The sequence below is a fragment of the Salvelinus fontinalis genome, chromosome 33 (genome assembly GCF_029448725.1).
Source record: "Salvelinus fontinalis isolate EN_2023a chromosome 33, ASM2944872v1, whole genome shotgun sequence".
NCBI lineage: Eukaryota > Metazoa > Chordata > Actinopteri > Salmoniformes > Salmonidae > Salvelinus > Salvelinus fontinalis.
Genome location: NC_074697.1, coordinates 44,393,367 through 44,465,455, shown reverse-complemented (window position 1 = coordinate 44,465,455; position 72,089 = coordinate 44,393,367).

The window sequence follows — 72,089 nt, the reverse complement described above, 5'->3', positions numbered from 1 at the left end:
TGAATTCACCATTCACATCGGAGGGGAGTCCATTTTGTCTTGTTCAGGCATCTCGTAAGTCATAAAAATGCAGCAGTGGGAGCTGTAGTCCGTATATCAGAGTAACGTCAGGGTTTCCAATTATTCTCCCTGATGAGTTTCCATGCCAAGAGAACTAATCTCAGCGGCTAGCTCATAAAGAGATGGGTCAAGTGACACTACCGGGCACACAGCTCTATGTTGGGTTAAAATAAGGGAGGAGAGAATCAATGGAACAGTGCCTTGTGTGTACTGTATGTGGGGTTTACGTGTTCGAGAGAGTAAATGGCATCATGCATGACTGTCATGATGGCCTCTTCACCCATTGCTTTTGTTCATGTTCAGCTCAGTGTAATGATTCTCTTGGAATCAAAATATCTTAGCATCCAGTCTTTCAATGTCAATAACTTGAATGCTCAAATGGATGTCAATTCTTCTTATACATGGCAATCGCATGACCTCACAGCACAGCACTCAAGGTTAGTATGGAGAATGGGAAAGGAATGTCCCATCGCTCACCACCTTGAGTGAAATTAAATCATATACTGCAGCATTTTAGAGATGGCTCTGTGCAAAGAACATTACTTTTGGGGAGGGTCGAGAAAGCCAAGAGAAACACCTGGCCTAAGGGAAACGGTACTGCTGCTGCCCCACTCAAGGAGCACTCAAGTGTGAAACGATCATCAGAAAGGTCAAGGATTAATAATCCTGGAGAGTTCCCATTGCCAATGTTTTGAGAGGATTGTCACGGTATGTGCTCCCACCAAGTAACTTGGCCCAATTATAGTGTCTGCCTGCACAGTGCAGCTCAACCCCGCTACTGTGATGTGATTCACTGGGTCAGAACTGTTGCTTATTTGGCCACGTTGTGCCCCGAGGAGATTCGAGTGGAGTGACTCAGTCCCCTCTGATGACAGACTGTTCATTCTCTACTTACGGAGGGCTTGACCCTCATTCGCATGATGGAACACATTAGCCTTGCATCGTCACTGACGCTTCAGCAACTGGACAGCTTGGAGGTCAACCCCATGGCGAGGTGATGAAGGAAGCAGAACCAGACGCGCACAGTAATGGTGCCTCCTATTCATCCAGGAAACTTACATTGACAAGCCCCCATAGCCGCAAAGTGCCATTGTGGAGCATCACTGATGAATGGATGGGCGTCATAGCGTCCCATTCCAAAGTTCTGTCTGAATAAAGGGCGTTCTACAGCTTTAAGGTGTAATGATGCATGCATGAGCAAATGGTTAGACCTGTGTAATTAAAGTTTGGAAAACACACTTGCTCACGCCCCCTTGCTGATTAATTATGCTCTAATTGATGTGTGTTTTCCTCCCTTGAATGTCATAGCTCCTGTTCTTCTAATGGAGCCTCCTGTCACTCCTCAAATGCCGCCAATTCCTTACCTGCCTGATGTGACTCTTCTCCTCAATGAAAACCCCTGTTAGGTTTGGAAGCAATGGGCCTCTCCTTGCCTGGGGCTAACTGTACCCCCTGCATACTTTTGTTCCCCTTTCTCTACTTGAGAGGAACCAGCCATTTGATTTTGTGTCAGATTTTTCGTTGTATTAATTTTTCTACAACAGTCTGAGCTCGTTGAATACTAAACTTATGGGTTTTGACGTTTTCCACTTTTGAAAATGTTGCGGATTAAATCAGTAATGCTGAGTTGCAGCAACGTGATTGGCTGTGACACGACTTGGGCCGGAGGGAGAGCGAGAGAGACAGACACTAAATTTGAACCGAAGATAAAGTATAATGTAAAGTGTCGTGGATCAAATAATACAGCCTGGACTAGACGTAACATAGTAAACGTAAATCCGGGACACTCAAATTAGCATGATATGTCTGGTATGGTTACATAAGACAGAAGGTTACTTATTAAGGCAAAAACAAAAGGAGGGTTGTTGGGTAGGTGTATTTTTTTTATTTAACCTTTATTTAACTAGGCAAGTCAGTTAAGAACAAATTCTTATTTACAATGATGGCCTACACTAACCAAACCTGGGCCAATTGTGCGCCGCTCTATGGGACTCCCAATCACAGCCAGTTGTGACACAGCCTAGATTTGAACCAGGGTGTCTGTAACCTTCAAGCACTGAGTTGCAATGCCTTAGACCGCTGCGCCACTCGGGAGGCCATCTAGCAACCCAAAGGTTGCGTTAGAATCTCATCATGGACAACTACTTAGCATGTTAGCTAACCCTTCCCTTAACCCTAAACTTAACTCCTAATCCTAACCTTAACCCTAACCTTAACCCCTCACCCTAACCCCTAGCCTAGCTAACGGTATTTACATAGCTAACGTAATGATGGACATCCACAAATTAATACATGCATGCGAAACGTAATATACCATACGAAATGGAGTGTCTCGGATTTAAGTACAGAATAATATGAAATGCTCTGAGATCACGTTGAATAATAAAGAAACAATTACCCCGGTTGCCTCGCACACAGCGCTACTTCCTCGGGTTAAGCTAGCCTCTGAACAACTCATCTGTTTTCCAGAGCGGATTCAGCCAAGTCTGTGTCCACGTCTGTGTCATTTACTCAGGGCTGGTTGTTACACTATCTGTTTCCTCATAAGGTCTATTTCTTATCTCTAATGATCCTCTCCTCCAAAACATTTCTGTTTCGTTAAATCCAATTATCTGACCAGCTATTTTAGGACGATTCAACACAAAATGTCTCTTCATCTACAAGTTTTTAATCTATCCTTGAAGTAGAACAGGTGCTCTCCAATTAAGAGCACCGGTTGTCACTGTGAGTCCAGGCTTGGGCTGCCGCTTCCCTTGTTAGCACCTTGTGGGGCCAACATGTAGGTAATAAGCACTCCTCTATATGTAACCCATGTAGATCAGCAACAGCCATGCTAAATGGTCTCTTATTTTGCTTGATTTATTTTGCGATGCTTAAAAAATGAGTAAATAGTTCAGGATGGTAAATGAGACAGTATGCACTTCGGACAAATTGAAATGCACTTCGGACAAAGTCCTCCTGCCGATGCAAATACGGTGCATGTGTGCTATTCAGAGGGTGAATGGTCAAGACAAAATATTTAAGTGCCTTTGAACAGGGTATGGTAGTACTGTAGGTGCCAGGCGCACCGGTTTGAGTGTGTCAACAAATGTAATGCTGCGTGGGTTTTCACGCTCAACAGTTTCCCTTGTGTATCGAGAATGGTCCACCACACAAAGGACATCCAGAAAACTTACCACAACTGTGGGAAGCATTTGAGTCAACATGGGCCAGCATGCCTCTGGAACACTTTTGACAATGTGTTGAGTCCATGCCCCGACAAATTAAGGCTGTACTGAGGACTAAAGGGGGTGCAACTCAATATTGGTAAGGTGTTCCTAATGTTCTGTGGACTCAGTGTACACAGTCCATGTCTCAATTGTCTCAAGGCTTAAAAATCCTTCTTTAACCTGTCTCCTCCCCTTCATCTACAATGATTGAAGTGGATTTAACAGGTGACATTAATACATGATCCTAGTTTTCACCTGGATTCATTTGGTCAGTCTATGTCATGGAAAGAGATCAATAAATTATCCTAGTTTTCACCTGGTCAGCCTATGTCACGGAAAGAGCCGGTGTTCCTAATGTTTTGTACACTTAGTGTAGATGTCACTGGGTTGGTGTTGCTTCTCTAACCATGGCTTATCTAACCCACACAAGACACACCAACTCTTCCCATACCAGCACCCTATCTGTTATCGTATTGACTGTGACCCTGACTATAGTCTGTCACCAAATTACATATTGGTAGTTGGTAAGCCGAGAGTTGAGAGTATAAAATGATTCAGGCGGGACCTTGTGATCTTTGCACCAGTTATTTTTCAACGGCTCGTTGAAGGCAGCACTCAAGGTCATGCAGCCAATAATGCGCACCCTTTTGAAGTTGAATGAATATGAAAAAAGGAGTAATAATTATTTGCATTATTCAAACTCTCCATGGGACTGTATTTAAGTAGTATAGTAGTCAAAATCGAGTGTTAAAAATTCTCTGTAATTTCCAGCGTCTTTGCACGTTAGCATAGATCCCAGTTCTCCCGCAGTGATTTGAGGTAAGTGATGGTTGAGAGAGACCCATGACAGAGCAGAGGACGAGTGGGAGGTGTCAGCGCTTTAGCCCCTAGCTTGTACTAGGGTTACCTCTAACATGGTTGCTAAGGCGGCATTTCCCATTTTGCTGCTACTCCACTGTCTCCAGGGTTAGCCGACTTCATTGAATCTGATCTCCAGTCTCATCAAGTCATATTAGAATGCCTCTGGCGAAGCCACTAGCTGAACTCTTCACCAATCACTCCGTGCCCGAGGGTCTCTCCCGATGATTGTTAGACTCCCGTTACTCTGGAGTGTATCAACAGCAAATTATTGGGTGTTGAAAACTTGTGAGAGCTCCGAGATTGCTGTGTTGATTGCTGATGTGGTGTTTGGGGAAATCGTGTTCGAGATAGTGAGTGAAAGTGTGAGATTGTGTGTGTGTGTGCAGGATTTTTTAGGGGGGATACTGTGATTGAAGCAAGAACCTAAAAAAGAACGTATAGACAGGTGAACAGAAGCGCAGCTTGAAACTTGAGCTCTTATCAAATGAAAAAAATAACATTGATGAAAGGTTTAAGAAATGAAACAGGTGTTTTTTATCCCTTTTCTTTCAGAGACCAACTGAAACAAGACACTTTAATACCTCACATAGCATTCTGTCACAGGTTTTGTAGATGTTCACCTCCTCTTCTCTGCTGCTCTCTAACACTTCACACAAGACGGAAATTGAAATGGACTAAACGTGGATATACTGTAGGATGGCACCTCTTTAATAAAGCATTCCGTTTGTATTTGTGGAGCAGATGTGATCAGAGAGGCTGTAGACATCGCTGGGATCGGGGCCGGGTCATGGACATACACGAATGAGCAGCTTAAGAAGGAAATACTCGAAATCGCTACCCAGAGTTGTAAAAGGTTAAACCATCCAGGTAAGCAAAGGGAAGCACATTAATGAATAGCACTTTCTTTTCCCCATGTTTATTTACAACATGGTCATGCGAAAACTATAGTAAAAGAGGTGTACAGTGTACTGTAATTGGGTTGCCAGGACTCAAAAGTAAGCAAGTTTCAGCATTTGTTTGGAGGATAAATTGTGTCAAATACACCCATTCCACATGTTTATTCTACATTTTTATGATTTAGCCGTATTAACAGTTCTGTTGTTCTCCATTATGAGTGGACCAACATGAAAGCAGACCCATACTTTACTAATGATAGCGGAAGAGGCACCTCTCACCTGTGTTTACTAGAAAAATGCATATTACAGCAGTTGTTACATGAGAATGAATCATCTCACCTGCTTGTAAGTATTATCCTCAGAATATTGTTCAGCAGTTTTATGCGCAGTATGATGGCAATGAAGCATGAGGAAAGTTAGAAAGTTGTCAAAAGTCCCTTCAGTCTTTCCCTTCAGTTCCACACTTCAAAGATCTGAGCTAAATCCTCTACACCAGGCGGTATCAGAGGAGAGCCCTAAAAATTGTCAAAGACTCCAGCCACCCCAGTCAAAGACTGTTCTCTCTACTACCGCATGGCAAGCGGTACCGGAGTGCCAAGTCTAGGACAAAAAGGCTTCTCAACAGTTTTTAGCCCCAAGCCATAAGACTCCTGAACAGGTAATCAAATGGCTACCCGGACTATTTGCATTGTGTGCCCCCCCCCAACCCTCCCCAAACCCTTTTTATGCTGCTGCTACTCTCTGTTTATCATATATGCATAGTCACTTTAACTATACTTTCATGTACATACTACCTCAATTGGGCTGACCAACCAGTGCTCCCACACATTGGCTAACCGGAATATCTGCATTGTGTCCCGTCACCTGCCACCCACCACCCGCCAACCCCTCTTCTACGCTACTGCTACTCTCTGTTCATCATATATGCATAGTCACTTTAACCATATCTACATGTACACCTCAATCAGCCTGACTAAACGGTGTCTGTATGTAGCCTCGCTACTTTTATAGCCTGTCTTTTTACTGTTGTTTTATTTCTTTACTTACCTATTGTTCACCTAACACCTTTTTTGCACTATTGGTTAGAGCCTGTAAGTAAGCATTTCACTGTAAGGTCTACCTACACCTGTTGTATTCAGCGTACATGACAAATACACTTTGATTAGATTTGATAAATATGAACAGACTGAAACGTGTAGAGTACGAGGAGAGTACCTGGGTGTTTGTGACATGGAGGGAAGATCAGTGTACGCCGCGGAAAGCCTGCTGTCTTTAATGGGACTATGGGAGAAAGGGCTGACCCCTACAAGAGCATCCAGTAGTGGAGGCTCTTCAGAGGAAGAAGGGGAGGACCATCCTCCTCACTGAATTCCAAAAGGAGAAAAAAATTGTGAAACAATAAAAAAGTTATCCTTTTTAGATTAAACTATACTAAATATATTCACATCACCAAATAATTTCTTAAAACACACTGTTTTGCAATTAGGGTCTACCTTAGCCTCAAAAGCACTCTGTAGGGTAGCACCATGGTGTAGCCTGAGAACAGCTAGTTGCCGTCCTCCTCTGCATACATTGACTCCATAGATTTACACAGTAATTATTGCAACTTCCAGAGGATGTCCTCCAACCTATTAAAGCTCTTTTTATTTTTTGTTTCACCTTTATTTAACCAGGTAGGCCAGTTGAGAACAAGTTCTCATTTACAACTGCGACCTGGCCAAGATAAAGCAAAGCAGTGCGACACAAACACAGAGTTACACATGGAATAAACAAACATAGTCAATAACACAATTGAAAAGTCTATATACAGTGTGTGCAAATGAGGAAAGGCAATAAATAGGCCATAGTGGCGAAATAATGACAATTTAGCAATTAAACACTGGAGTGATAGATGTGCAGAAGATGAATGTGCAAGTAGAGATACTGGTGTGCAAATGAGCAAATAAATAAATAACAGTATGAGGGGATGAGGTAGTTGGATGGACTATTTACAGATGGGCTATGTACAGGGATCTGTGAGCTGCTCTGGCAGCTGGTGCTTAACGCGTTAGTTCGCCTGGTCACAGACAAACAAAGGGAAAAGGTGAGAGGAGGGGAGCGTGTAGATGCATGAAGGAATTATACAACGAGCAAATGATCATGCTGTTTGTATGTGGCTGCTACGAATGTGAACTATGTTTGCGGTGATCTTGGGTGTATTCAGTCCGTCGATTCTGTTGAAAAACTTTTCTTTAACAGAAGCAAATGAAACAGGGATAAGCATTCCTGAATTTGTCCAATAGAAACTCTAATTTGCAGCTGTTGGACTAAGGATTACACCTTAGATCTTCTAGATTCAGGCAAGAGTGCAAGGCGGTATTGAATGTGTCACTCTGTCACCTTGATTACTGAAAAAAAATATCTCGACCTGTGCACCTACGTTGTAAACTTTTATTCTTAGGATAGGTTGTAGCAACTTCATGATGTGTGTAGGGAACATTTTTGTATGATGTTTTAGCCTAAACCTATCGATGCTACATTGAGCTGGGTGAATGGAATATGAAGGTCAGTCATCCGATATGCTGTAATAGAACTAAGGCCATGCTCATAAAAATATGATCGTCCTCCCTCATCTTAAACCGCACTGACCGCCACTGGCATCCAGGGAGAAGTAGCAACAAAGGAAGAGAGGTTAAGCAGATCTGCCAGTGAGCCAAGCCACGCACACACACACGCACACGTTTTAGAATTGATTAGCAAGTGATTTGACATACAGTGTAAAGACTGAACAATGCAATCAGTTGGCTATTATGCAGTATTCATGTCACTTTTTATCCCTTTTCAAAACAAATCACCACAAACCATTTGGCCGTAGTCATGAATTCACACTTGAACAAAAAAATAACACTCCCCGGAACAGTGCCTTCCGAGAGAAACATTTCATATGAAATTCAATTGAAATGGAAAAATCGTCCTAGTTTTGATGGCGTGTGTGTAGACTGCTGGGCTGTCTCGGGGAAAATGGGGGTGTCAGGATTATTCATACCCTTGATTCAGCCTGATGGCTTGAATATTTCGGCACTGGATTCATCATCAACTGAGGCCAGATAATGAACAACGGTGTCTGCCAGGGCCCTAGAGGATCATGGTACTGCATGGGGATTAGGACCCGGCTTGATGTTTAAACACAATTGGTCATAGCATGACGCTGTTGGACATCAGTGGAGTAGGAGAGAGTATGAGAGAAACTTTATTCATACATAGCTTAATATTACCAATGTGCCCGATGTGGCTTGGACAGAGAGTCCTGTGGTATAAGGGAGCCACATCCACCAGCCCTATTTATCATGAAGCCATGCTGAATCAATACAGCACTAAGCTCCATCCGTGCTACATTCTCTGGATGATAAGAAATTGAATCCACTCTGTATGCTCCACAGAGTTAGCACAGCAAGCACCCATAATATTGCATGATATTACCTAAATACTGCTATGATTTAGTGTGTGTGTGGGTGTGTGTGTGCGCATGCGTGCTTTTAGGATTCCTGCTTTACAAATGTTTTCTCCATGTCAATAATAGAAAATGCAACTTCCTTCAAGAAAGCATTTAAAACTTTTTATTTCACATGAAAGGAGCCTTTGTTGACATCTGATTTACAATTCATTCTTCCCAAACTCAGCCAGCCACTGGCGGTTTCTGTCTTGCAGATTTGGCCGAAGAACTCCACCCGTCAAATGATACTAATAGTTTCACAGTTTTGTTAGTATTTTATTCAGTGGGGTTATGTTAAAACTGGGTCTTCAATGCCTAAGTGGTTGTTCAAATACAGGGTCAGTTTACCAGCATACAAGCAACCAATTCATGAATGGAATCTAAATGAAATTGGGCACCTAAGGCAAAACAAAAGTAACACATTTCAACTTCAGTCTAAGAATTTTCAAACATCCCCCAACACTCGCTTTCTCTGATTTGCAACGGAGCAGAATGTCCACAAGTCTCATATCATGTAGCCAAATGTCAATCACACACACTCCCGAACTCGATGTTCACTCCTGCCATCACGCTGTGAGTCCAGGGTCACCTTTACTTTCAGGAAGGAAAAAAGCAGTCCTCCCCAAACCGTAACACTGTTATCAGCAGAGTGACAGCTATGGGCTGGTTTACTGCTGTCCAGAAGGGGCTGCAAAGCAAACTGACTTGGGAGAACTATCCATTGTTGTCTTCCCTTATCTCGTCATCTTCATCTGGTGCAGGGTAAATTGAATAAAGTAGTGCAGAGGAAAATGAGGTACTGCATTGGTCAGTGGAGTGGAAGGATAGATTCCCAGGCTTTTCCCTTGCAAAGCCGGTGGGATTCAGATGCATTGTTGAGCTAAAACTGTGAGAATACTATGTTGGAGGATACCAGCCTTGTCAAACTAAACGGTGTTAATAATTTTCCCCCCAAGGGAACTTAGCCAAAGACTAAGGCTGTTTTTTGACAATAACAAATCGGTATCTTTGGGAGTCATCATTGAAAAAAAATGATTTAACAGTGATAAACAATGAGAATGTTAACTAAGTAGCTAAAACATATACGATGTTACCTAGCTAATACTCATTGAGCGCAGCGCTAACTTGACATTACACCTTCTGGATACACAAGACTACAGTGTCTGCATCTGAGTAATTTGGAGAATTCTGGAAGCGTGAAAGTTATGTGCAGCCAACCTTAAACGTATACGTGTTTCAATCCCAGTGTTTGCTCTCACTGACGAGACACAATATCTGTATTCTTCTATGTTTTTGCAAAGAAATTTCACTTACAGCAAATCCCCTTGGCAGGTTGGTAAGAGTGGGGAGAGTCAGAAACAGAACAGACGAATTGTCTGAGTTGATGTGATTTTTCTTCTGTTATCTTGTTCCTCTCCTCTGTGTCAGCAAGCTGTCTGGCCTATCACAGGATCGGGCACACATACACCGCTGCTTCATCCGTCCAACACATTTCTCCATTATTTCCGTCACAAGAGATTGAGAGGGCGTTCTTTTTGTTTTTTTCGGCACAGCTCTCCTGCTCAGCTGTTTCCGCCTGTATGGTGCTACACAAATGAAAGTTTGGCTGTGTGATCTGTCACCACTGTCAAAGTGGGAGGATGTTTACTTTGGCCAGCTCAGCCACACATGACTATATAAACATAACTGCATTTCTCTGAATGTCGAAGATGCCGTCTTTAAAAATGACAAAGTCACTCATGGCATTAGAGGGATAACTATGAATGTCATAATTTGCAAATTGAACACAAACATGCAATAAAAATAAATATATAATGGTTATGGCATATCATATATGAAAGTATCGTGATTAAAGACACTGTACGGGGGTCCTGTGTGGCTTAGTTGGTAGGGCATTGTGCTTGCAATGCCAGGGTTGTGGGTTCGATTCCCACCGGGGACCAGTACGACTAAATGTATGACTATAAACTGTAAGTCGCTCTGGATAAGAGTGTCTGCTGAAATCTTTTCCAATGTTTTTTAACCCTCACTAATTGACTTTGATTGTGTTGTCAGTGGATGGGCTATAATACAAGTTATTGTAATACATTATTGTAATATAAGTCAATAGAAGGTTGATAGAAATAAATGCTGCTGTTTTTACTACCGTCTGTTCCAGATTGAACTAACCAGATGGAGCCTGCAAGCCTATATTAAACTATCGATAAATTGGGAGCTCAGTCAAATAATCAAATGGCTTCTCCTGGCTTGGCTTCGTCAATACTGGCCACACATTTCAATATGTGACCGACCACCTCGATTTGGTCTTATGTAGTCAAATTTGAAAGTGTTTTTTTTTACATTGGATAAAAGTCGAGACTCAGAGCTAGAACATCGTATATCATACATTGCAGTTGAGGAACAATGGGAAAGTAATTCTGCTTTGAAAGTTGATCAACTTCACTTTTGAGAAAATGGCCCTTGAACGTTTTGGTACATCTACTGGAGATCTCTTCTTTGTCTACACCAATTCAGCATCATTCACACCCTCTTAAGCCTTAACCCCACCCATCTCTTTAAAGATTCACATGTGAGGACATGTGGTAAACTCACACTATATCACATAAAATCAAAGTTTATTTGTCACATGCACAGGATACAGAAGATGTAAATGGTACAGTGTACAGTTACTTGCATGGTAGCAATATCAAAAACAGAAAATGTCCAGATAAAAATATTTTGTAAATATTTAATCATTTTTAGATGACGCTTACCCGACACACTTGTCTAAATTGATGGGTCATGTGAAGGGAAACGCTATAACCACCCCCAGCCACATCTAGTTAAGTGGATGGGTCACTATTGTCTAGTGACCCATCCATGTATACATGTTCATGAACTACAATAGATATCGGTAATCACCCCCAGAAACACCTGGCTAATTTGATGGGTCATGTAATAATCCGTCCGAAGTGGAGTCTTTTGTTTAGACATGTAGGTAGCTTTAGTAGCTAGTTAAATAAAGAACCGGCATAACCCCAACTCATACTACCTCTGAGAGTGATTACTACCTCTGATGGTTTAGAGCTTGGTAGTCACCTCATACAAGAACTTGGGAGTATGGCTAGACGGTACACTGTCCTTCTCTCAACACATATCAAAGCTGCAGGCTAAAGTTAAATCTAGACTTGGTTTCCTCTATCGTAATCGCTCCTCTTTCACCCCAGCTGCCAAACTAACCCTGATTCAGATGACCATCCTGACCATGCTAGATTACGGAGACGTGATTTAGAGATTGGCAGGTAAGGGTGCTCTCGATGTTTTTTCTAACCATTTGGCCATCAGATTTGCCACCAATGCTCCTTATAGGACACATCACTGTACTCTATTCTCCTCTGTAAACTGGTCATCTCTTTATACTCGTCGTAAGACCCACCGGTTGATGTTTATTTGTAAAATCCTCTTAGGCCTCACTCTCCCCTATCTGAGATATCTACTGCAGCCCTCATCCTCCACATACAACACCTGTTCTGCCAGTCACATTCTGTTAACCCTGCTGTTGTGTTCCAGTCGAATTGGACCAATTTAAGTTTTCTCTATGAAAAATGTAGTTCATTTAATCTGATTGTCACAAGGTTCCTTGACTTTGTCCACACAGGCCATCTGAACACACAAAATACATTTTGATGATTTTCATTAGATTTTGGGTGTTATATTTAACTTTTGTACACCTGTGGTGTTCCCGGTCAAAAATGACCGGTCATTGGAAATGAATGGGTGAGACTACAATTAGTGTATAAAATTTTGTTCAGGGCCATGCCCATTCATCAGATGGACACACTTCCTCTCCCAGAACCTCACATGCATGTGTGTTTGAGCACACACACACACCTCACTCCCCTTCTTGGCTTCCATGGCAACCCCCACGGGAACCTTTCCCCAATTGAATGTTTCCCCCACGGGAACCACACTTGTTGGCATTCTCACAAACAATTGCAACATTGTTTCAATAATATATATAACTTTTCTCGCAGCTCTGGTATATAAAGCTTTTTTGAGGCCTTGCTCACAATTAATTCTGTGGCAGCACAATGACCAAATGATATACTGTATGTGAGGCTTTTGATCAAATCTTTGATCATGACACTGGTGAGGAGGAGAAAGGCCAGGAAAATGACAGTGAAGATGCATTAGAGGAGGAAGTGTCAGAAGTTGAAGACAACACAGAATAAGATCCAGACCAATAGTCAACCGATGTGGAACAATCCAGTGACGAGGAAGAGGGCCCTGCTGAGGTTGTTGTTACAATCTAGTGATGAGGAAGAGGGCCCTGCTGAGGTTGTTGTTACAATCTAGTGATGAGGAAGAGGGCCCTGCTGAGGTTGTTGTTACAATCCAGTGATGAGGAAGAGGGCCCTGCTGAGGTTGTTGTTACAATCCAGTGATGAGGAAGAGGGCCCTGCTGAGGTTGTTGGTACAATCTAGTGATGAGGAAGAGGGCCCTGCTGAGGTTGTTGTTACAATCTAGTGATGAGGAAGAGGGCCCTGCTGAGGTTGTTGGTACAATCTAGTGATGAGGAAGAGGGCCCTGCTGAGGTTGTTGGTACATTCCGGTCAAAGAATGGGAATTTGTCCTGGTCTTCATTCCCACCTGAGAGAAGAGGTCGGCTGTCAGCTGAAAATGTATTCAGCATGACCCCAGGGCCAAAGAGATACGCCATATCCCAGGTTGATGACATAAAATCCTGCTTCAAACTGTTCATGACAGAGTCAATCGAAGCTATAGTGATCAACATGACCAACTTGGAGGGGAGACGCGTTTACAAAGACAACTGGAAGGAGGTAGACCGGACTGACGTCCAAGCATACTTGGGTCTCTTGATTTTGGCTGGTGTGTACAGATCCAGAAACGAATCTAACACCAGTTTATGGGTGGTCGGACAATCTTCGACAACCGTGATACAAGACCAGGCCGCCGTCAACAAGACCAATGCTGGCAGCGATCAGAGAGGTTTGGCACAAGTGGGTGGAGCACCTGCCACTCATCTATAACCCAAGTCCACACACATGCAACAACCACCACGTATTGTCAAAAATCTGCATAAGGAACACACAAAATGTAACCACCATTGATTGACAGATTGTGAACATTGTATTGTTATTGTTATTGTTAGTAATACTGTTATTTTTACTGTTGTTCAAAAATGTGTTCAGACATTAATTTTGTAATATGGTTAAGTTTTCATGTGTAGTTTTAGGCATATGTCCTTTCTTTACTATTAAAATCATACCGGTCAAAAGAACACGACAGATGTTGTTTTGTGCCACTATTTAAACATCTGCAATTGTTTCAAAACAAATGTCCTTGTTAAACTTTGAAACAAAGTAGTCTATGATAAATAGCACAATATGTTTCATCTGAGTATTTGTTATTGTCAAAATAATCCATACATTATGCATTTGTTGATCAAAAATTATTTGTATGAGCTCCTGTCAATGAGGCCTACAGGCCATGAATAGCAAATAGAAGTTCAAAATGTATACTGTTCACAAGAACTTAAGTTAATAAAAAGATCTAACACAACATTAGGTGATACTATATGTACTATTATGGATTTATAATCAGCTATAATGTAGGCCTCATTGACCTGAGCTCATACAAATCATTTTTGAGCAAAAAATGCATAATGTATGGATTATTTCAACCCCCTTGGGTTGTGCCGTGGCGGAGATCTTTGTGGGCTATACTCGGCCTTGTCTCAGGATGGTAAGTTCGTGGTTGAAGATATCCCTCTAGTGGTGTGGGGGCTGTGCTTTGGCAAAGTGGGTGGGGTTATATCCTGTCTGTTTGGCCCTGTCCGGGGGTATCATCGGATGGGGCACAGTGTCTCCTGACCCCTCCTCCCTCCAGCCTCCAGTATTTATGCTGCAGTAGTTTATGTGCCGGGGGGCTAGGGTCAGTCTGTTACATCTGGAGTACTTCTCCTGTCTTATCCGGTGTCCTGTGTGAATTTAAGTATGCTCTCTCTAATTCTCTCTTTCTCTCTTTCTTTCTTTCTCTCTCTCGGAGGACCTGAGCCCTAGGACCATGCCTCAGGACTACCTGGGATGATGACTCCTTGCTGTCCCCAGTCCACCTGGCCTTGCTGCTGTTTCCAGTTTCAACTGTTCTGCCTGCGGCTATGGAACCCTGACCTGTTCACCGGACATGCTACCTGTCCCAGACCTGCTGTTTTCAACTCTCTAGAGACAGCAGGAGCGGTAGAGATACTCTTAATGATCGGCTATGAAAAGCCAACTGACATTTACTCCTGAGGTGCTGACTTGTTGCACCCTCGACAACTACTGTGATTATTATTAATTGACCATGCTTGTCATTTATGAACATTTGAACATCTTGGTCATGTTCTGTTATAATCTCCACCCGGCACAGCCAGAAGAGGACTGGCCACCCCTCATAGCCTGGTTCCTCTCTAGGTTTCTTCCTAGGTTTTGGCCTTTCTAGGGAGTTTTTCCTAGCCACTGTGCTTCTACACCTGGATTGCTTGCTGTTTGGGGTTTTAGGCTGGGTTTCTGTACAGCAATTTGAGATATCAGCTGATGTCAGAAGGGCTATATACATAATTCTGATTTGATTTGAATTAATTAACATGAAACGAACACAACAGGAGGGTTAAAGGTCCCCAAAGCACACATCCCTGGGTCGCTCGTCTTTTCAGTTCGCTGCAGCTAGCGACTGGAACAAACACTCAAACTGGACAGTTTTATCTCAATCTCTTCATTCAAAGACTCAGTCATGGACACTCTTATTGACAGTTGTGGCTGCTTCGCCTGATGTTTTGTTGTCTCTACCTTCTTGCCCTTTATGCTGTTGTCTTTACCCAATAATTTTTGTACCATGTTTTGTTCTGCTACCATGTTGTACTGCTGCCATGTTGTATTACTACCATGTTGTTGTCATGTTGTGTTGCAACCATAATATGTTGCCATGTGTTGCTGCCATGCTATGTTGTTGTCTTAGGTCTCTCTTTATGTAGTGTTGTATTGTCTCTCTTGTCATGATTTGTGTTTTGACCTATATATATATATATATATATTATTTTTTTTAAATCCCAGCCCCCGTCCCCGCAGGAGGCCTTTTGCCTTTTGAGAGGCCGTCATTGTAAATAAGAATGTTCTTAACTAACTTGCCTAGGTAAATAAAGGTTAAATAAATATAATAAAAATACTACCATTACAAACATTGTCATAGCTGTAGTATGAATGTGCAATGTTTCAATGGTTCAATGTTAGCTAGCTAACATTAGGTTATAACTAGCAATGCAAATGGTTTCCTGATTCAAATAATATTACTACCCAGATCATACATGTAATGCTAGCTAGCGAGCCAGCAAGCTAACATTTGCTAGCTAACTAACAGTATGCTTTAACTTGCAATAAAAATTACTTTCTGACAAAATTTGAAATGTATATCTGAAAAAGTAGCTAGACTCTTACCCGTGTACATGGATGAACACTTCACGGAATGACTAGAACAATTTAACTCTGTTTAGTTTGTAGCTACATCTTGTTTGGCCAGCGTTGTGTCAAGTCACTCTAGTTCACACTGACCGTGGCGTGTGCATAAGGTAGCGCATCACTTTTTCCAACTGATCTGTCGATAGCGCCTGCTAAATTCAGGGCATCAATGTTGTTGAGAAAAGTAGCAAAACTTTTGTAGTTCTCGATGGCTAACGTTATATCTTTGCAAAATGAACAGCTCACATTATAGACAGAAACATGCTACTTGTCAGAACAATCCAAACTCATCTCCCGGCATGTCCAGCCCATCCATTATTTCAGCCAATCATGGCTAGCGGGAAGGTTCCTGACTTTTTCCATGGCTAAACCAACTAGGCTCGTAATTTAACGATTGTATTCATGTTCATGGATGGAATACAAAGTGTATTATTAAGGCACATGAAAGTTCACATGTTCCTAAAAGTATTTCTGCCAAAAAGCGCATTTTGACAAAAAATGAATGCTTACGTTCAAATGCTGTTGTAAAGGCAGTCAATGTTGTTCTCCCCCTTAGACGAGGAGGAGCATGGATAGGACCAAGATGCGGATTGAGGGAAATAAGCCATCTTTTAATGACAACAGCAAACAAGACACTACAAAACAACAAAACAACAAATGTGACTAACCTTCAACCGTCCTGTGAGGACACAGGAACAAACACCCACAAAACCCCAGTGAAACCCTGGCTGCCTTAGTATGACTCTCAATTAGAGACAAACGATACACACCTGTCTCTAATTGAGAATCATACCAGGCCGAACACAAAAACCAACCTAGAAATACAAAACATAGACTACCCACCCAACACTCACGCCCTGACCAATAAAGACATACAAAACAAGAGAAAACAGGTCAGGAACGTGACAGCTGTGAATCCTGTGAAGTAGTGACGTGCGACATATGCCTACAGTATATCTGAACATTTTAGTTTCCTGTAGTTTCCTGAAACGAGTCACATATTTCATTCAATGTCCAATATCCATCAAGACAGATTTCTGATAGTTCTAAGAACACATCACCACCGACAGCTTGTCAGAGAAGAAGGAATTGATATCTTGCTTCCTGGTTGAAGGTCCTCTATACCTGTGAACTATGACACCTTGAATTGATTCAATTTGTAAGAGGGAATTATTTTTAGGTCTTTGTTGTTTGCAATCATCTCTGCTCAGCAATGGGCAATATGGTATGTGGGCGTGTGCGTGTGTACCTGTATATTTGTGTGCTTGGGTGCGTGTGTATTCATATGCACGTGTGTTTGTGCATGCTTGTTTGTTTTAAGATCAGCACAGTCTAAAAATTAAGGGTTCAACAAGGGTTCTTCTAAGACCCTCAAAGTTCTTCGAATAACCTTATGGTCCTTGGCCTAAGTTGGTGGTTGTTCTTGCAGGAACCTAACTGCCAACTGAAACATTTGGATATTAATTTGAAAGGACAGCAGGTGCAGGCACAGGAAAGGTCTCAATTTAAGGTAATCTTTCCATATTTGTGCAAATCTTTCTAAAACAGAAAATTGACAGAATTCAATGGCTATCAATCAACAAAGCGGTAAGAATATGTTGAAGGCTAGCTGTTCATTGAATATCCCATAGGCCTCCACTTTACGGACAAGGTATATGTATGAACAACATAATAAAAAATAATCATTCACATTTACCACAAAAACCAAGGTATGAATATTGTCATGTGCATGTTTTGTTAATCATCAGTATTACTACTGTTTTTTTGGATTCATAGACTTCACCCTCCCTACACCCCTGATTAATATAACAGGAAACCTGTTCGATCACCATGCACTGCAAAATTATTTTGGCTATGGACACGGAGAACATCAACACATTAACATCAACACACCAGATGATATACCCATTGGGCTTGGGCCTCTGCTGGGAGTTGACCTGATATTAAAAATTTTCTATGCTCCTTCGTCACTAAAATCATAATAAACACTGACAACTAAAATATGGTGTTATTTTTGTTATTGTTTTCCGTATTATTATTAAGTTCAAAAATAGACCCCAAAAGGTTCTTCAAAAGGTTATTCTATGACCCATTAAGAACACTTTTAAAGGGTTCTTTGAATAACTTATAGGGGTTCCTACACAGTTTCAATTTGAAGAACCCCAAAGGATACTTCAGGAACTTTATTTTTAGAGTGCAGTAATGCCAAATCTGTGAGTGTGTTCTTTTTGCAAAAATCATTACCTCCATCACCCATGCTGCACAAATTTGTGATTTTATAAGATGTAAGACCTAGAACTGTACAATTAAAATATGCATTGCAGAGTCATTGATTATCATCAAAGACAAATTACTCCTTCCCTGGGGATAGTATAAAATACAATATTTATTCACGGCTACCAGTCAGATGGATATGCTTCAGGAACCATGGCAAATCGGCCCTCCCAGTAGCCACGGTAACAGATTGGCGAAGCCAAGGTAAGCCTGCTGTTCTCTGATTTGTTGGAGGACAGTGAAGATGCTAAAGACTATTGCACGGGACCCCAGGTGTTCTCTGAGACAGGTTCATGTAATCTACAAGGGAATCAGCCTTTTTCAGACAATCAGATGGTTGGACACACTCTGTTGATTCTATATGTGTGTAGAATGGCTATAGGGCACTGTAGAAACATTTCCCATGATAAAGTAAGAAAGGCCAGCCTAGGGTATTTGTATTTGTATGTATTATGGATCCCATTAGCTGCTTCCTTGGCAGCTACTCTTCCTGGGGTCCAGCAAAATTAAGGCAGTTGATACAATTTTAAAAACATTACAGTACATTCACAGATTTCACAATACACTATGTGCCTTCAGGCCCCTAATCCACCACTACCACATATCTACAAGACAAAATCCATGTGTACGTGTGGGTATAGTGTGTATGTTATCGTATGTGTATGCATGTGTCTGGGCCTATGTTTGTGTTGCTTCACAGTTCCCGCTGTTCCATAAGGTGTATTTTTTTAAATCAAATATTATTGCTTGCATCAGTTACTTGATGTGGAATAGAGTTCCATGTAGTTATGGCTCTATGTAGTACTGTGTTCCTCCAATAGTCTGTTCTGGACTTGGGGACTGTGGCATGTCTGTAAGGGCTGTCGTTCTCCTCATCCTCGGATGAGGAGAGGAGAGAAGGATCAGTAGACCAAAATGCAGCATTCGGGAAATAAGCCATCTTTTATTTGAACACGATGGCAACAAGAAACAAAACACTTTCAAATTTACAAAACAAGAAAACGACGTAGACGAAAAACCTGAACATGAACTTACATAACTAACGTAAAACTCACGGACAGGAACAGACTACATCAAAACGAACGAACAACCGAACAGTCCCGTATGGTGCAAAACATAACACAGATACGGAAGACAATCACCCACAAACAAACAGTGAGAACACCCTACCTAAATATGACTCTTAATTAGAGGAAAACGCAAACCACCTGCCTCTAATTAAGAGCCATACCAGGCAACCCAATACCAACATAGAAACAGAAAACATAGACTGCCCACCCAAAACACACGCCCTGACCATAAACACATACAAAAACAACAGAAAACAGGTCAGGACCGTTACAGAACCCCCCCCCCCTCAAGGTGCGAACGCCGGGCGCACCAGCACAAAGTCCAGGGGAGGGTCTGGGTAGGCAGTTGACCACGGTGGTGGCTCAGGCTCTGGACGCTGTCCCCACACCACCATAGTCACTCCCCGCTTCTGTCTTCCCCTCCCAATGACCACCCTAAAACTAACATCCCCTAAATGAACGACCAGCACCGGGAGAAGGGGCAGCACCGGGACAAGGGGCAGCACCGGGACAAGGGGCAGCACCGGGACAAGGGGCAGCACCGGGACAAGGGGTAGCACCGGGACAAGGGGTAGCACCGGGACAAGGGGCAGCACCGGGATAAGGGGCAGCACCGGGACAAGGGGCAGCACCGGGATAAGGGGCAGCACCGGGACAAGGGGCAGCACCGGTACAAGGGGCAGCACCGGGACAAGGGGCAGCACCGGGACAAGGGGCAGGTCCCGGCTGATATACTCAGGCAGATCCTGACTGAACGGCTCTCGACGCTCATGGCTGGCTGACGGCTCTCGACGCTCATGGCTGGCTGACGGCTCTCGACGCTCATGGCTGGCTGACGGCTCTCGACGCTCATGGCAGGCTGACGGCTCTCGACGCTCATGGCAGGCTGACGGCTCTCGACGCTCATGGCAGGCTGACGGCTCTCGACGCTCATGGCAGGCTGACGGCTCTCGACGCTCATGGCAGGCTGACGGCTCTCGACGCTCATGGCAGGCTGACGGCTCTCGACGCTCATGGCAGGCTGACGGCTCTCGACGCTCATGGCTCTCTGACAGCTCTGGCTGCTCATGGCTCGCTGGCGGCTCTGGCAGATCCTGTCTGGTTGGCGGCTCTGGCAGATCCTGTCTGGTTGGCGGCTCTGGCAGATCCTGTCTGGTTGGCGGCTCTGGCAGATCCTGTCTGGTTGGCGGCTCTGGCAGATCCTGTCTGGCGGGCGGCTCTGGCAGATCCTGTCTGGCGGGCGGCTCTGGCAGATCCTGTCTGGCGGGCGGCTCTAGCGGCTCCTGTCTGGCGTGCGGCTCTAGCGGCTCCTGTCTGGCGTGCGGCTCTAGCGGCTCCTGTCTGGCAGACGGCTCTGTAGGCTCATGGCAGACGGGCGGCTTAGCAGGCTCATGGCAGACGGGCGGCTTTGCAGGCTCATTGCAGACGGATGGCTCAGACGGCGCTGGGGAGACGGATGGCTCAGATGGCGCTGGGGAGACGGATGGCTCAGATGGCGCTGGGGAGACGGATGGCTCAGATGGCGCTGGGGAGACGGATGGCTCTGGCCGGATACGGCGCACTGTAGACCTGGTGCGTGGTGCCAGAACTGGAGGCACCGGGCTAAGGATAAGCACCTTCCTACTAGTGCAGGGAGCAGGGACAGGGCACACTGTACTCTCAAAGCCCACTCTATACCTGATGCGAGGTACCGGCACTGGTGACACCGGACTGAGGACAAGCACATCAGGATTAGTAGGGGGAGAAGATACAGTGTGTACAGGGCTCTGGAGACGCACAGGAGGCTTAGTGCGTGGTGCCGGAACTGGAGGCACCGAACTGGATACACGCACTACAGAGAGAGTGCGTGGAGGAGGAACTGGGCTCAGGAGACGCACTGGTAGCCTAGTGCGTAGTGTAGACACTGTAGGTACTAGGCTGGGGCGGGGAGGTGGCGCCGGAAATACCGGACCGTGGAGACGTACTGGCACTCTTGAGCATTGAGCCTGCCCAACCTTACCTGGTTGAATGCTCCCGGTCACCCGACCAGTGCGGGGAGGTGGAATAACCCGCACCGGCCTATGTAGGCGAACCGGGGAAACCATGCGTAAGGCAGGTGCCATGTATGCCGGCCCGAGGAGACGCACTGGAGACCAGACGCGTTGAGCCGGCCTCATGACACCTGGCTCAATACCCAATCTAGCCCTACCAGTGCGGGGAGGTGGAATAACCCGCACTGGGCTATGCACTCGTACAGGAGACACCGTGCGCTCTACTGCGTAACACGGCGCCTGCCCGTACTCCCGCTCTCCACGGTAAGCCTGGGAAGTGGGCGCAGGTCTCCTACCTGCCCTTGGCCCACTACCTCTTAGCCACCCCCCCAAGAAATTTTTGGGTGTTACTTACGGGCTTTTTGGGCTTCCGTGCCAGACGTGTTCCCTCATAACTCCGGTTCCTCTCTCCGGTAGCCTCTGCTCTCCTCAGTGCCTCCAGCTGTTCCCATGGGAGGCGATCCCTACCAGCCAGGATCTCCTCCCATGTGTAGCAACCTTTACCGTCCAATTTATCGTCCCAAGTCCATTGTTCCTTCTTTTCCTGTCCCTTACTCCGTTGAGTTTTCCCTTGCCGCTTGGTCCTAGCGTGGTGGGTGATTCTGTAAGGGCTGTCGTTCTCCTCATCCTCGGATGAGGAGAGGAGAGAAGGATCAGTAGACCAAAATGCAGCATTCGGGAAATAAGCCATCTTTTATTTGAACACGATGGCAACACGAAACAAAACACTTTCAAATTTACAAAACAAGAAAACGACGTAGACGAAAAACCTGAACATGAACTTACATAACTAACGTAAAACTCACGGACAGGAACAGACTACATCAAAACGAACGAACAACCGAACAGTCCCGTATGGTGCAAAACATAACACAGATACGGAAGACAATCACCCACAAACAAACAGTGAGAACACCCTACCTAAATATGACTCTTAATTAGAGGAAAACGCAAACCACCTGCCTCTAATTAAGAGCCATACCAGGCAACCCAAAACCAACATAGAAACAGAAAACATAGACTGCCCACCCAAAACACACGCCCTGACCATAAACACATACAAAAACAACAGAAAACAGGTCAGGACCGTTACAGTCTTGTTGGGTATGCATGGGTGTCCGAGCTGTGCACCAGTAGTTCAAACACACAGCTCGGTGCATTCAACATGTCTACTGATGAAGTAAATCTCTCCTCCACTTTGAGCATTTGAGGTGCATAATATTAATATTTTCTCTCTTTGTACATCCAAGGGCCAGCCGTGCTGCCCTGTTCTGAGCCAATTTCAATTTTCCTGAGTCCCTTTTTGTGTAAGAGGTGGATATGAGATTTTCTAACTTGATCACTATTAATCAGAATAATTAATTTATCGACCATTGAAGTCCTGATAAATCCTACCCCCGCAAACCCATGTGAACTTTCCTCCACATTTAAATGTGATGAGTTTGCAGCATATTTCAGAGATAAGATAATCAACATCAGGCTGGGTATCAATCAAGCAAGACCTGATGAGAAGTTTGATGATATGTGCCCTAACCTAGCACGCAAAGGCACTATGGATTTTTTTCTCCCTGGTTGACACAGACATTCTCAGGAAAATGATATCACAATTTAAGCCTTCTACCTGCGTTCTCGATCCTATCCCCACCACCTTCTTCAGAACAGTTTTCAATTGGATATCAGAAGAAGTGCCAGCTATTGTTAATCACTCCCTGTTCACAGGCACTTTCCCCACTGCACTAAAAACTGCTATGGTGAAACCCCATCTGAAGAACAGTAATCTAGATTCTTCAACTCTTAGATATTTCCGGCCATACTCCAACCTTCCATTCTTAAACAAAATTTGGCCAAAATTGGTGTTCAAACAGCTAAATAATTGTTTAAGTACTAACTGTATATATTTTTTTAAATTCCAATCTGGTTTTCGTGCCCACCACAGCACAGAGACAGCTTTAGTTAACCTGTTGAGGATGGGGGCGCTGTTGAGACTATTTATGCTAATTGTGTAATTTTTGAAACGGCTTCCCACAAAATCCTTGATCGTACAATATGCATATTATTATTATTATTGGATAGAAAACAGTCTATAGTTTCTATAGGAGTTGAAATTTTGTCTCTAAGTGGAACAGAGCCCATTCTACAGCAATTTCCCTGACATGGAGTCAGATTTCAGAAATTTTGGCCACTGTTCTGGAGTCAGTTAAAAGGGCATTGTTATTGCTATGACTATACGGACACTGCTTACGTCTTCCCCTGGATGCCTTTACGTGATGACGATTTCAATGGGGTCGATTGCGCGTTCACAGGCACTACAAATTAAAAAACCCTGTAGGTAGGAGCTCCTTTGCAGCTGCGTAATGCGCGTGGAGGACATCGACCTGCTATTTTTCCAAGCGTTAGTTTAGCCTGTTATATTTCTCCGGTCATCTTTTTACTCGTTATAGGAGTTAAAAACATCATAAGGTAGTTAATTTAAAGCGTTTTATAGCAATTTATATCCGTTTAGTGCGATTTTGGGACATTTATTTCTTTAACGCTGTGAATAGCTGGGCACGCTTTCAGTTCATCCCGAACGCAGTTGGCATTTCCACATGGCAAGAGGACAGCTTTCCACCAAAAGACGATTACTCCCAAGAAAGGATCCTTTGCCCAAGATACTGATGGAAGAACAGCTCAAAGTAGGACATTTTTATTATGATAAATCGTGTTTCTGTCGAAAAATGTTAGTGGCTTAGGACGCCATGTTTTTTGACGTAGCTTCGCTTGGCGCAAACTGTATTGAAAAGTAAGGATAAATTAAAAAATGTAATTCCGCAATTGTATTAAGAATTAAATTGTCTATCAATCCCTGTCCACCCTATATTTTTTAGTCACGTTTATGAGTATTTATGTATAAGAGTAGATCACTGTCTAAGTGGCGCAAGGACATTTTCTGACCAGCTGAGCTACATTTCACATTGTCTAACCATGATTTTGGTGGCTAAATATAAACATTTTCGATCAAACTCTATATGGATTGTGTAATATGATGTTACAGGAGTGTCATCTGAAGAATTCTGAGAAGGTTAGTGAAAAAATTAATATGTTTTGGCGATGTTGACTTTTATCGCTCACTTTGGCTAGAATCAATGCTGGGCTGCTATGTGCTATGTGCTATGCTAATATAACGATTTATTGTGTTTTCGCTGTAAGACACTTAGAAAATCTGAAATATTGTCTGTATTCACAGGATCTGTGTCTTTCGATTCGTGTATGCTGTGTATTTTTACGAAATGTTTGATGATTAGTAAGTAGGTAAACACGTTGCTCTAAGTAGTTTTTCTATTCCATTTGTGACGGTGGGTGCAATTGTAACCTATGCCATCTACCTGAAATATGCACTTTTTTCTAACAAAACCTATCCCATACCATAAATATGTTATCAGACTGTCATCTAATGAGTTTTTTTCTTGGTTAGGGGCTATAAATATCTTAGTTTAGCCGAATTGGTGATAGCTACTGGTGTTGGTGGACAAATAAAAGATGGTGGATTATGCTAATGTGTTTTTAGGTAATAGATGTACATCTTTACATATTGTGTCTTCCCTGTAAAACATTTTAAAAATCGGACCTGTTGACTGGATTCACAAGATCTGTGTCTTTCATTAGCTGTATTGGACTTTAATGTGTGAAAGTTAAATATTTTAAAAAAATATTTTTTTTGAATTTCGCGGCACTGGTTTTTCAGTGGGGGTGGGGGGGGAGTGCCGCTAGCGGCACACTCATCCTAGACAGGTTAAAGTGATAAATTATCTTAGAGTCTACACAGATGCCAAACAGGTCTCTGTCCTTGTACTCTTAGATTTAAGTGCTGCATTCAACACTATTGACCATGATGTCCTTCTGGACAGACGAGAGATGAGTTGGCCTCTCCGGGCCAGTTCTAAATTGGTTTAGGACCTATATAACCGGTTGAGAGTTTTTTGTTAGACTCAGTGAACACAACTCAGAGAAAATACATATCACATGTGGCGTTCCACAAGGTTCATTTTTGAGTCCGGTAGTGTTCAGTTTAAATACGTTACCCCTTGGCAGTGTCATCAGAAAGCCCTACATTGATTTTCAGTGCTACGTAGATGATACACAACTTTACATTTCTGTCACCAGAGGATTTTAGCTCCACGGATAAATGATTAGACTGCATTAGTGATTTAAATACTTGGATGGCTCACAACTTCATCCAGCTAAGACAAGACAAGACCGATGTCCTTATTGTTGGAGCTAAAGCACAGAGAGAGAATCTAGCTGCACATTTTAATTCACGGGCAATAATGATAAAAGATAAAAAACCTATGTGTTATTTTAGATTCTAAACTCAATTTTGAATCACACATTAAGAAAGTGACCAAAATAGCTTTTTACCACCTGAGAAGAATCAAGGTGTGGCCTGTTTCTCTCTCAGGCTGATACAGAGAGACTCATCCATGCCTTTATTACAAGCAGGCTTGACTACTGTAATGCACTCCTGTCTGGCCTACTCAAGAAAGCCATTGGTCAACTGCAAAACATACAGAATGCTGCAGCACGGGTACTGACCAAGACCAGACGTAGAGCACACATTATACCGGCTTTAAAGTCTCTGCACTGGCTGCCTGTGAGTTTTAGAATTAATTTTAAGATTATTCTATTGATTTTTAAATCAATTCACGATTGTGCACCACAATACATGTCAGACATGCTTTTAAGTTATGTACCCAGTAGGTCCCTCAGGTCCTCTGGCACTGGCCTTTTAGTGATCCCATAGCCTAAGACCAAGAGGCATGTATAGGCAGCCTTTAGTTATCATGCCCCCAGCCTCTGGAATAGCCTGCCTGAGTAGCTTTTCTTTTCCTTAGGATGCTTTTAAGTTGTTCAGTTTGCATCATTCTTTTGTTTTTTATTTGCCATTCTTTCATTTGTATCTGTTTGTGTAGTAAATATTTCAGCTTTTATTTTCATTCATTTTTTTTTCCTGTAAAGCACATTGCGTTGCGTGCCATGTCTGAAATGGCTGTATAAATAAAGCTTGATTTGATTTGAAGAATAATTAGTGAAAAAAATATCAGAATTGGGCTGCCTGTCTAAACGCAGCCTTATATCTGACTTGGAAACAGAAGAGGGATATTCTCTCGCCTAAACCATTTAAATGCCAAGTATTGAGACACATAAGGGAACTATCACAATGAGATGTGTGACTACTAGCTTGATGGGAACACAAGCTTGAATGTGTGACCTCACACTGACACTTTGCACATGAGATGAAATCATTGAAAGCAGTGGTTAACACTTTATAAACCAATATTTCCACAGTAAACTGGACAACTGGCACAGGGTTTACATATTATTCAGTGATATAACACTGCTTTGACACATTGCATCTCAATGAAGATGTCATACAGAGAGTGAGCCATTGCTAGCAAACCTACCATTACATGGGAGGAGAAATGGACTCTCGCAAAATGACAGTTACACAAAACCTTGTAAGAAGCAGATTCATAGCTCTAATATCAACTAAAACCAATCTGTTACAAACTTGAACGACAATATGATGTAGGGACAGACTGCCTCAAAATTAATGACACTCATGCATTTGCATAATACTGGTCAAATAGATATTCACTTTGTATTTATTCCTTGTGTCACTATTTCTTTATCCTATCAATTTTTTTAATCTTTAACTCTGCATTGTTGTAAATGAACATGTAAGTAAGCATTTCACTGTTAACCTACACCTGTTGTCTACGAAGCATGTAACAAATACAATTCGATTTGATTTGATTACATATTAACAGAAAATACGACAGTAAAAATGACCTAGTATGAAAAGCATGAAAATGTATGCACTCTGAATAAGAGTGTCTGCTAAATTACTCAAATGTAAATGTAGCGGAAAATGTATTTATGAAATATGAGAGTATAATGCCTTTAAAAGACATGGTATGAATGTTAATTTAACATTCATCCAACTCTAGAATTTGGCAACATTTGGACTGCATGCCTTTTCCGGTGGGTCTCATAGCAAATGTGTTACCATCTGCCCTCCTGAATTTCAAGCAGTCCTGTTTGTTCTTAAGTGAGGAAGATAAAGATATGTGGGAGAAAAAAAGGAGGTGTATCTAATCTCCAAAGAAACCAAATTGCACAAAAGGCTCTGTTACCTCTTTGTCAAGCCTTACAGTATGGTCACTATGACCATATCTCTAATGAGATTAAGCTCACTACAAATATGTGATGCTTCTTTTCAATTAGCACTCAATCCCCAGATGAGCAGCTCTGTTACAGTAGTCATTATCATCAGGAACTCCACCGGGAGAAACATCCATCTGTAAATTCACAAAGAGTAGCCGTTTGGCCAATCACAATATGGTCTTTGCCTTCCGACATCTCCTTCATAACTTGACACCCCTCACACTGTGTCAAATCTCAACTGACCCACAGGTATTTCACAGTGACTGTAGTGGCTGTTGACCGGTGAAATTATTAATAACGCTGGTTTACTGAGCCCTGACACCCCATTACTGTAAGGTGTATCATATGCAATGGATGGCAACCCACGAGTGGCTGAATGAATGGGTTCAATTTGTCCTTTTTTCAACGTTTGCCAGCCAAAAGGATATGGGATGTTTGCAGTCTTGCAGAAGTCATGTGTAAAAATGTGTGCATTGTTCACTGTATCAATAATTAAACTTAGAATAAATGCTTTCTCATACTCGTGCTATAATGTTTCAGGTAAGACACAAGTGCAGACTGTTGAAGTCACAATGTTTATTACAGCAACAGGGGCAGGCAGACGACAGGTCAAGGCAGGCAGGGGTCGATAATCCAGAGTAGTGGCAAAGGCACAGGACGGCAGGCAGGCTCAGGCAGAGTGGTCAGGCAGGTGGGCTCAGAGTCCGGAAAGGCAAGGGTCAAAACCAGGAGGGCGAGAAAAATAGAGACTGGGGAAAGCAGGAGCTGAGAAAACCACTGGTTGACTTGACAAACAAGACGATCTGGCAACAGACAAACAGAGAACACAGGTATAAATACACAGGGGTTAATGGGGAAGATGGGCGACACCTGGAGGGGGGTGTAGACATGCACAAGGACAGGTGAAACAGATTAGGGCATGACAGTTGCAATTACTCATTCTGCACATTTCCCACTCTGAATGAACACCCTAACCATGGATCATCTCATCCAATGCACCATGATCCATCAGGCCAAAATGATTTAACCTGTCTAGTTAATCCTGAGCACATTTTTTAACATAATACTGAGCAAATTTCTGGGTGTTTTTGCATTAAATCCTCTTTCTTCTGACAAGATTTTGAATAAATATTTGTCAGTGTTAAATCCCATATTCCCATTAATTTAACCATAACTCTCTTAACCTGTAGCATGAATGACTTGAAGAATGGTGAAGTCTTACAGAGCCAACAACAGTGTTGCATCACATGGGAAAAAAACATGAATTGCCTGTTGTGGTATTGTTACTGTTACGCTTACACCATCAACCCTTCCATGTGACCCCCAACCTGGATGTGAATAAAAGAAAGGCACTTCAACATTAAAACAGGATCCCCTACATGAGTTTCCCTGAAGAGAGGACATTGTTGATCAGAATTAAAGAAAAGACAGCGGGAGCTGGCTGCTAGGGAGCACTCACTCCTCCATTGGAGAGGGGGGAGAGAGAGCGAGGCAAAGGGAAACTGTTTTATATCCAGTACACAAATGTACATTATAACAAATACATTTGTGTGGAGAGCCAGGGGGGAGGCACTGGAACGGAGAATGCAATCTCTAGTGTAGGCGGTTCTGTATAAGAAATGAGACATGGTTCCTAAAAAATGCATTGTTTTTGTATCTGCACAAAGACACACAAGAGAACTAGTACACTGAGTGAGGGGAGGAGATGCACAGTCTATGAAGCACTAAAGCACAGGTTGTTCAGAAATGCATTGCTTTTGCCTTTCATTAGTTCAAAGGGATCAACGCACCTTCGGTGCTCTTCAACGGCCGATAACACACTAAGATATTGATGGAGATGTTGTGGCTATATCTATGGAAATATAGCTCACCTCAGATGTTCTCCGAGACTATGGGTGGCCTCTATGATATCTTATCTCTCTGAGTCAGTTGTGAAGGATAGGCCTCAACCTGTAACATTATGCTGACAGATCCGGATAGCAAAGGGCATTGTCCTGGAATGACCATGAGTGACAGCTGTTTGAGTCATAGCTTGCAGAGCCAGAGGTCAAAGCTGAGTCATGGTGGGTTGAGGCTGTGCGCTGGTAAAATCTGCAGTCCATGCACACTTAGCATGGCACAGCATGAGACAGAAGTGCCATTGGGGTGGTCCTATCTGGCTTTTTCAGCCATCCTCGTGCTATGTCAGGGAGAGAGTGATTGCTGCCCTCCTGTCCTGCATGTGCCCTTTTGTCCTCGGGTTTTGTTGACATTCAGTATTGTGGACAAACACTCTCCACCCGTGCCTCGTGGACGAACAGCTAATCATTTCACTCCATTCACATCACAGTCAATGACCATTGGAACCCATTCTAAATCGGTTGTAAATAATCGTCCTCACACGGGGCACCTGGATAAATAAAGTAGGATCTATTAAAAAATCCTCTAACATTATCATATTGTCTACACCAGGGCTCTCCAACCCTGTTCCTGGAGAGCTACTCTCCTGTAAGTTTTCACTCCAACCCCAGTTGTAGCTAACCTGATTTAAACATAATTCCTGTCAATAAATATATTTAGATTTACAGACACATAGATTTACCTCAAGAGTCCATTGTAATTTAGGAGCATTTCCTTAAAACAGAGGCTTTCTGTGTTCTATTGTCAGCTCACAACCTTTCTTTTGAGATAAAAATGCCTCGAACAGCAGTTTGGAGGCAATGTGAGTTTGTCAAACACCATTGCCAGAGCCACAGAGTTGCCAACTGTAACTGCCAGTTTCCTACTACGGAGCCAGGTAGTCATTCAGGTCAAACAAGTATTTCAATCATTGGGTACTATGTAATGTGTTGTAATGCGTAATTTAAAATGTGTTGATATGCCCTGAAGCAGTTTTGTTGATTACTGCACACTTGGCACACACTGGTTGAATCACTGTTTCCACAATTTCAATGAAATGATGTTGAACCAACGTGGAATAGACATTGAATTGACTAATGTGCCCAGTGGATTTTTGTTAGTAACACTTCAGCTTTGAAAGTGAGACCAATTAAACCAATAGTTTTCTATCAAGTTACAGTAATCAACACACTGCACAGTATATAATGCTGGTCGGTCCATAATTGAGAGATATGAACAAAGTGACCTTTTGAGTTAGGGATGGATCAAAACGTACAGAATGGGTACCTGGAGGAAAATGAGGGAGGGTCATGCTTTTTCAATTTCAGTCAATGGAAGGGTTTAGTGTTTTTGTATTTCTATAGTATAGGGGAGGGTCATGTAATTTGTATTTGAGGACGGTTCACTTTTTCTCAGGATTTTAAAATGAATTGCTTATTAGGCTATACATCGATGTGTGCCTGATGCCGCCCCTCATCTCTGATTCTCTGCTTGCCGTGCAATACCAAGTGCGCCTATAGGCTATTTAGTGTGGTCTCAATCAAATTATCCATAGTCTATAGCCTATAAGCTACGAAGTTCAAGCTCGGAGATGCACAGAGCAAAAATATACTGTATATTTCTAAGATACACTATATAGAAAAGTATGTGGACACCCCTTACAATTAGTGGATTAGACTAGTTCAGCCACACCCGTTGCTGACAGGTACAGTTGAAGTTGGAAGTTTGCATGTACATTAGCCAAATACATTTAAACTCAGTTTTCACAATTCCTGACATTTAATCCAAGTAACAATTTCCTGTCTTAGGTCAGTTAGGATCACTACTTTATTTTAAGAATGTGAAATGTCAGAATAATAGTAGAGAGAATGATATATTTCATCTTTTATTTCTTTCATCACATTCCCAGTGGGTCAGAAGTTTACAGACACTCAATTAGTATTTGGTGGCATTGCCTTTAAATTGTTTAACTAATAAATTGGGTGAATTTTGGCCCATTCCTCCTGACAGAGCTGGTGTAACTGAGTCAGGTTTGTAGGCCTCCTTGCTCGCACATGCTTTTTCAGTTCCGACCACACATTTTCAATAGGATTTAGGTCAGGGCTTTGTGATGGCCACCCCAATACCTTGACTTTGTTGTCCTTCAGCAAATTTGCCAAAACTTTGGGAGTATGCTCGTGGTCATTGTCCATTTGGAAGACCCATTCGCGACCAAGCTTTAACTTCCTGACTGATGTCTTGAGATATTGCTTCAATATATCCACATACACTGCTCAAAAAAATAAAGGGAACACTTAAACAACATAATGTAACTCCAAGTCAATCACACTTCTGTGAAATCAAACTCTCCACTTAGGAAGCAACACTGATTGACAATAAATTGCACATGCTGTTGTGCAAATGGAATAGACAAAAGGTGGAAATTATAGGCAATTAGCAAGACACCCCCAATAAAGGAGTGGAGTGCCCATTATTCTTTTCAAAAGTATTCAAGCTCTATCCAATGTTTTTGATCATTTTTAGACAACCATTTTCTGTCTTGTCGTAGATTTTCAAGTAGATTTAAGTCATAATTGTAACACAGCTACTCAAAGAAATGCACTTTCTTCTTGGTAAGCAACTCCAGCGTAGATTTGGCCTTGTTTTTTACATCCTGCTGAAAGGAGAATTCATCTTCCAGTATCTGGTGGAAAGCAGACTGAACTAGGTTTTCCTTTAGGATTTTGCCTGTGCTTAGCTCCATTACATTATTTTTTCTATCCTGAAAAACTCCCTAGTCCTGAACGATTACAAGCATACCCATAACATGATTCAGCCACCACTGGTGCTCAGTAATGTGTTATATTAGATTTGCCCCAAGCATAAAACTTTTGTATTCAGGATAAAAAGTTGCAAATGTTTTGAAATATTTGTAATCTGTTCAGGCTTCCTTCTTTTCACTCTGTAAATTAGGTTAGTATTGTGGAGTAACTGCAATGTTGTTGATCCATCCTCAGAGCCATTATTATTATTATACTCTGTAACTGTTTTAAAGTCACCACTGGCCTCATCGTGAAATCCCTGAGCGGTTTCCTTCCTCTTTGGCAACTGAGATAGGAAGGACGCCTGTATTGTTGTAGTGACTTGGTGTGTTGTTACACCATCCAAAGTGTAATCAATAACTTCACCATACTCAAAGGGATATAGGTGCACTTCTTTGCGAGGCTTTGTAATACCTCCCTGGTCTTTGTGGAAGAATCTGTTTTTGAAATCGACAGGGACCTTACAGACAATTCTATGTGTGGGTACAGAGATGAGGTAGTAATTCAAAAATTATGTTCAAAACTTCTTCGGGATCGTTGTCCCTTCCATGGGACGGTTGAGCTAATGTAGGATAAAGCGATTAGCATGAGGTTGTAAGTAACAAGAAACTTTCCCAGGACATAGACATATCTGATATTGGCAGAAAGCTTAAATTCTTGTTCATCTAACTGCACTGTCCAATTTACAGTAGCTATTACAGTGAAAGAATACCATGCTATTGTTTGAGGAGAGTGCACAATTTTGAATATGAAAAGTTATTAATAAACAAATTAGGCTGTCTTGATTCAAAAGTCGTGGTTCATTGCATCAGTCTAAAACTTTGCACATACAATGCTGCCATCTAGTGGACAAAATCTAAATTGCACCTGGGCTGGAATAATACATTATGGTCATTCTCTTACATTTCAAAGATGATGGTACAAAAAAATACAAAAAAACGGTTGTTTTTTTCTTTGTATTACCTTTTACCAGATCTATTCTGTTATATTCTCCTACATTCCTTTCACATTTCCACACTGTTCAAAATGTTTCCTTTCAAATGGTACCAAGAATATGCATATCCTTGCTTCAGGGCCTAAGCTACAAGCAGTTAAATTTGAGTATGTCACTTTAGGTGAAAATTGAAAAAAAGGGGAGTATCCTTAAACACTATTATTGCACACAGAGTGAGTCCATGCAACTTATTATGTGACTTGTTGAGCACATTTTTACTCCCGAAACGTATTTAGGCTTGCCATAGCAAAGGGGTTGAATACTAATTGACTCAACACATTCCAGGTTTACATTTTTCATGAATTTGTGAGTCTAAAAGTCTAAAAACATAATTCCACTTTGACATTATGGTGTAATGTGTGTAAGTATGTGACAAACATCTCAATTTAATCAATTTTAAATTCAGGCTGTAACACAACAAATTGTGGAAAAGTCAATGGGTTTGATCATTTTCTGAAGTAATTACTTTCTGTAATTACCCTGAAGGCGATTGTTTTCTGTTAGTCATTCAAAAATCTCCATGCTACCTATTATGTGACTTGTTAAATCACATTTTTGCTCCCAAACTTATTTAAGCTTCCCATAACATAAGGGTTGAAGACATTTCAACTTTAAATGTTTTATTAATTTGTTAAACATTTAAAGGGTGTGAATACTTTCTGAAGGCACTGTAGATTTGTCGGCCAATTCCTCCACCCACTATCTACTCTTTAAAAAGCCTACCTCAGTATCAGTGAAGGACTGTTAAGTTTAAACCAGGACTCGAATTGAGGGTTTATGAGAGGGTATGCCATAGGCATACCTTTTATTAAAGAAAATGACAAAAAGCACAGGCCTACCAACATTTAAATTACGATTTTGAAGAAAATAATATAGATCCGATTATACGAAGAGATCCATAACAGTGCCTTCGTCCGTTATGCAAGAAAGAAGCTGTAAAATACCCAGGAAAGAAGTGAGTCCGATGCATATGGGGATATCATTGTTTTGTTTCTTTGACATTCAGAGGCTGAGCTACAAACGAGGACATAAAAAAATTGACTTTGCTTGGGAAGTAATCTAATTCTGCCACTATCAATTGATTAAGCTATTCACTTTCTGTACAATAGACAGCTCCTAGGGAAACACTTGTGACCTTCTCTTGTTGGGTTAAGCCACGGAAGAAGAGATTCCAGCAGTGAAAGCTTGCATTCTGCATCGGTAGTTCTACTGTCTGGGCTGGAAAGGTAGGCCTAACTTTGAAACTACCATTCTCAGATTCCTAATGACATCTCAGATGCAATTATTTGTAAACAATGACAGTTTCTTTGCAAAGAAGACACACCGATTTGGCATTGGAGAAATATGATAAGATGAATACATATGCTTATCTCCCCGTCCAGTGTTAGCCTGTAATTCTGGTAACTTGTGTGGTATTAAAAAAGATTCTGCTAATATGTGAAGTTGTAGAATTTCATGAATTTCATGTAGAATTTTAATAAAATGCTATTTTTTCTCATACCTGTAAATACAATGATAGATTCATGCACTGCTTGCTATAAAGTAGATATTTCCACCCCTGCTCTTGTCCACAGTAGTCTGTGATCAGGTCCTGTGTTGCTATGTAATGCTTACAGGACGAAGTAGAGTTTCTAGAATGGGATATCTACGGCTCTGGTCTGTCCAAGAAGTGAGGGTGAAAGGTAAGAATGTTCTCTGCTATCCATTTTATATTTTAATTATTATTTTGGGTATAGGGAAGGGTCACTTGTTTTTATTTTCAAGCATTCATGGAGGGTTTAGGTCAAAAAATATTTTGCTGAAGGGAGAGTCATCCATTTTCATTTCAGAGAGGTCCGATGTAATCCATGTAACCCTTCTTATAAATGACGTTCACTCCTTTAACTACATTACTGAGTTTGAGATAACCCAGCCAATCGGTTCCTCTTGCATGTCACTGAGTTCTGACCTGTGTGTTAAAATATAGTTGTCTCTGTGGTAGTGAATGTGTGTCTTTGGGAGATAAGGTAGCACAATTAAGGGATGTATCTGAGGTTTAGCTAGGTGGGGTTTTTAATTAGTCCCCAGTGAGCTGTAGACAGCGGGCTATGCCTTGAGTCCAGAAAGGAGTGCTACTAATTAAACTCTGAGTCAAGCCTGAGAGGTCTGCATTACTCTCCACTAACACAATGTTATCCCAGCATAACAAAGGACTGTACATCCAATTCCACAGGAACACATAATGCCACCAAAAGCAGACTGGCATGTATTCACATTGGTGCAAATATTCAACTACTATACTAGAACTCCAGCATTGAGTCAAGCACTTTCTTGAATGCATACAAACAAGTACACTAAGGTCATCCAGGATGCCTTATTAAAGACATCCATACACTGTAAATGCACATGAAAAAAGCATGTTACAGCCATGAGTGCATCGCGCATGCATGAGGAAGTAGGTTGTATGTCCTTTTGAATTTAGACAGTTCCTGCAAATGTCTATTCTCCAAACCTGCATACCTTAGTGCTATGTATGATTAATAACAGGTGTTGACTCCTGATCCTATAGAAGTCCGATCTGTCCAGTCAGGGCTGTAAATCACCGACACGGTATAATCTGTGAGTCCCGGTGGACCCCTCTAAGATTCATTAAGAGTCAACACACTCTAAGTCAAAGAGAAGCTCTGTCTCGTGTGTCTATCGCCCACGTCAGCAGACATCCTTTGATATATGACACCTAGCTCATGAACTCTTATAACATACCAAGATGGCTTAGCAGTTCAGACGTCATTTTTTTCCCTCGTACTGTCTTGTCCTGTATATATATATTTACACCTTCTTCGCATATCTTTTATATTTTTTTATTATCCAAGAACTCAACTACAAAAGCTTTCCTGCAACCCGCCTCACCAATTACAACAAAAAAAGTATTATTTACCTCAAATCTGAAAATCCACAGTGGAAGCTAACCAGGGGCCAATCAGAAGTTAGCCAGAAAGCTAACCAGAAGTTAGCCGAAAGGTAGCCGAAAGCTAATCTGAAGCTGCCCAGAAGTTAGCCGGCTTGCTGGCTAGCTTTGGTGTTTCAGCTGCCCACGTTTTGTGGTCATCAGCTATTCCTTTAGCTCGATAATCTACCGGCACTTTTGTGCAACGCGACTCGGACCGGAGCATACCGGGACTTTTTTTTCTCTCAGTTTCCCCGGATTTCAGCCGCAGGCTCTGGACATTTGCACCTTGATTTCGCAGCTAGCTAGCTGCAAACCGTGTGACTATTGGCTTACGTCGATCCCGGAGCAAACTTAAACTATTCCGGAGCTAGCCAGCTGATGAGTTCCATCAGCCATTCCTGGGCTACAGTCACCTATCCGGACCCGTTTTTTTTTTTTTTTTTTTTTTTTTTGCTACAGATACGGAGCCCCACCGGGCCTTCACGATTGACTGCCGACGTTATCTGCCCGAGGGAGTTATCCAACTGGCACTTTCGTCGCGACGTTACCTGAACGCTCATCTGGGGCCAGCTAATCGTTAGCTGTCTTATCGGCTGTTATCTTAATACATATATCGGACATTTTTATTTTATTTTTTGTTCTTGGGTCACTATATCTATTTTGCCAATTGGATTAATCCCCTCTACAAGACACGGAACCCCACTAATCTACCGACGGAAACGCACGAGGTGTCTAAAAATAGACCTCCATCCTATGCTATCTTGCTACCGATAGCCATCTACCCGGCCAGCTGTCTGGATCGCCGTGACCCCAACCAATCTCTACTCACTGGACCCTTATTGATCACTCGATTAAGCATGCCTCTCCTTAATGTAAATATGCCTTGTCCATTGCTGTTCTGGTTAGTGTTTATTGGCTTATTTCACTGTAGAGCCTCTAGCCCTGCTCACTATATATCCAACCTCTCAGTTCCACCACCCACATATGCGATGACATCACCTGGTTTCAATGATGTTTCTAGAGACAATATCTCTCTCATCATCACTCAATACCTAGGTTTACCTCCACTGTATTCACATCCTACCATACCTTTGTCTGTACACTATTCCTTGAAGCTATTTTATCGCCCCCAGAAACGTCCTTTTACTCTCTGTCCTAGACGCTCTAGACGACCAATTCTCATAGCTTTTAGCCGTACCCTTATCCTACTCCTCCTCTGTTCCTCTGGTGATGTAGAGGTGAATCCAGGCCCTGCAGTACCTAGCTCCACTCCTATTCCCCAGGCGCTCTCTTTTGATGACTTCTGTAACCGTAATAGCCTTGGTTTCATGCATGTTAACATTAGAAGCCTCCCCCCTAAGTTTGTTTTGTTCACTGCTTTAGCTCACTCTGCCAACCCAGATGTTTTAGCCGTGTCTGAATCCTGGCTTAGAAAGACCACCAAAAATTCTGACATTTTCATCCCCAACTACAAGATTTTCAGACAAGATAGAACGGCCAAAGGGGGCGGTGTCGCAATCTACTGCAAAGATTGCCTGCAGAGTTCTGTTTTACTATCCAGGTCTGTTCCCAAACAATTTGAACTTCTACTTATAAAAATCCACCTCTCTAAAAACAAGTCTCTCACCGTTGCCGCCTGCTATAGACCACCCTCTGCCCCCAGCTGTGCTCTGGACACCATATGTGAACTGATTGCCCCCTATCTATCTTCAGAGCTCGTGCTGCTAGGCAACCTAAATTGGAACATGCTTAACACCCCAGCCATCCTACAATCTAAGCTTGATGCCCTCAATCTCACACAAATTATCAATGAACCTACCAGGTACCACCCCAATTCCGTAAACACGGGCACCCTCATAGATATCATCCTAACCAACTTGCCCTCCAAATACACCTCTGCTGTTTTCAACCAAGATCTCAGCGATCACTGCCTCATTGCCTGCATCCGTAATGGGTCAGCGGTCAAACGACCTCCACTCATCACTGTCAAACGCTCCCTGAAACACTTCAGCGAGCAGGCCTTTCTGATCGACCTGGCCGAGGTATCCTGGAAGGATATTGATCTCATCCCGTCAGTAGAGGATGCCTGGATATTTTTTTTAAATGCCTTCCTCACCATCTTGAATAAGCATGCCCCATTCAAGAAATTTAGAACCAGGAACAGATATAGCCCTTGGTTCTCTCCTGACCTGACTGCCCTTAACCAACAGAAAAACATCCTATGGCGTTCTGCATTAGCATCGAACAGCCCCCGTGATATGCAACTTTTCAGGGAAGCTAGAAACCAATATACACAGGCAGTTAGAAAAGCCAAGGCTAGCTTTTTCAAGCAGGAATTTGCTTCCTGCAACACAAATTCAAAAAAGTTCTGGGACACTGTAAAGTCCATGGAGAATAAGAACACCTCCTCCCAGCTTCCAACTGCACTGAAGATAGGAAACACTGTCACCACCGACAAATACACTATAATTGAGAATTTCAATAAGCATTTTTCTACGGCTGGCCATGCTTTCCACCTGGCTACCCCTACCCCGGTCAACAGCACTGCCCTCCCCTCTGCTACTCGCCCAAGCCTTCCCCATTTCTCTTTCTCCCAAATACAGTCAGCTGATGTTCTGAAAGAGCTGCAAAATCTGGACCCTTACAAATCAGCCAGGCTAGATAATCTGGACCCTTTCTTTCTAAAACTATCTGCTGAAATTGTTGCCACCCCTATTACTAGCCTTTTCAACCTCTCTTTCGTGTCGTCTGAGATTCCCAAAGATTGGAAAGCAAGTGCGGTTATCCCCCTCTTCAAAGGGAGGGACACTCTTGACCCTAACAGCTACAGACCTATATCTATCCTACCCTGCCTTTCTAAGGTCTTCGAAAGCCAAGTCAACAAACAGATTACCGACCATTTCGAATCCCACCATACCTTCTCCACTATGCAATCTGGTTTCAGAGCTGGTCATGGGTGCACCTCAGCCACGCTCAAGGTCATAAACGATATCTTAACCGCCATCGATAGGAAACAATACTGTGCAGCCGTATTCATTGACCTGGCCAAGGCTTTTGACTCTGTCAATCATCACATCCTCATCGGCAGACTCGACAGCCTTGGGTTCTCTAATGATTGCCTCGCCTGGTTCACCAACTACTTCTCTGATTGAGTTCAGTGTGTCAAATCGGAGGGTCTGTTGTCCGGGCCTCTGGCAGTCTCTATGGGGGTGCCACAGGGTTCAATTCTTGGACCGACTCTCTTCTCTGTATACATCAATGATGTCGCTCTTGCTGCTGGTGATTCTCTGATCCATCTCTATGCAGACGACACTATTCTGTATACTTCTGGCCCTTCTTTTGACACTGTGTTAACAACCCTTTAGGCGAGCTTCAATGCCATACAACTCTCCTTCCGTGGCCTCCATTTGCTCTTAAATACAAGTAAAACTAAATGCATGCTCTTCAACCGATCGCTGCCTGCACCTGCCCGCCTGTCCAACATCACTACTTTGGACGGCTCTGACTTAGAATATGTGGACAACTACAAATACCCTAGGTGTCTGGTTAGACTGTAAACTCTCCTTCCAGACTCACATCAAACATCTCCAATCCAAAGTTAAATCTAGAATTGGCTTCCTATTCCGCAACAAAGCATCCTTCACTCATGCTGCCAAACATACCCTTGTAAAACTGACCATCCTACCAATCCTCGACTTCGGTGATGTCATTTACAAAATAGCCTCCAAAACCCTACTCAATAAATTGGATGCAGTCTATCACAGTGCCATCCGTTTTGTCACCAAAGCCCCATATACTACCCACCACTGCGACCTGTACACTCTCGTTGGCTGGCCCTCGCTTCATACTCGTCGTCAAACCCACTGGCTCCAGGTCATCTACAAGACCCTGCTAGGAAAAGTCCCCCCTTATCTCAGCTCGCTGGTCACCATAGCAGCACCTACCTGTAGCACGCGCTCCAGCAGGTATATCTCTCTGGTCACCCCCAAAACCAGTTCTTCCTTTGGCCGCCTCTCCTTCCAGTTCTCTGCTGCGAATGACTGGAACGAACTACAAAAATCTCTGAAACTGGAAACACTTATCACCCTCACTAGCTTTAAGCACCAGCTGTCAGAGCAGCTCATAGATTACTGCACCTGTACATAGCCCATCTATAATTTAGCCCAAACAACTACCTCTTTACCTACTGTATTTATTTATTTATTTATTTTGCTCCTTTGCACCCCATTATTTCTATCTCTACTATCTCTACTTTTTTTCTTTTTTTATACTTGCTATATTGTATTTACTTCGCCAGCATGGCCTTTTTATATTTTTATTTATTTATACATACATTTTGTTCGCCTTCACCCCCCTAATCTCACCTCACTTGCTCATATTGTATATAGACTTATTTTTCACTGTATTATTGACTGTATGTTTGTTTTACTCCATGTGTAACTATGTGTTGTTGTATGTGTCGAACTGCTTTGCTTTATCTTGGCCAGGTCGCAATTGTAAATGAGAACGTGTTCTCAATTTGCCTACCTGGTTAAATAAAGGTGAAATAAAATAAAAAAATTAAATTAAAAAAATGAACACAAGATCAATTTTACACTGTCTATCTCCAATAAAGTCCAATAGAGTCTTTGGAATGTTTGGTAATGTAGTGACATTTTGGGGTTGTTGTTATTTTTTCAATTACCATAGCCTGCTGCATGTAGCAAAATCAGTTTGGTTACAATCAGTAGGCCAGTGTGTTACCCAGCTGGCTATGTTTCATAATGGACATGGGGCCGAGGCAATTTAACACATGTTGGTGGCCTCAGAAAAGAGAGAAAGGGGGAAAAAAAGCGTGATTATCAAAGCTTTGGATTGGATTCAAGGATGGAGCTGAATTGCCTTCCGCCTAATCCCTGTGACATTGTGCTGGGCTGCTAGGGAGCTGGCAGGTGGGGGAGCAGGGACGGGAGTGGGCTCATGTTTATACCTCCAACAGGGAGAATGAAAGGCCCGTCAAGTGAATGTGGCCATGTACAGATGGTGTCCGGTGTCCTCAAGAGAACAGTAATGCGTTAGTCTATCATAAAGAATTTCAATGGCCCTGAATGTACTATAGCTACTTGATTTGGTCCTGATGACTGCATTTAAAATTCATCATATTTGACATTTAAGTTAGAGCAATTTTCAACGTTTACATTTTTTCATGAAATGTGATGTTTCAAATACCATCAAATAGCATAGGTTACATGTCAAACACGTGCAATTTGTCACCTAGCTTTCCAAGTAGCACAGTCTTTTATATGTGTTACCATGGGAACAAAAGGCTGGTTTCCGTTGAAAAAAATCTATTAACCGGATGCAATCAGCAACTGGAACACGTAAATTGAGGTTGAGACTTAAACTGAAGTTGAAAAAATGTCACAACATAAACTGGAACGTGAATAGTGTTGGGCACACATAGCTTACCTATTATATTAGTGTGCGAACCAGGATCAAGTGTTTTGATTTGAATTTTCTTCCCCCTGAGTTTTGTTTGAAGCTTGACATGTCCTGGAGATTTTTAAAAGTACACAGACAAAGATGGAGTCGTGCTGTGAATTGTAGTATCCATCAAAAAACAACAAAGGCTCACAAATGACAGCCTTAAAAGTACATACGATTTAATTTGGTTTCTGACTTGAAAGTGAGCGGTGCACTTTTCAGTCTTGTTTTTCACGCTTTGTGTGTTTGCCTTCAAATTAATATTTAAAAAACATCAAAAGCAAGAGAAAACGTTAAGGTAATGGACCATGAGGCACTGCCCTCCCATTACAAATTGGCTTCCATCATTTGTGGCATTAGGATAACTCCACCCTCTCTACTGCTATTAGACCACATTCACAACTCTCCACCTACACAATCCATGTATCACGCATTGAATCCTCACATTTGCAAGTGTGGATGTGTTTACCCTAACACAGATGGACAGATTACCGATTCTGCTATATCACTGTCAGGACAGGACAGTGATCCAGCCTAAACAAATATAAACCTGTAGGTGCATCTGTCAGGATATACTGTACAAATAATACACAGCATGTTGGAATGCCTGAACATCAGCTCAAACAAAGGTTTGTTGATTCCAAACTTGGCAAAAGCTCTGGGTTTCGGAAAAGCTTAACTAAGCTGGCAATGGTGGTAGCTTTCTGACATCTCTGAATAATTTCACTGTGGCTGCTGAACTTGTGTCATGCTTTCCCAAACAAATTAACATCTTTCACCCTCATCACACCCCTACACAAACTTGTTTTTAACACCTTTGTCAGTTTCACAGAGTTTATGTAAAAAAATGTTTATTTCTGGTTTTTACCTCATGCATGGCTTTTCCCTCTCGTCTGACAGGAAGTGTCCCACAGGATATCTATTCAAAAGGCCACTGCACTTTCCTAAAACTTTTGTTGGTGCGTAAAACCTGTAAATTCAGATCAGCAAAAAAGTGTGATGGCAGTGGTTTAGCTCAGTTTTGCGGGAACCCACTGCAAGGTCTGAGCAGTGGTTCTCAGAAAGACATGGATAATGAATAGTAGTATGAGAAACGGAACACTGTTGAAAGAGTGTAGTCTAAAGAGCCATGATTACCTGAAACCCGAGGCCTGTTCAATCAAGCCAGGTTATCAGACATCCAAGAGGGGTTACAAATATATTATTGGGCTGACATAATACACGTTTCGATTCATGTACTCAAACAATGTTTGCAGTCTGAGGAGCAGATGGGTTGTTCAACAGAAGGGGTAACATTTGCAGTAACATTTTAAGTGTAAAATGTGCACCAATATTTACTTTTAAACGCCGGTTATATTAATGGAATTGCTCTTTAATATAGACCACATGGAGATAAAATCAGATTTTGAACATGAATAAAGACTAAAGTTCCTCCATCAACCCTGTGTGACTTCTAGGAAGTTTTAACCCACTGAACCCTGACATGTATCCAAGTTTTCACCATAACCCTAAAGCCCCCGTTGTTGTGTTGCTTTGACAAAGTCATTTCTGAAAATGATTATTTATTTCATGTGATTAGTAATTAATGTATGTCTGTTTCTCATTTTAAGCTCAACCCTGTTACATGAACTGAACTTTCGTTTTAGTATGGTGAAACTATTCCTATAAAATAAACACTTCTAAAGAAACACTGAACATGTAATCGTCAAACCATAGTGTTAAAGCAGGTGAGAAAGTTTTACTCTTTTTGTCAATGTTTTGGTGTTTTGTGGTTGAAAACTAAACAAGTTGACCACAACAGGGGAGGTTCTGGGTGGGCATCTATCCGCGGTGGAGGCTCAGGTGCGGGACGCAGACCCCACTCCACCACTGGCTCACCCTACTTTGGTGGCACCTCTGGTGCGGGGACCCTCGTCGCCGACCCCGGACTGGGAACCCTCGCTGCCGGCCCCGGACTGAGCACCCTCGCTGCGGGCCCCTGGAGACCGTCGCTGGAAGCTCCGGACTGGAGACCGTCGCTGGAGGCTCCGGACTGGAGGCCATCGTTGGAGGCTTCGTGCCATGACTCCTCACTGAAGTCTTCGTGCCATAAATCATCACTGGAGGCTTCTTGCCATGGATCATCACTGGAGGATTCTTGCCATGGATCATCACTGGAGGCTTCGTGCCATGGATCATCACTGGAGGCTTCGTGCCATGGATCATCACTGGAGGCTTCGTGCCATGGATCGTCACTGGAGGCTTCTTGCCATTGATCATCACTGGAGGCTTCGTGCCATGGATCATCACTGGGGGCTTCGTGCCATGGATCATCACTCTTGGCTTCGAACTGGAGGGACACACAGGGGGCCTGGCTCTTGGAGCAGACACATGACTCACCAGGCTGGGAAGACATACTGGAGGCTTGGTTCTTGGCGGAGGCGCACTGGATGTCTCGAGCGTAGAGCCTGCACAACCCGTCCTGGCTGGATGGTTATCTTCGCCCTGCACATGCGGTGCGCTGGCACAGGACGCACTGGGCTGTACAGATGCACCGGAGACACTGTGCGTAGAGCCGGCGCAGGATATACTGGGCCGATGAGGCGCACTGGAGGTCTGGAGAGCAGGGCTGGCACAACCCATCCTGGCTGGATGCTGACCCTAACCCGGCAACTGCGGGGTGCTGGCACTGGACGTACTAGGCTGTGGACGCCCACTGGCGACACCGTGCGCTTCACCACATAACACGGTGCCTGACCAGTACCACGCTCCTCAAAGCGACTATCTTGCTCCAGACTCCAACCCCTCCAAACTCTTTCGTACCTCTCCACTGCCAACCACTCCTCGCTCAAACGGTCCAAGAATTCCTCCTTGGTCTCGGACTCAACCCCTCAGCACCGACGCCCACGTCGTCTGCCCCCCCCCCCTCCTAACCACGCAGCTTGGTCCGTTTGTGGTGGGTAGTTCTGTCACAGCCGTTGCTGGAAGAAGACAAAGGTGCAGCGTAGTGAGCGTACATTTTATTTTATTTGTTAACCTGTTGAGGCTGGGGGCGCTGTTGTCACTATTTATGCTAATCGTGTAATTTTTGAAACGGCTTCCTACAAAATTCTTGATCGTACAATATGCATATTATTATTATTATTGGATAGAAAACAGTCTATAGTTTCTATAGGAGTTGAAATTTCGTCTCTAAGTGGAACAGAACTCATTCTACAGCAATTTCCCTGACATGGAGTCAGATTTCAGAAATTTTGGCCCCTGATCTGGAGTCAGTTTAAAGGCCACTGTTATTCCTATGAGTATACGGACACTGCTTACGTCTTCCCCTGGATGCCTTTACGTGATGACGATTTGAATGGGGTCGATTGCGCGTTCACAGGCACTATAAATTAAAAAACCCTGTAGCTAGTCACTCTTTTGGAGCTGCGTCATGCGCCTGGAGGACACCGACCCGCACCTGTTCCAAGCATTAGTGTTGGGAGTAATCTTTCTCCGGTCATGTTAAGACTCGTTATAGGAGTTAAAAACATCATAAGGTAGTTAATTTAAAGCGTTTTATCGCAATTTATATCCGTTTAGTGCGATTTTGGGACATTTATTTCTGAAACGCTGTGAATCGCTGGGCACGCTTCCAGTTCATGCTGAACGCAGTTGGCATTTCCACATGGCAAGAGGACAGCTTTCCACCAAAAGACGATTAGACCCAAGAAAGGATCCTTTGCCCAAGATACTGATGGAAGAACAGCTCAAAGTAGGACATTTTTATTATGATAAATCGTGTTTCTGTCGAAAAATGTTGGTGGCTTAGGACGCCATGTTTTTTGACGTAGCTTCGCTTGGCGCAAACTGTATTGAAAAGTAAGGATAATTTAAAAAATGTAATTCCGCGATTGTATTAAGAATTAAATTGTCTATCAATCGCTGTCCACCCTATATTTTTTTGTCACGTTTATGAGTATTTATGTATACGAGTAGATCACTGTCTAATATGGCGCACGGACATTTTCTCACCAGCTGGGCTACTTTTTCCATTGTCTAACCATGATTTTGGTGGCTAAATATGCACATTTTCGAACAAACTGTATATGCATGTTGTAATGTGATGTTACAGGGGTGTCATCTGAAGAATTCTGAGAAGGTTAGTGAAAAAAATAATATATTTTGGCGATGTTTACGTTATCGCTCACTTTGGCTAGAATTAATGCTGGGGTAATGTTTGCACATGTGCTATGCTAATATAACGATTTATTGTGTTTTCGATGTAAGACACTTAGAAAATCTGAAATATTGTCTGTATTCACAGGATCTGTGTCTTTCGATTAGTGTATGCTGTGTATTTTTACGAAATGTTTGATGATTAGTAAGTAGGTAAACACGTTGCTCTATGTAGTTATTCTAGTCCATTTGTGACGGTGGGTGCAATTGTAACCTATGCCATCTACCTGAAATATGCACATTTTTCTAACAAAACCTATCCCATACCATAAATATGTTATCAGACTGTCATCTGATTAGTTTTTTTCTTGGTTAGGGGCTATAAATATCTTAGTTTAGCCGAATTAGTGATAGCTACTGTTGTTGGTGGACAAAGAAAAGATGGTGGATTATGCTAATGTGTTTTTAGCTAATAGATTTACATCTTTACATATTGTGTCTTCCCTGTAAAACATTTTAAAAATCGGACATGTTGGCTGGATTCACAAGATCTGTGTCTTTCATTAGCTGTATTGGACTTTAATGTGTGAAAGTTAAATATTTTAAAAATATATTTTTTTTGAATTTCGCGGCTCTGCCTTTTCAGTGGGGGTGGGGGGGGGAGTGCCGCTAGCGGCACGCTCATCCTAGATGTCGCCAACAAAACAATAAATAACAAAAACGACCGTGAAGCTTAACCTGTCTAGGATCAGCGTGGCGCTAGCGGCACACCCCCCCCCCCCCCACTGAAAAACCAGTGCCGCGAAATTCAAAAAAAATATTTTTTTTAAATATTTAACTTTCACACATTAAAGTCCAATACAGCTAATGAAAGACACAGATCTTGTGAATCCAGTCAACATTTCCGATTTTTAAAATGTTTTACAGGGAAGACACAATATGTAAAGATGTACATCTATTACCTAAAAACACATTAGCATAATCCACCATCTTTTATTTGTCCACCAACACCAGTAGCCATCACCAATTCGACTAAACTAAGATATTTATAGCCCCTAACCAACAAAAAAACTCATCAGATGACAGTCTGATAACATATTTATGGTATGGGATAGGTTTTGTTAGAAAAAAGTGCATATTTCAGGTATATGGCATAGTTTACAATTGCACCCACCATCACAAATGGACTAGAATAATTACAATGAGCAACGTGTTTACCTAACTACTAATCATCAAACATTTCGTAAAAATACACAGCATACACGAATCGAAAGACACAGATCCTGTGAATACAGACAATATTTCAGATTTTCTAAGTGTCTTACAGCGAAAACACAAATCGTTATATTAGCTTAGCACATAGCAATTAGCAGCCCAGCATTGATTCTAGCCAAAGTGAGCGATAAAAGTCAACATCGCCAAAAGATATTAATTTTTTCACTAACCTTCTCAGAATTCTTCCGATGACACTCCTGTAACATCATATTACACAATCCATATAGAGTTTGATCGAAAATGTTTATATTTAGCCACCAAAATCATGGTTAGACAATGTGAAATGTAGCTCAGCTGGTCAGAAAATGTCCTTGCGCCACTTAGACAGTGATCTACTCTTATACATAAATACTCATAAACGTGACTAAAAAATATAGGGTGGACAGGGATTGATAGACAATTTAATTCTTAATACAATTGCGTTATTACATTTTTTAATTTATCCTTACTTTTCAATACAGTTTGCGCCAAGCGAAGCTACGTCAAAAAACATGGCGTCCTAAGCCACTAAAATGTTTCGACAGAAACACGATTTATCATAATAAAAATGTCCTACCTTGAGCTGTTCTTCCATCAGTATCTTGGGCAAAGGATCCTTTCTTGGGAGAAATCGTCTTTTGGTGGAAAGCTGTCCTCTTGCCATGTGGAAATGTCAACTGCGTTCGGGATGAACTGAAAAGCGTGCCCAACTTTTCACATCGTTGCAAAAATAAATGTCCCAAAATCGCACTAAACGGATATAAATTGCTATAAAACGCTTTAAATTAACTACTTTATGATGTTTTTAACTCCTATAACGAGTGAAAAGATGACCGGAGAAATATAACAGGCTAAACTAACGCTTGGAACAGGTGCGCGCCGGTGTCCTCTAGGCTCATGACGCAGCTCCCAAAGAATGACTAGCTTCAGGGTTTTTTCATTTGTAGGGCCTGTGAACGCGCAATCGACCCCGTTGGAATCGTCATCACGTAAAGGCATCCAGGGGAAGACGTAAGAAGTGTCCGTATAGTCATAGCAACGACAGTGCCCTTTTAACTGACTTCAGAAAAGTGGCCAACATTTCTCAAATCTGACTCCATGTCAGGGAAATTGCTGTAGAATGGGCTCTGTTCCACTTAGAGACAAAATTTCAACTCCTATAGAAACTATAGACTGTTTTCTATCCAATAATAATAATAATATGCATATTGTACGATCAAGGATTTTGTGGGAAGCCGTTTAAAAAATTAGCCAAATTAGCATAAATAGTCTAAACAGCGCCCCCATCCCCAACAGGTTAAGTGCCACTAACAAAGTCAACTACCCACAACGAAAGGAGGGAAAAAGGGCTACCTAAGTATGGTTCCCAATCAGAGACAACGATAGACTGCTGTCCCTGATTGAGAACCATACCCGGCCAAAACATAGAAACACAAAATTATAGAAAACAAAACATAGAATGCCCACCCCAAATCAAACCCTGACCAAACCAAATAGAGACATAAAAAGGCTCTCTAAGGTCAGGGCGTGACAATCCTATTAAATACCAATGGTATTCACTAAATTGATTGATTGTTGATTGTTTATATTTAGTATGTTTCACAAATTTGTCATTCTGTTTTTTAATGATCTTACTAATAAACTTTAATTAGTTTATATATTTGACGTGTGATAATGCCAGAGAGAGGGCCAGAGATAATTACAGACAACTGTAATAATCTGAAGTACCCAAAAGGGCCACTAGCTATCTTGTGGTTTACTGATGAACTTAGAATGTTTCCAGTAATATACCCTGAACTTTCAACCCCTGTCACAAGGGGATTTTTGGCTGATTTTAGATGAAATCGTCAACCCTGTTACGGTCAATCCTGTTCCTTTATTTGGTACTGAATAGGCACTTATTATAGCCATGTATTTTATTTTACATCTTTAGATGGGAAAACTTGTTTTTCATTAAATTGAACATGTGCACTTTATGACAGAATGTACACATTTGGTGAAACTAAGTCTTTTTTGAACAAGTTACACTTTTCAAAATGCACCAGATTGGTGGAACGACCCAGAACACTCAACTCATCAAACTTCAAACATGGTCAACTGCTGCGGGGGAAAATATATATTTTGGGGCTATTCCAGAAATTGGTAACTAGTTTTGCTTAGAACATTTTGGCAGTGCGAAAGTTCAAAGACGTTACAGTTATCAAAATGGCCGTGAAGCTCTCCTACACCATGAAATAGCACACATCATTTTTTTTTGCAGAAATATATGTAGAGTCTTAAGAGAATGGGTAGCTCTCCTCGCCTTAAATGTGCTGTAATTCAGTGCACTCTAATAGTCGTTGTTCATTGTCTATGTACATTTACTACTCTTTACAACAAGCTAACAACATTTGACTTGTTTAAGGAAATTAGGCATATGTCACACGTCACTACTTCATAGGAGAGGCATTTGAATGAATACATTTTTTACATCAAAATGTATAATTTTTTTTTGGCAGAATTGCCTTCTGGAACATTTCATTAGCCATAATAACAAACATGTATGACATCTGTAAATACAAATAAAATTGTTCAATTACGAGCTTTTAGCCACAGAAAAAGTCAGGAACCTTCCCACTAGCCATGATTGGCTGAGATAATGGTTGGGCTGGACATGCAGAGAGATGAGTTTGAATTGATCTGCTGTGTAGCATGCTTCTGTCTATAAGATGAGCTGCTCAGTATGTGTAGGTTATCTTTTCTAACACAGTTTTTTTTAAGATATCTCGAAAAACTGCAAAGAAGAAGTTGACTGAGTTTTGAAATCAGTGGAATGCCCAGTGGAAGCGAGTATGATAACTAAGGAGATTAAGAGAATTCTGGCGTTTGATTGCAAATATTATGCGGAGGGAGTCAAAAAGAGAACACCTGTTTCCGGATTGCATCTTCAAACTAAGGGAAACCATGACATCTGTGACAGAGAGGGAGAAGCACTCATCCATGTATATTGGTAAGAGATTCTAGCTAACTACATTTTCTGATGTTTCTAATTTTGTCTGAAAGTCATTTTCGTTGCAAGTTAAAGCGTACTGTTAGCTAGCTAGGTAATGTTAGCTGGCTGGCTCGCTAGCTAACGTTATGTGTATGATCTGTGTTGTAATATTATTTGTATCTCTGAAAGCAATTTGCATTGCTAGTTATAGCCTATTGTTAGCTAGCTAGCTAACATTGAACCTAGTTGGTTAAATGTAGTTACCTGCATGTTCATGCATGGTAGTAACGTTATGAGTTGGGATTACGTTTCATTGTTTAGCTAGCTAGGTAGCTACATGTCTAAACAAAGGATTTCACTATGCAAGTAACCATTTCACTGTACTGTTTACACCTTCTGTATCCTCCGCATGTGACAAATAAACTTAGATTTTATTTGATACAGTGTGTGTTTAGCAGAGACTGTAATGTGAAGAACAACATGACCTGCAAAGTCAAATTAGCGTATAATGTTAGGCCAACGAGACAGTGTCCAAGTTCGAAAATTCTCCTGTAGAATGCCCTGCTTTTATTTCATCACACTCAGATCAGTAAGTTTAATGTTATCTAGCTAGCTAACAAGCTAGAAACGAAACACAAATATTATTTAGAAAGTTGCTTTTAGTTGTGTGGTTTGCTAGATTGACACATCCTAAATACATTTTTAAACATATGGATTTGTTTGGTGTTAAAATACACCAGTTATGCTATTTTGGACCATCAGCCTGCTGATGTCAAGCAGCCTGTCATTTTTGTGCTTGTACTTTTTCAAAACGCAATGGCAAGTTTGATGTCGGAAGACAGAAGAATGTTCATGATGTCACTGTTATAACTGTCTACAGACTTGTCGATAGATGTAGTATAAACCAGCCTTTAGTCTTGAAATCTTTGGTTGTTTAGCACATGGCCTCACATGTGAATCCTAAAGAGATGGATGGGGCTAAGGCTTAAGGTGGGTGTGAACGATGTGAATGAGTGTAGACAAAGAAGTGCTCTCCAGTCGGTGTAGCAAAATATTAAAGGTCCATTTTCTCAAAAATCGGTTTACAAGTTTATCTTTCAAAGCAGAAATGCTTTCCCATTGTTCCTCAACTGTAGTGTAAGATATACCATGTTCTAGCTCTGAGTCTCTACTTTTATCCAATGTAAAAAACACAATTTCAAATTTTGTTACATAGGACTGAATCCAGGTGATCGGTCACGAATATGACATTTACATATAAAAAAGGGGAACTGCTGAAGAACAAAATTGAGAAAGCTATCTAATTGTACTTAATGGAAAAGAGGGCAAAAGTCTTATCATCATTTTCCCTCATGGAGAGTGTTTGTATGAAATATTTGGAATGTGGCGATTACCTTAGTCTCATCTAGGCTATATTACAGGCCCCACAAGCTAATTGTGCTAATTATTCCCTGGAATAAAGGAAAAGGAAACCACAGGAGGTAGGACCAGTCAGGCATATACTTTTCACCCAAAGACCTGCTGTTCCTCCAAATCCTGTACAAGCGACAAATGATCTGATTTAAACTGGCCTGCTATCGTTCTCTAATGCGTTTGCAACATCTGTGTGACTTTTTGGTGGGCAATTCTATTCATGACACCACTCCTCTTCAATAAAGTATCTCTGGGACATGTTCAAGAGCAGTGATTGAAGGTGAACGTCAATGGCATGCTAAAACAGCATTCCAGACAAGCTCAGAATGGTACCTACTCAGTGGACTGTTTAGTATGAACTTGATCTAGACATGCTGTGATACAGGGATTCATGTTGCCTTGAATATACAGTATGTTGTGATATTTTTTTATTTAACTAGGCAAGCCAGTTAAGAACAAACTCTTATTTACAATGACGGCCTACCCCGGCCAAATCCAGACAACGCTATTGTGCACCAGTCTATGGGACTCAGCCGGATGGGATGCAGATCTAGTACAAAGAGGTACGGCTCTTGCACTGAGATGCAGTGTCTTAGACCACTGCACCACTCGGGAGCCCCCCGAGAGACTTCAGTCAGCAAAAATAGATCAAATGCCATCTTTCTTGTCTAAATCTGCATAAAAGATCATAAAATATGTATTATTGTTCAGTGTAGCCTGGCCTTGTCATATAGGACATAATCTGAAAATAGCTGCTGTAACTGATCTTAGACTTGTTATTCTCTATTTTCTTCAGATTTACATTGACTTTCATCAAGGTCTGTTGTAAAAACTGTAGTGGGTTCAATGTATAATCTTTTAATCTCTGTTGTTATAAAATAACACATTTTTGTTTGGTTTGCATATACTAACAAGCATTCCAATTAAAATGGAATAATTGAATGGAAGCCGATTAATCTTTTACTAATTATTTCTAATGTGCTCATAATAGTTTACTACACTTAAAAGAGAAATTGTGAATTAATGCAGGGACGAGAGGTTAACTGGTGTTTTTGTGTATTTTGTCAAGAAAATATATTCAAACTGTTTGTGAAAACCTTGCCGGAGGCCATTTTATAAATATTCCTGCCATATATGGGGAATAATTCTGGTATGTTTATTTACTGCTCCTTTTCAGAGGACAGGTTCAATACCATTCTGCAGAGTGAAACAACCCTTCTACACGTGTCAAACATTCTGAACGAGTTGGTAACTGCACTGACAGAGCTCACTCTACCCAAACTGTAATGACTGGGGCTTCCCAAAATATATAGAACATTTTGACCTTGCTTAAACCTGTTTGGGATAGGGGGCAGCATTTTCACGTTCGGATGAAAAGCGTGCCCAGAGTGAACTGCCTGCTACTCAGGCCCAGAAGCTAAAATATGCATATTATTAGTAGATTTGGATAGAAAACACTCTGACGTTTCTAAAACTGTTTGAATGATGTCTGTGAGTATAACATAACTCATATGGCAGGCGAAAACCTGAGAAAAATCTGAGGTTTGTAGTTTTTCAAGTGAATGCCTATCCAATATACAGTGTAAATGGGGTCACTAGATGTCAACAGTCTTTAGAACGTTGTTTCAGGCTTCTACTGTGAACGGGAGTTTAGTCACGCGTGTGGCCGTGAGCACGAGCTCCGTTCCTTTTCATTTCTAAAGACAAAGGAATTTTCCGGTTGGAATATTATTGAAGATTTATGATTAAAACATCCTAAAGATTGATTAAATACATTGTTTGACATGTTTCTACGAACTGTAATGGAACTTTTTGACTTTGTCTGGACCTAGTGCCTCCGCCATGTGCATTTTGGATTACTGGACCTAACGTGCGAACAAAAAGGTGGTATTTGGAGATAAATATGAACTTTATCGAACAAAACAAACATTTGTTGTGGAACTGGGATCCCTGGGAGTGCATTCTGATGAAGATCATCAAAGGTAAGTGAATATTTATAACGCTATTTATGACTTTTACTGACTCCACAACATGGCGGGTATCTGTATGGCTTGTTTTTGTGGCTTAGCGCTGTACTCAGATTATTGCATGGTGTGCTTTTTCCGTAAAGCTTTTTTGAAATCTGACACAGCAGTTGCATTAAGGAGAAGTATATTTTTAATTCTATGCATAACACTTGTATCTTTTATCAAAGTTTATGACGAGTATTTCTGTAAATTGATGTGGCTCTCTGCAAATGAGCCAGATGTTTGAGGCACAACATTACCGAACATAACGCACCAAAGTAAACGGAGATTTTTGGATATAAATATTAACTTTATCGAACAAAACATACATGTATTGTGTAACATGAAGTCCTATGAGTGCCATCTGATGAAGATCATCAAAGGTTAGTGATTCATTTGATCTCTATTTCTGCTTTTTGTGACTCCTCTCTTTGGCTGGAAAATGGCTGTATGTTTTTGTTACTTGGCGCTGACCTAACATAATCATATAGTGTGCTTTCACTGTAAAGCCCTTTTGAAATCGGACACAATGTCTGGATTAACAAGAAGTTAAGCTTTAATTTTGTGTATTGCACTTTTGAATGTATGAAAGTTAAATATTTAAAAAAATATTTTTGAATTTCGCGCTCTGCCATTTCAGCGGATGTTGTCGAGGGGTTCCTAGTCCTAAGAAGTTTTTAAAGTTGAATGGCTTTAAACATTGTATTTGAATCCTTCCTTAGGTGTGATGTGAGGGATTTTCTCAAAACTTTTTTGCACTTGCTCCAGTTTAAAAAACATGCTCAGCTGTGTCAGTAGGTACGCTATATGTGTGTTCTAAAACTCAAGCAACCAATCACAATTATTTATTAATTCAGACTAACAGTGTTAGAGTGTTGAAAAAACATCTTACAAATCATAACAAATATTTTTGCAAAATGATTGCAGCTAAACCTACAACCATTCCACTATTTCAGATGTAATAATACTTGTGAGAATTGTGTAAGGTAATTATATAGGTGAATAATGCTGGGGGACAACTGTTTGTGGAATATCTGGATTTGCAGATCTAAGTTAACACATGAATGCATTAGCATCAACACAACATATAGAATGTACTTTGTTAAATGGTAATACTGTATGTGCTCTGCACCTTACTTCTTTCCATGTAATATACATTAGGCGTATTAGTGCGTTGAGAGGCATTATTTTGCTAAACGTCCAGAAGGAAATTATTCCATCCAGTTGATACATTTGAAAACAAAATTCTGTATGTTTTGTCAGACATATCCCACACCAGGGCTGATGAATTGATTAGGAGTGTGAAAACAAATGGCTTTTTAAGTAACTGTCCCAAAGTTTTCAGGCCTCTGGAAGAGGTGGGCTACATTTTGATATGGGGCAATGATTGCAGGTGTATCAAATTTCTAGCTCACAGAGATTCCAACACGCCCACTGGGATTCCACTCAATGAACACATCACTTGCAAATGTTTCTCCTCTTAAGTGCACTTAATATTTCAAATGTAACCTGCACTTCCCAAATGACAATTACCACTATTAGGAATAAGGGATAGTTACCTAAGCTTAATTTGGATCCTTATCTGATTTAACTCTGACAACAAGTGTATTTTTGTCTGTGACATGAGTTCATTTTAAATATATTAATCAAAGGAAATGGCCTTGTGATTGAACAAAATAAAAACTACAAAGACGTTCGCATGGCTCTTCACAGCAACACAAAGTGTAGTGTATGACTTGACGTGACATGCCTTCAATGCACTTGGTACACTGCATTCAAATGTATTCCGTATGTGTTAACCATAATAATTGTAATATCCATACACAACTCTGTGATATCAAACTAATTTGAATCTTTCAGAACTTGATTTCAAAGGACGTCAAAAGTTGACGGACTGACAAAAGTATGAAGTTAAAACTTTGATAAGGGCTGCCATCTAAAAGTAATGTGCAAATGTCTTAGGACAACGCCAATTCACTATGTGTGAAACATTGGAGAGAAAATTAAATCCTCTGTGAAGGTCTGACACATTTCATATCACACTTGTGAGTCATGACTGGTGCATTATTAGTCTTAGCAGCTGGTAAGCAAGCCTACAAATGGGAGTGAAGGTTGAAGGTCTCACATTTAAACTGCATTGAAATTTCTGCTCGACTCATTCTAAAGCAATATACTTGTATTGTGTTGCATTGTGTTGTTTTGCAACAACATCATGCCTTTACAGTCACACAGGGACTCTAAGAAGAATCCTTACAATTTTCAAGATCTCAGCACAGAACCCAACATTTCAATGATAATTGCATTTGATTGCAAGGGAAAATATTATGGTCTGCCTGCCAGCTGCAGTGTCTCTTTGGCTCACCCTTGTCCCAATTATGTTAGCCGTCTAGAAATGCTGTGTGTTTTCCCACAAGATATCTATGCAGTGCTCTCAGAAACACCAATTGTTTCTGAAATAATTTGGGCAAATAAAAGCAGGTAAGGACATGGGTTCAACACAGGATAACAACATGTGTATAGGGCCGAAATCACTGATATACCCAAATAAAGTCAAGACTAAGCTTGTACACCAATCCTATTGGTGAACTATCGATCTTTGTTTTCGCTCTGTGTTTTCAGTCTGCGTTTTGGTAATCTAGGTCTATGGTACATAGGAGGTTAGTAAAATACTTATTCAACAGGAACAGTGAAAGAGAGTCAGCATGAATTTATAGAGTATGCTCCCCATCAGGGTCAGGCTGACTGTAAAAAAATGATAAGACATCTTTATCCTTGAATATTTCCATTTCGACACAAGCTACGAGTTTAAAAAGATAATGACTTCAACGTGAGATCTTGTTCTGTTTCAAATTCCGTGGAACAGTTGTGTGAGACAGGACAGGCAGGCTACCAACCAGCTAGCCAGTTGTAGCTCAATCTTGGGTGCAATGATCATGTTCCTGCACTGACTGACTGTGTGGAGGCTCATTAACTTAATGTTACGTTTGCCTACATGCTACACTAGCAAAGTTAAACATTTCATAGCTGTCGGCTATATTAGCCACGACCTACCGTTCTTTGTGCAGCTTCAAATGTCGAACAAAGTTGGACATTGTTGCGCCTCCGTCTGTAATTTTCTTCCCGCATGTTTTGCAAGTTTCAATCCATTTTTGTTGTTACAGCATCGTCTTTATATCCGAAATAATAATTTGGGGTATCATCTTTCCAAGGGCTCTATCTGAATTCACTCGCCGAAGTTCCTCTGCACTACCAAGCACAACTTTTTCTCAGCTGGCACAATTTGATTGGCTGCTGTCTGATTCAAACTGTAATCCGTTAAATGAAGAGTTGATGCCCTGCACACTTTTTTTAATAGCGTAATTTTTTATATTTGGGCTTGGGGAGGGTATCAAGTCAGGTCAGGTCAAAAGGCTCAAGTCCAAGTTAAGTCACGAGTCATTGGTGTTAAACAAGATAGAGAGATAAAGACAGAGAGAAAGCGAGAGAGAAAAAGAGGCAACACTTGGATACATTTGGGAACTACGCTCACATTAACCCTAATACCTTGCCCCGACTGCCACTCCTTTGGGTAAGAAGTAATGTATGTATTTATGTTTTTAAGGTCTTTGTCGTGTATCTCTGTTAGGCCCAGGCCTTCATGGAAAGGGTTCCACTTTGTGAGAAGGGTTCAATGGAGGCCTTGTTCTTCAGATGATGGCCTTCTCCTTCGTTCTCACATGTAAGTCTCTGATTTCCCACAAGACAATGTCCTTCTTAGTTGACTGTTTACTTGCACTTCTTCTGGAAGAGTGATGTTCTGAGGACAGCTAATCAGCAGACTTGATGATCCCAGAGTGGTGATGAGAGCAGTGTAAGCAATGATGATTTGAAGAGAATAACCAGAAGGTACTACTTAAATTCACCTTCTTCGACACAGAACAGCTACTTATCCGTAGAATTGATTGTTAAGAGGTTTCTTTGTCTTCTTCAACCTCGTATTGTGTTCAACCTCGTATTGTGTAAACGGACAACTAAGAAGAAGGACATTGTGACTTCTTGTGGACAATCAGAGACTTTCACCTGAGAACGAAGGAGAAGGCCATCAAAGAACTGGGGCCCAATCGAACCCCTCTCACCAAGCAGAACTCTGCCCACAAAGGCCTGTGCCCAACAGAGATACCCAACAAAGACCTCCAACACGTAAATACATACATTACTTCTTACCCAAAAGAGCGAAGAGCGGCAGTTCGGGGCAAGGGCTACTGTAAGCATAGTTTCCAAATGTATCCAAGTGTTGCTTCTCTCTCTCTCTCTCTCTCTCTCTCTCTCTCCATCTTGTGTAACAAGTGTCATATTGTGTTTGTCCACTAGGGACCTGTTGTCATCGTATTAAGTTTCTAATGAATAACCTATGCATATATGTGTGTATCCTATGTTATCATTTAGATTGTTAATATATAAATAATCAAATCAATTTGTATTGTGCAGATTCACAAAGTCTGCAACATTCAGAATGAGACTGATATGAGGAAATGATTGATTAGTGACTGTTATGATATCTATATATTCTTGAGTTCATTCGGTAGACGGTAATTCGTTAAACATCTTTTTCAGTGGTGCCCCAAATTCCTAATGAGTTAATTGTTACATTATTAATTTAATCTAATAACAATTGAACATAGTAGGTAATTAGTCGATGAATAACAGTCAAACACATTAATGAGAGTCACGTCACAACAGTGTGTATTCCTGAAAGTGTGAAGGCTAAATGTTTTACATCAACTTCTTTGATGCGTTCCACAGCCTGTGTCTAACCAAGGCTAATTAATCATATTATTCTTCCTGTCTCACCTCCATTAATAAGCCAATGTAGCCGGAAAATGGTGCATCTCCAAATGAGTCTTTGCGGATGTCTGGTGGAACATATTAGCCATTGAACAATTATGCATCCTTACGTTTGGGTCAAAGAGTATAAATCAAGAAATACAGCAATTGTCTGTACAAATGGTCTAAGATGCTTCTCCCTGGAGGAAGAGTAAGTAAAGATCACTGATGTGAGCCGAGTGCAATTTAAGATTGTTTAATGTTGTAAACGTCAGTGACACAACCTCAGCCTAATGGAATTTTAATGGAGGGATACACAGATACGCTTCATTTCAGAAAAGCCGAATGGGATAATGTTTTTTTAGGGAGGTCATTACTTGATCATAGACTTGAAATAAAACACACTTCGTCAACATACTTTTTATATTTACAGGATGAAATAACTGGCATTGAAAGGTGCATATTTCCCTTAAAAAACTGCAAAAGTTGATTGTGTTTCCAATTTTAAGATGGCCATGATTCTGCAGAATTTCAAATCGTTTTGGATGCCCTTCCATCTATTTAGAACGCAAAATAATGTTGACCAGAGAAAGAATGTCATCCTTGATTTTAAACCATCCTGTCTAACTATGAATTTCATGGTTTCCTTTTGGCTTATATACCATGTAGGTGGATCTATTGCAATTTCATACATGTTTTTATGTTTTATTCAAATGTTAAAATGGGGCTATGAAAATATATATATATAAACTACCAGTCAAACATTTGGATACACTTATTCATTCAAGGGTTTTTCCTTGTTTTTTACTATTTTCTACATTGTAGAATAATAGTGAAGAAATCAAAACTATGAAATAACCCATATGGAATCATGTAGTAACCAAAAAAGTGTTAAACAAATCAAAATGTATTTTAAATTCTTCAAAGTAGCCACCCTTTGCCTTGATGACAGCTTCATCTCAACCAGCTTCACCTGTGATGCTTTCCAACAGTCTTGAAGGTGTCACGCCCTGGCCTTATTATTCTTTGTTTTCTTTATTATTTTAGTTAGGTCAGGGTGTGACATGGGGAATGTTTATGTTTTGTTGTTTTGGGTGTTTATTTGGTAAAGGGGTTAATGGGTGTAGTATATGGTTTTGTGTTGAGTGTAGATGTTTAGCATTGTCTATGGTGGTTAGTATTCTAGGAGAGTCTATGGTTACCTGAATGAGTTCCCAATTAGAGACAGCTGATTTCGGTTGTCTCTGATTGGGAGCCTTATTTAGGGTAGCCATAGGCTCTCATTGGTTGTGGGTAATTGTCTATGTCAGAACGTTTGTAGCCTGTCTGTCTATGCACAACGTTTGTAGCTTCACGGTCGTTTTGTTATTTTGTTTGTTTGTAATAGTGTTTTTTCGTTCCATGTTCATCTTCGTTCGTTTCATTAAAAGAGAAGATGTATTCTTATCCAGCTGCGCCTTGGTCCTCATTCTCTCCAGTACACGATCGTGACAGAAGGAGTTCCCACATATGCTGAGCACTTGTTTGCTGCTTTTCCTTCACTCCGCGGTCCAACTCATACCAAACCGTCTCAATTGGGTTGAGGTCAGGTGATTGTGGAGGCCAGGTCATCTGATGCAACACTCCATCACTCTCATTATTGGTCAAATAGCTCTTACTCAGGCTGGAGGTGAGTTGGGTCATTGTCCTATTGAAAAACCAATGATAGTCCTACTAAGCGCAAACCAGATGTGATGTTATATCGTTGCAGAATTCTGTGGTAGCCATGCCAGTTAAGTGTGCTTTGAATTCTAAATAAACCACCGACAGTGTCACCAGGAAAGCACCATCACACCTCCTCCTCCATGCTTCACGCTGGGAACCACACATCCGTTCACCTACTCCGCATCTTACAAAGACACGGCGATTGGAACCAAAAATCTGTAATTTGGACTCGTCAGACCAAAGGACAGATTTCCATTAATTGTGTTTCTTGGCCCAAGCAAGTCTCTTCTTTCATTGGTGTACTTTAGTAGTGGTTTCTTTGCACCAATTCAACCATGAAGGCCTGGTTTACGCAGTGTCCTCTTTACAGTTGATGTTGAGATGTCTGTTACTTGAACTCCTTGAAGCATTTATTCGTGCTACAATCTGAAGTGCATTTAACTCTAATGAACTCATCCTCTAGAGCAGAGGTCCTTTCCTGTGGCGGTATTCACGAGAGCCAATTTCATCATAGCACTTGATGGTTTTTGCGACCGTACTTGAAGAATCTTTCAAAGGTCATAAAATTTTCCGGGTTGACTGACCTTCATGTTTTAAAGTAATGATGGACTGTCGTTTCTTTGCTTATTTGAGCTGTTCTTGCCATACTATGGACTTGGTCTTTTACCAAATAGGGCTATCTTCTGTATACCACCTCTACCTTGTCACAACACAACTGATTGGCTCAAACACATTAAAAAGGAAAGAAATTCCACAAATTAACTTTTAACAAGGCAAACGTTAATTTTAATGCATTCCAGGTGACTACCTCGTGAAGCTGGTTGAGACAATGCCAAGAGTGTGCAAAGCTGTCATCAAGGCAAAGGGTGGCTACTTTGAAAAATCTCAAATCTCAAATATATTTCCATTTGTTTAACAGTTTTTTGGTTACTACATGATTCCATATATTATTTCATAGTTTCTACAATGTAGAAAATAGTCAAAATAAATAAAATCCCTGGAATGAGTAGGTGTGTCCAAACTTTTGACTGGTACTGTATATATGCATTTATATGTAGATGTAGAGCATAAGTATTTTTATTGGCAGCCTTCTCCATTAGTGGGTAAGATCAGGTCAGGCTGTGGGGTGATTGGGGTCAGGTAATCTTCTTACAAGTCAGTGGTCCTGTGGGGTTAAGGTTACGGTCAGGGTCAGTGTATCCAGATCATACATCAGTTTTATATCTGCTCATTTATTTTGGTATATTGATTGGTGATAGAGTGCGTGGGACTATGAGGTTCTATCTGCAGTTTTGTCAAAATTGAGTTATTGACATAGCCTTGTTCTTTGCAATCTTTTCTACCTATATAGTACTCTAAACACCCCAACTCATGTTATTAAGTATATAATAATACAATATATAAATAGCTGACACCATTCAAACCAATGAGGGTTCGGAACTTTAATACCAATTATCTCAAAATCATATTTTTGCATATATACCCTTATAGTTTCAAGCTCTCGATATTACTATGCTTCATTTAAGCATTCTGCTCTCTCAGTGTTGAAGGGGCAGAAAACAATGCACAAAATATCCGTCTTTGGCACGCTTTCAGGAAATGTAGCCTTTCATTTTTAGAATGCATGCTTTCAGACTCTAGAGCTCTGTTTCAGCAGAGAAGCCTATACAGAAAGCTATCGTTTTTGCCTTTCGTCTGCCAAGGACCTCTGTCCTTCTTCTCCTGGATTTATGAAATGGCTTTTTCATGTCAAGAGCCATGTTGACTGGCATAAAGGTCTCCCTCTTCAGAATACCAGGGCAGGATTTCTGCATTTCTACAGTATGATCGCTGCCAGCTAATTAGCGTGGCATTGTCCCGTGTTCGCATTGCCAGGAATAACTAAACCATCTCACAAAAGCTTCCCAGCGAGCAATTCAGCTGTGCTCAACGGCCAGGGCATACTGATGAACCTGCGCTGTTGCATTCATGTCAGCTGAACGTTGAAAGGGTGATAATTATAAATCAGGCATGTGTTGAAGAAAACAGTGTTAGGCCATTTTGAGAACAGAAAGGGACAGCTTTAGTGAATCAACTTGAATATAGTCAATTACATTGCTTGTTAAAAGGTAACAACTTGACCATGATCTTGGATTGTTGGGGAATGTGTTGCCTGTACACCACCGGTCAAAACTTTTAGAACACCGACTCATTCAAGTGTTTTTCTTTATTTTTTCTATTTTCTACATCGTAGAATAATAGTGAAGACATCAAAACTATGAAATAACACATTAGGAATCATGTAGTATCCAAAGAAAGTGTTAAACAAATCAAAATACATTTTATATTTGAGATTATTCAAATAGTCACTGTTTGCCTTGGTGACAGCTTTGCACACGCTTGACATTCTCGCAACCAGCTTCAAGACTTAGTCTTCTGGAATGCATTTCAATTAACAGGTGTGCCTTCTTAATTAAAGGATTTATTTCCTTCTTAACGTGTTTGAGCCAATCAGTTGTGTTATGATAAGATAGCCATATTTGGTAAAATACCAAGTCCAAATTACGGCAAGAACAGCTCAAATAAGCAAAGAGAAACGACAGTCCATCACTACTTTAAGACATGCAGGTCAGTCAATATGAAACAGTTCAAGAACTTTGAACGTTTCTTCAAGTGCAGTCGCAAAATCCATCCAGCGCAATGAGGAAACTGGCTCTCATGAGGACCGCCACAGGAATGGAAGACCCAGAGTTACCTCTGCTGCAGAGGATAAGTTCATTAGAGTTACCAGTCTCAGAAATTGCAGCCCAAATAAATGCTTTACAGACTTCAACAGACACATCTCAACATCAACTGTTCAGTTGAGACTGCGTAAATCAGGCCTTCCGTGGTCGAATTGCTGCAAAGAAACTACTACTAAAGGACACCAATAATAAGAAGAGACTTGCTTTGGCCAAGAAATGCAAGCAATGCTCATTAGACCGGTGGAAGTTTGTCTTTTGGTCTGGAATCCAAATTGGAGATTTTTGGTTCCAACAACTGTGTCTTTGTGAGACGCGTGGTAGATGAATGGATGATCTCTGCATGTGTATTTCCCACCATAAAGCATGAGGAGGTGTTATGGTGTGGGTGTGCTTTGCTGGGGACACTGTCTTTGATTTATTTAGAATTCAAGGCACACTTAACCAGCATGCCTACCACAGCATTCTGCAGCGATACGCCATCACATCTGGTTTGGGTTTAGTGGGACTATCATTTTATTTTCAACAGGACAATGACCCAACACACCTCCAGGCTGTGTAAGGGCTATTTTACCAAGAAGGAGTGTGATGGCGTGCTGCATCAGATGACCTGGCCTCCACAACCCCCCGACCTCAACCAAATTGAGATGGTTTGGGATGAGTCTGACCGCAGAGTGAAGGAAAAGCAGCCAATAAGTGCTCAGCATATACGGGAACTCCTTCAAGACTGTTGGAAAAGTTTTCCAGGTCAAGCTGGTGGAGAGAATGCCAAGAGTGTGCAAAGCTGTCATCAATGCAAACGGTGACTATTTGAAGAATCTCAAATACAAAATATATTTTGATTTGTTTTAAACTTTTTTGGTTACTACGTGATTCCATATGTGTTATTTCATAGTTTTAATGTCTTCACTATTATTCTACAATGTATAAATTAGTAAAAATAAAGAAAAACCCTTGAATGAGTAGGTGTTGTAAAACTTTGACAGGTAGTGTACATGTACTGAACTGATGTCTGAGTAACATTTTCCATTGTTTCCATGTAGTAACACTGTGTAATACCACTGATGAAGTTGTAAATGAGAACTTGTTCTCAACTGGCCTACCTGGTTAAATGAAGGTGAAATAAAATGTAAAAAAACATATATAATTACAATGCAATTATGTAAGTACTAAGTAACAAACAATTTGTTGATTTAGCTTGAATTTGCTTAACTAGATCATTCAAAAATAAATACCTAATTCTTAAAACCGTAATCTTAAAGATTTAAAATGAAATGATAAACATTAAAAACCAGAAGAGTACCTCTGTGTTTTCCTTGACATGGAAAATAGATAACATTTGAAAAATCGCCATTTACAACAGTAACAGTAATAATAGTATGTACTTGTGATAATTGTGCAGATAGCGACACACTAGCACATCTTTGCTTCAAAACACATTATAAGGGCATCCTGAGTGGCGCAGTGGTCTAAGGCACTGCAACACAGTGTTCGCTGTGCCATTAGAGAACCTGGTTTGTGTCCAGGCTCTGTCCAACTGGATTCCACATCATTGGGGGGAAAAAAGGGGTTAAAATAATAACAATTATAACAAAGAACACAGCATAGTTCATTGAATATCTCAAATCCCTAAGCATCCCTTTTAAAACACCCACATCTTAATTAAGGCATCTTGGAACTTGGATAGCTGAACCAAATGAGTATGAGTGTGCTTGCATATTCATTTAAAAAACCTTTGCTTGATAAATAAGACAACAAGCAGCAATTTTACTCTTTGTCCATTTGGAGATTCCTTAGCCAGCAACGTCCTCAAAATTCCCTGAATTAATCGAAGATAACTCAAGAAATCTGTAATTCATTTTGACGTTTTTGCAGAGGAGATCTTAGTCACGCAAATTGACATCTAACTAAGATGTTTGGTATAGTATTTCTCAATAAAAAAATGTGCATGAAAACAAGTAGTCTTCCATTGAATGACAACAAAGACTTTATTGAAGAATTTGCCATTAACCATTTAGGCAAATTGTGCATTAATAAATTGGCGACATCCTGTATGCCCTCTCACTTATCTGTTCATGTCTCAGGTAGCCCGCGAAAGCCAGCATGGATAGAATGCAATAATATACTAATATTTGCCATATTCTAATAATTCTCATGTGGCAACGTATCGCCATTGTCCGTGCCATAGTGAAACTTGCACTCCTGTAGATCTGAAATAATTGGATGATGAAACTTGCCAGGCAATCAGAAAAACAAGGTGAAGCAATTCAGGCATTATTAAAAGTCACAACAATCTTTGTCTGGCAAATAAACAATATTTTTGTAGTTGAACATTTTGCAAGCAGTAGGCGTTTCAAATTAAATGTGGAGTGGAGTGCCCCACGTATGTCACGACTCCTGCCGAAGGTGGCTCCCCTTCCTGTTAGGTTGGCGCTCGGCGGTCGTCGTCACCGGCCTACTAGCTGCCACTGATCCCTTTTTACCCCTTTTATGTTTATTGGTTTCACCTGTGTGTAGTTTAGGTTGATTGGTTGGCCCGCCTGCTGGTTGTGCGAGATTATTTTCGATGTACATGTTGTACACGACTGTATGTCACGGTTGTCCGTGTGTTTGGGTTTTGCTGGACTGTTTAAGTCCCCCGTGTTTGGGGCATTTGTTTTGGTCAGCGTCTGTTCACTGTTGTGGTGGAATAAAAAGTACGCTACCCTGAACTCTCTGCTTCCTGCTCCTGACTTCTTCCCCACTACACCCCGGGCGTTACAACGTACCTCCAACATAATTAGGAAATCATCATTTATATATAAAAAAAGGGTCCATCATCGTTTAAAAATTCCACCGCTGTTGAGCGGATAAAAATATTGTCAATCTGTCACACCCTGATCTGTTTAACCTGTCTTTGTGTTTGTCTCCACCCCCCTCAAAGTGTCACCCATCTTCCACATTATCCCCAGTGTATTTATACCTGTGTTCTCTGTTTGTCTGTTGCCAGTTTGTTTGTTCGTCAAGCCTACCAGCGTTTTCCCCCTTCCTCCTGTCTGTTTCTAGTTCCTGTTTTCTAGTGTTCCCGGTTTTGGCCATTCGGCCTGCCCTGAGCCTGCCTGCCATTTCTGTACAATGTCAGACCACCCTGGATTATTAAACTCTCCCTGCCCGGACCCCGAGACTGCCTGCCGTTCTGTACCTTTAGGACTCTGATACTGACCTCTGCCTGCCCTTGACCTGTCATTTTTCCTGCCCCCTGTTCTCGTAATAAACTTTTTTTACTCAACACTGTCTGCGCCTGGGTCTTCCCTGAAATATGATACGCTCTTTTGAAAAGGTATCCTATATCTGCCATTTCCATTACACATTTTTGGGGGGGGGGATGGGGGGGGGCGCCATTTATTTTGTCGAATAAACCTGGGTCATTAGAAAATCTGCATAATGTGTCCATACCAAGTTGATAGTGTTGGAACTGAGTTGATAGCCCATACGTTCCAAAGTTAGAGCTATGTAAAAGTCTGGTGGCACTGGCGCTCATATTGTGTTAGAGCTGTCGCTCTCCTCATCCTCAGATGAGGTGAGGAGAGAAGGATCTTCTGACCAAAATGCGGAGTCTGGGAAATATGCCATCTTTATTATATTTACAACGATGAAGATGGTACCACGAAACAAAAACAAAACACTTTCAAACTACAAAATAACAAAACGACGTAGAACGAAAACCTGAACATAAACTTACATGGACAAACGTAAACTTACGAACAGGAACAAACATCAAAACGATCGAACAGCAAAACAGCTCCAAATGTGAAAAAACATCGACAACACGATAGACATCACAGGAGACAATCACCCACAAACACACAGTGAATAATGCCCTACCTAAATATGACTCTTGATTAGAGGAAAATGCAAACCACCTGCCTCTAATCAAGAGCCATACCAGGCACACCGAAACCAACATAGAAACAGATAACATAGACTGCCCACCCAAAACACATGCCCTGACCATAAACACATAAAAAACAACATAAAACAGGTCAGGACTGTTACAGTACCCCCCCCTCAAGATGCGCACGCCGGGCGCACAAGCACAAAGTCCAGGGGAGGGTCCGGGTGGGCAGTTGACCACGGTGGTGGTTCCGGCTAAGGACGCTGTCCCCATACCACCATAGTCACTCCCCTCTTCTTTCTACCCCTTCTAATGCCCACCCTAACACTACCTTCCCCTAAATAGACAGCTAGCACCAGGACAAGGGGCAGCACCAGGACAAGGGGTAGCACCGGGACAAGGGGCAGCACCAGAACAAGGGGCAGCACCGGGACAAGGGGCAGCACCGGGACAAGGGGCAGCACCGGGACAAGGGGCAGCACCGGGACAAGGGGCAGCACCGGGACAAGGGGCAGCACCGGGACAAGGGGCAGCACCGGGACAAGGGGTAGCACCAGGACAAGGGGCAACACCGGGACAAGGGGCAGATCCCGGCTGAAGGACTCTGGCAGGTCCTGTTTGGACGGCTCTGGCAGGTCCATGCTGGCTGACGGCTCTCTACGCTCATGGCAGGCTGACGGCTCTCGACGCTCATGGCAGGCTGACGGCTCTCGACGCTCATGGCAGGCTGACGGCTCTCGACGCTCATGGCAGGCTGACGGCTCTCGACGCTCATGGCGCTCTGACGGCTCTGGCTGCTCATGGCTCTCTGACGGCTCTGGCTGCTCATGGCTCACTGACGGCTCTGGCTGCTCATGGCTCTTTGACGGCTCTGGCTGCTCATGGCTCTTTGACGGCTCTGGCTGCTCATGGCTCTCTGACGGCTCTGGCTGCTCATGGCTCGCTGGCGGCTCTGGCAGATCCTGTCTGGTTGACGGCTCTGGCAGATCCTGTCTGGTTGGCGGCTCTGGCAGATCCTGTCTGGTTGGCGGCTCTGGCAGATCCTGTCTGGTTGGCGGCTCTGGCAGATCCTGTCTGGTTGGCGGCTCTGGCAGATCCTGTCTGGCTGGCGGCTCTAGCGGCTCCTGTCTGGCTGACGGCTCTAGCGGCTCCTGTCTGGCGGATGGCTCTGTAGGCTCATGGCAGACGGGCGGCTTTGCAGGCTCATGGCAGACGGGCGGCTTTGCAGGCTCATGGCAGACGGATGGCTCAGACGGCGCTGGGGAGACGGATGGCTCAGATGGCGCTGGGGAGACGGATGGCTCAGATGGCGCTGGGGAGACGGATGGCTCAGATGGCGCTGGGGAGACGGATGGCTCAGATGGCGCTGGGGAGACGGATGGCTCAGATGGCGCTGGGGAGACAGATAGCTCTGTAGGGAGGAGAAGGAGAGACAGCCTGGTGCGTGGTCTAGGCACCGGCTGCGCTGGAGAGGAGGAAACAGCAGGAGAGAGAACCCGGAGAGACAGCCTGGTACGGGGGGCTGCCACCGGAGGACTGGTACATGGAGGTGGCACCGGATATACCGGACCGTGAAGGAGGACACGTGCTCTTGAGCACCGAGCCTCCCCAACCCTACCAGGTTGAATGAACCCCGTAGCCCTGCCAGTGCGGCGAGGTGGAATAGCCCGCACTGGGCTATGCAGGCGAACCGGGGACACCACCTGTAAGGCTGGTGCCATGTACACCGGCCCGAGGAGACGTACTGGAGACCAGCTACGTTGGGCCGGCTTCATGGCACCCGGCTCGATGCCCAACCTAGCCCTCCCAGTGCGGCAAGGTGGAATAGCCCGCACTGGGCTAAGCACGCGTACTGGGGACACCGTGCGCTTTACCGCATAACACGGTGTCTTACCAGTACGACGCCTTCTACCTCCACGGTAAGCACAGGGAGTTGGCTCGGGTATCCTACCCGGCTTTGCCACACTCCTCGTGTGCCCCCCCCCAAGAAATTTTTGGGTCTTACTCACGGGCTCCCAACCGCGTCGTCGCGCTGCCTCCTCATACCAGCGCCGCTCAGCCTTCGCTGCTTCCAATTCCTCCTTTGGACGGCGATATTCCCCTGGTTGAGCCCAAGGTCCTCTACCGTCCAATATCTCCTCCCAAGTCCAGAAATCCTTATTGCTCCGTCGAGCATTCCCATACCGCTTGGTCACATTTTGTTGGTGGGTGATTCTGTTAGAGCTGTCGCTCTCCTCATCCTCAGATGAGGTGAGGAGAGAAGGATCTTCTGACCAAAATGCGGAGTCTGGGAAATATGCCATCTTTATTATATTTACAACGATGAAGATGGTACCACGAAACAAAAACAAAACACTTTCAAACTACAAAATAACAAAACGACGTAGAACGAAAACCTGAACATAAACTTACATGGACAAACGTAAACTTACGAACAGGAACAAACATCAAAACGATCGAACAGCAAAACAGCTCCAAATGTGAAAAAACATCGACAACACGATAGACATCACAGGAGACAATCACCCACAAACACACAGTGAATAATGCCCTACCTAAATATGACTCTTGATTAGAGGAAAATGCAAACCACCTGCCTCTAATCAAGAGCCATACCAGGCACACCGAAACCAACATAGAAACAGATAACATAGACTGCCCACCCAAAACACATGCCCTGACCATAAACACATAAAAAACAACATAAAACAGGTCAGGACTGTTACATATTGCCTATATAACCCATAGCTGTGGCCATTTTAGGTCGTATCGGTATGTCAGATTAGCTCAATTTCTTCGCCTCTATCACAGAAACAAACCACTTTTAATTAATAACAGACAAATGTTCATAACAATTGGCTATGGTGAAATGTAAAAAAATATATTTTCAAAACATGAAAAATCTTCCTATAAATGTATGAACATTTTAAAATGTATGCTTATTTAGGGGAAGTAAACAACGTATTGTGTTACAAAAGGTTAATTAAAGAAAAAGAGTAACAGATTGACAGAAAGTGTCTTTTTCCATCCATCCTTTATCACGCCCTGATCTGTTTCACCTGTCCTTGTGCATGTCTCCACCCCCCTCCAGGTGTTGCCCATCTTCCCCATTATCCCCTGTGTATTTATACCTGTGTTCTCTGTTTGTCTGTTGTCAGATCGTCTTGTTTGTCAAGTCAACCAGTGGTTTTCTGTCTGTTGCCAGTTTGTCAAGCTTGCCAGCGGTCATCCTGTCATCTCCTGTCTTTTCCCAGCCTCTCTTTTCTCGTCCTCCTGGTTTTTGACCCTTGCCTGTCCTGACCCTGTACACGCCCGCCTGACCACTCTGCCCGGCCCTGTGCCTGCCTGCCATCCTGTATCTTTGCTCCACTTCTGGATTACTGAACTCTGCTTGTCCCTGACCTTGAGCCTGCCTGCCGTCCTGTGCCTTTGCTCCTACTCTGGATGATTGACCACTGCCTGCCTTGACCTGTTGTTTGCCTGCCCCTGTGGTTACATTGAACATTGTTACTTCATATAGTCTGCACTTGGGTCTTACCTTGATTCCTGATATCCTTTCCAATTTGGGTCATAAATGAACCCTGTTGCCGCTTATAGGTGTCCAAAAATATTGCTGCTTATATAAGCAATCTTAGTTTTATTATTCTACAGTGCTTCGTTCAATGGCAGAGATATTGATACTATGAGTTGCGTTGACATCAGCCTTTACTTACTTACTGACTTTATTGTCCCCATGGGGAAATTTTGATGCAGTGTTATGTACACGTTTGAAGTGGCGTTTAAATACAAAAAAACAAATTGCCAATAGAACTTTCATAACAGTTACATACCAATAAAACATTATTTATTTTTAAAGACTAGCTAGGAACATTAGCCTGAGCTATTTAGGAGTGATATCACACCTGGCACAAATGATTGTCTAGTTCTGTTTTTCCTGCCGAGGGGTGCCCTATACCTGCGCCCAGAGGGGAGCAGTTCAAAGTCCGGGTACAGGGGGTGGCTTGGGTCTAAAATGATTTTGTGAGCCTTGCGGAGGGCCCTGACCTTAAAGATCTCATCCAGGTCTGTCTGTTTGACTCCAAGTACTCAGGGCCCTCCGCAAGGCTCACAAAATAATTTTGGGAGACATATGAGCATGTCTCAGCTCCCCGCCTTGATGTCTAACTTGTTTCAGAGGTAGAGATAATTGTGGTTTTTGACATAAGAACTGAAGGAGTAGTCAATTAGCCTGGACGTTATGCATGGCCAATTTCACATTTGCTCTGGGATGCTACCGCAACAAACAATATGGTCAATTTCAATGGCAGTTTGCAGCACCAAGAGACAGCCATACAGATAACGATCTGCAGTCTTTCCCCAGATAGAATGGAAAATCATCTTAGTGAAAAGCTGAAAGTGCACTAATAATACCTACATGTAGAACATATTGTTTTTACAGTGCCTCGTAATGTCCATAAGCAATTGGTATAGTATAGTATGACGCAATATATAGTATTAACACCCTCAAAATGTTATGTATGTGGAGTTACAGGTCAGGGATATTCTAAACCAATCTGGAAGAGGTAGAAGATCGTAATTTCCCCTGGGGGAGGAGCCAGACCATTGCAGATATTTGATTGAAACAATAGAATCTCCTCAAAGATATTCAACAGAGCTAGAGAGGAGGATAATATGAGAGAGGTAGAGAAGGGTACAATGGAAAGCAAACTGCAAGTGTGATACTGTACAACAAAATGGTGTTAATTGACATGTGATCTTTAAAAATATATTCTGTGTCAATGTCTATGACTCCCTCTTTATCAGCCATCTTAGTTTTGGTTTGAATCATGGTCTTACATTGTTCCAGGAGACTACTGTATATCCTGGATCTAGCATAGTTATCTACAGGTTTATAAAACATGTCTCATGCATGGATGATAGAACCTGTTTCCATAGCATATCAATGTTCATATTGCAAATGCATTGCCCTCAAAGTGTTCTCCCAAGCAGTGGTGGAAAAAGTACTCAATTGTCATACTTGAGTAAATGTATAGATGTCGTAAATAGAAAATGACTCAAGTAAAAGTGAAAGTCGCCCAGTAAAATTCTAATTGAGTTGAAGTACTTGGTTTTATGTCACGATCGTCTTTAGGTGAAAGAGAGCACCAAGGCACAGCGTGATATAAATACATCTTCTATTTATTTGAAGATGAAACAAACACTAATACAAACTCGAAAAAACAATAAACGACTGTGACGCTAACAAACGAAAGTGCAGACACAAGCTACTAACGTCAAACATAGACAATTACCCACAACCTACCTAATGCCAATGGCTGCCTAAATATGACTCTCAATCAGAGACAACGATAGATAGCTGTCTCTAATTGAGAACCAATCCAGGCAACGATAGACTTACATAAACACCTACACTGAACACAACCCCATGAACTTTACCAAAACCCCCTAGACAATACACACACCCTAGACTAGACAAAAAAACACACAAACATCCCCCATGTCACACCCTGACCTAACTAAAATAATAAAGAAAACAAAGATAACTAAGGCCAGGGCGTGACATTTTAAA